This window comes from Rutilus rutilus (assembly GCF_951802725.1).
Source record: "Rutilus rutilus genome assembly, chromosome: 2".
In the NCBI taxonomy this organism is placed as follows: domain Eukaryota; kingdom Metazoa; phylum Chordata; class Actinopteri; order Cypriniformes; family Leuciscidae; genus Rutilus; species Rutilus rutilus.
The window spans coordinates 7,727,910-7,799,998 of NC_140210.1; the positions used below are offsets into that span (position 1 = coordinate 7,727,910).

Sequence of the window (72,089 nt, forward strand, 5' to 3'; positions counted from 1 at the left end):
TATCTATCTATCTATCTATCTATCTATCTATCTATCTATCTATCTATCTATCTATCTATCTATCTATCTATCTATCTGTCGTCCGTCTGTCTGTCTATCTGTTATCTATCTATCTATCTATCTATCTATCTATCTATCTATCTATCTATCTATCTATCTATCTATCTATCTATCTATCTATCTATCTATCTATCTATCTATCTATCTATCTGTCCATCTTTCTATCGTCCATCTATCTATCTATCTATCTATCTATCTATCTATCTATCTATCTATCTATCTATCTATCTATCTATCTATCTATCTATCTATCTATCTATCTGTCTATCCATCTATCCATCTATCTATCTATCGTCTATCTGTGTCTGTCTGTTATCTATCTATCTATCTATCTATCTATCTATCTATCTATCTATCTATCTATCTATCTATCTATCGATCGTCTATCTGTCTGTCTGTGTCTGTCATCTATCTGTCGTCTATCTGTCTGTCTGTGTCTGTCTGTTATCTATCTATCTATCATCTATCTATCTATCTATCTATCGTCTATGTCTGTCTGTGTCTGTCTGTTATCTATCTATCTATCTATCTATCTATCTATCTATCTATCTATCTATCTATCTATCTATCGTCTGTGTCTGTGTTTATCTATCTATCTATCTATCTGTCTGTCTGTCTGTCTGTCTAGCTAGCTATCTAGCTGTCCATCTAGCTATCGTCTATCTGTCTGTCTGTTATCTATCTATCTATCTATCTATCTATCTATCTATCTATCTATCTATCTATCTATCTATCTATCTATCTATCTATCTATCTATCTATCTATCTATCTATCTATCTGTCCATCTATCTATCTGTCCATCTATCTATCTGTCCATCTATCTATCTATCTATCTATCTATCTATCTATCGTCTATCGTCTATCTGTGTCTGTCTGTCTGTTAGTTATCTATCTGTCTGTCTGTCTGTCTGTCTGTCTGTCTATCTATCTAGCTATCTATCTCTCCATCTATCTATCGTCTGTCTGTTTGTCTGTCTGTCTATCTATCTAGGTATCTATCTGTCCATCTATCTATCGTCTGTCTGTCTGTTATCTATCTATCTATCTATCTATCTATCTATCTATCTATCTATCTATCTATCTATCTATCTATCTATCTATCTGTCTGTCTATCTGTCCGTCTATCTATCTGTCTGTTATCTATCTATCTATCTATCTATCTATCTATCTATCTATCTATCTATCTATCTATCTATCTATCTATCTATCTATATGTCTGTCTGTCTGTCTGTCTGTCTATCCGTTTATCTATCTATCTGTCTGTCTGTTTTTTTTTTTTGTTTTTTTTTGCTTTTCATTATATACAGTATATCCCCATATTTTTAGATTGTTTTCCAACCACCCAGGCACGAAATGACCTTTTAAATATGTTGACTTGAAGTGCATGAAACCCACTGAGCCCTCGCTTTTTTCAGCTGTCTTTTTCTTCACTTCACATCAAAAGCCATTAAACTGTTACTAAGCAACCATATAAACAGTTGTATATAATGGTTTGTTGAAGTAATCATGATAATGAGCATATGCGGTGTGTGTATACAGAACATGCGTTTTGTTTATGTTTGGACTCCGATGTACCTCGAGGAAGATAAAAATAAGCTCACTGCATACGCTTGCGCAAACGCGACCAACCCACAGCGATTACACACTTACACGACCAACCCACAGCGATTATACACGGTCTGCACATGCGCTAATCCTACTTTTCCCAGAATCATCTCTGTGTGTGTGTGTGTGTGTTTGTAAAGTCTCTTACACTTAACAAGGCTGCATTTATTTGATAAAAAATACAGTAAAACATTAATATTGTGAAATGTATTTTTCAGCATTATTATTCCAGTCTTCAGTGTCACATGATCCTTCAGAAATCATTCTAATATGCTGGTTTATTATCAGTGTTGAAAACAGTTGTGCTGCTTAATATTTTTGTGGAATCACATTTATTTTCCAGGATTCTGAGATAAATGGAAAGTTTAAATAGCATTTATTTGAAACAGAATTTTTTTGTAGCATAGATGTCTTTACTGTCACTTTTGATCAATTTAATGCATCTTTGCTGAATAAATCCTATTCAATTTCATCATTATCACAGTGGAAATATAAATGTAATTTATTAATTTCTGAATGTTAATGCCACACTTGAAAATCTGCATGGTTAAAGCCGGTCTTTATGATTAGCAGCTGGTGCAAACTGACTGGGTTTATTAGCTATTAGCAGTTACGGCTGAGGTCAATCTGACTAACCTGGTTAAAGCTACTAACAACAAATCAGATACCATGCTTCAAATACCAGCCTGACCATAAATTGGTATGACCAGTTTATTTATTTTTTCGGAGATGCATAAAAAATTCTTTGCACTATAAAATAGGTTTTTCAGTTTGTGCTGTAGAATTCCTTGGAGGAATGGGGCTATGACCATATTTCCATAAACCGAATCATTGTGTTTCCAGCACATTAGGCCCTGGAGATCTTAAGAAATCAAGACATTGTCAACCATTATGCACTATTACAAGAAGAATTCTAGGAGTACATCACTTGTATTGCACTAATTTGATGCGACTGTGAGTTCCTAATTTTCAAATGCATTATGACAGACTTCTCCAGGCATTCATTTGGCATTTTAAGACTCTAGACTAAAGCATATCTCTGTGTTTATATGTGTCAGTGTTACTCAAGGCAAGACACTTTACAGGTGACTAAGGTAGAAAATCCTAACTAATAGATATCACCATACTTTACAGTTGATTTATTACAGTACATTAAGACTATTACAAGTTTTCTTAAATGTTTAAATATGGAAATGAGGCATTATCTTATTAAATATGCACAAATGTGTACAGAAATCTAAACACTGGACGAAGCCAGGTACACAATTCTTGTAAAATTTTTTTTTTTTTTTTAAGTTAAAGGTTCTTACAGAGAGAGTTTTGGATATCTCTTTTTATCACTTCATAAATCAGAAAATGCTGTCAACTGAAAGTTTGTAAAAGTGCGACTGAGGTGGAGATTTCTGGCTCACTGCAGAAGAAAACTCATTTTGAGAGAACGGTCTGTAAAGATGTGAATTGAAATCTATAGTCGCAAATATATAGTGTAATAAAAGAAACACTTTAATGTGTATTTTGGATGTTTTCCAGACTAACTTTAAATTAGTCTGTAAGAAGACAAGTTTTGGAAGCAAATTTGGCACTGGTCTCAAAATAAGGCTTTGTCTGTATGTCTTGCCTTAAGTATTAATAATACAGTATATTATTTATAATATAGTAGTATTTATTAATATTTTGAATGGGCTTTTATTTTAAAAATTTCATTTAAGGTTTGCTATGTACTTTTGTCATTATCAGTTTATATATAATTGTCATATATATACAGTATAGCTTTAATTTATTTAAAATTTAATTTCAGATTTGTTTTTTTTTTTTTTACAATGAAAGCCCATGGATCAATAACTCACTTTCTATGTTATACTTTACATTTGCACCTTGTACTGCATTTTGTATATTGGACTTGGTAAAGTTTTTTAGCTGGTCTCTGCACTTGTATCCTTTATTTTGCTCTCCTATAATACGTTATTTTATATTTATGTTTAGATTTATTAATTTATATCTATTTACTGTTTGCATTTCTGGTCAGATGCTAACTGTGTTTCATTGGCTCTGTACTTGTACTCTGCACAATGACATCTGAATCTGGATCTATAGAAAAAACAACAACAACAACTAACTAACTAACTAAAAAACAAAACAAAAATCAGTCACTATGCATGTACATAAAACAAAAATTCTAGGTACACTGTAAGTGTTAAAAACATTGAATATAGAGTGGGGCCCATTTTGGTAAATATCTTCTTTTGTGTTCCATAGAAGAAAGAAAGTCTAACTTTCTCATCCCATTTCTGTTCTCTATCACCATCATCATTATCCTCAGCAGAAGTGGCATGAATGTGACCACAACAGTCTTGAGGACGAGACACGAGAGCTGGAGTTGTCTGTGTGAATTAGTGTGGGCTCTGGATAAATGTTTGATGAGGGGAACACTGTCCCAGTTCTACTGAGAGGGAAGTCTTCTGGAATTCCAGAAGGGTTTCGGTAAGACAGAGACCTGAGGAAACAGCAGGGGCCTGATTATGTTAATGCTGCTCTGAGACACAGATGCACACAGTCTTTAGGGTTTAAAGAAGTTTTAAATCCTGTTCGGCTCATAAATGAGGTGTGATGCGTCCTGGTGTAAATGAGGATAGCTGCAGGATTTACCGTGGTGATTGAAAGGGTGTGAACAGTGTGTAGCTGTGGCAGGTTTATGATTAATGAGGTAAAGTGCCTGTGGGTCTGAGTTTGCCTTTACAGCAGAGGTATGTGTTTAGATCGGTGCGCTGTACAGTGAAAATGTAATTGCATTTTTTAATTAGATGCATATGAAAACAAAATGGCTTTATTGCATTTTATTATTTTGTATGTTTTATGGTCACAAACAGGAATTGAGCATATTAAAAAGGACATTTTATTAAAACAGGAATTACGGTGGGTTTTATGCAGTCCAAATTCTATTATTTCAACCTTCTTAAGAACAAAATCAATTATTAATCGACAAATGTCTTACATTATTCATGCTCAGTCTCATTTCACCTCTTGAGTCTGTGTTAAAAGCTATTTTATTTTATTCTATTATATTTTCTATGCTTCAATCAGTTGATTGAAATATGAAATATAAAAGCAGTTCTCCAAACAGATAAATATAATTGTGTATCATTATTGTATTTTTCTCTACTAAACCTTATTGAACTCTGCTCTGTTTCTTCTCTTCTCTACTATAATATTTACTACCAATCAAAAGTTTGAGTAAAATATTCATGTTTAGTGATGTTTTGCTTGTGTTTTAGTTGGACTTTAGCCCTATTCAGACAGTAATTGTTTCTCATGGGGATGTAAGGTATTTTCAGCATTTACAGGAGCTAGTCAAGTGATTTTATTGCCGTCCGAATCCAAAATGTCAGTGTTTTTCTTCCACCATGTAAATAAGAGGCTTTATTAACTTATTTCCGCTAATTTCCATTTTTAAAATGGCATCCATCATTTTGAGATAAAATACAAGACAGAAAACCATTTTAACTATGGCGCATTTATCTTCCTATTTTTAATCAGGAGATTTAAATTATCACAAAAAATAATTAGGATTTTATTTTCCTATTATTAAATTAAATTAGGGCTGTACTCAACCAAAGAAAATCTTGGTCGACTGAAGTCCTGAAGTTTTCGACTAAAAATCGACTAAAAATGACGTTAGAAAAAAAACTTTAAATTAATTAGCTGCGCACTGTGCGCAGTAACGTTACTTGGTAGCCTTGTTGTCCGCCTAAATGAATTATAAATAAACATAAAAAACTAGTAGGCTATTTGCAGTATTAAATCGTTTTTGACGTAATTCATTTGCACTGAAATGAGTCTGACACACGAGTCTGTCGGCTGTCGGCTCTGACAGCGTTGCATCACGTGCACCTGCGCAATATCATAGCCTATGATTTCCGAAAATAGTACTATGTTGTCAACTAGTGATATCATGACAAGAACTTTTGAGGAATATGTAACATAATTTAGACAATTGTTTCTGTCATATGTATTATAATAACTGACAGACACTATAATTTCAGCCGCTCTGAGTCTGTGCAGCTCGCACAGAGTGAGGCTGAACCTATTTTTTACAGTCTATGGGCTGAACATAGGAGCTCAGCTTCACGGCTGAGACACGAATAGACTATTAACTTAAAGCTTTTACTCTTAAACACAAAAGGCACGTCCACTTTAATAAAAAAATAATATTTATTAAACAAACCAGATCAAGTAATATTCAGCAAACCTTCTAGTAGCCTACTTTCTTCAATCTGTCCGTCTTCTCCGGTGAGTTGGGCTAATCCAAAAGAAGTGAAAACAAGGGGGGTGTTCTGAAAACAGACTGTTACCTGTGAAACAGGGGTGCTCTGAAAACACCCCCATTACCAATTAGTGCTTTCCACCTGATGAAATGAACGCGGCAAAACTGATGAAATGAACGCGGCAAAACTGATTACCGGTAAATGAACACGACAAAACTAATTAAATGAACGCCGCAAAAAAATCGACCAATCAGAATTTTGGTCGAGCCAGAACGTATCGACCAAATAATCGACTAATCGACTGGGAGAATACAGCCCTAAATTAAATATTAACTTATTCTTATTCTTCAGTCATGTGACTGACCAAGTGAGCAGCGCGTTTCCGGGTTCACAAGGATCACAAAACTGTGATCACAAAAATGAGGTGCCATGCAAATGTATTTTTATGAACGTCCATATGAGAAACAATTACTGTCCGTATAGGGCTTTTGAGTTGGTTTTGCACTGTGTTCTGTTCAGTTTCATGTCTTTGTTCATCTGTTGCCATAGTGTTTGATTTGCCCTCATGTGATACACCTGTGTCTTGTTAATTATCTCGTTTAGTCCGTAGTGTTTCCTTGGCTGTGTGCGAAATCGTCCCCCATACCCTTAAGTAGGGACTATTCTAGACGTTGGCTTGTGAGTGCACTCATTTAATCCCACAATGCACCGCAATAACGAGTGTACAACTGATGTACGCTCAACGGCTATAGGGAATACCCATAATGCACTGTGAGAGGCTCGCACCAAATGAATTCCTGCGTCTGACGCCCGCAGCTGAATCTTCCATCCATTATCCAAACCGCTGGTCCAATGTGGCTACAGCATAATATCATACAGGTATAGATTCCTTTTTAATTGAGTATTAAATTGTTTAATTAAGGTTTATACATGCTAGTTTATAATTCAAGATAAATATTTTCATCCTACTACTGGAGCTGCCAGTTTCAAATGATTATTAAACAGCAAACACATAAACTATGCAAAAGCCGCAGCCCTTCCAAATTGACTCACTCGTTTTCATTCACTCCTTCAAGTGGACTATATTAGTGGAGGAATGTAGAGAATAGTGAAGGATGGTATTGGGGGCGATTTCGAACACAGCACTTGTGTATATAGCCCTCACTTTCAGTTGCTCTTGGCCAGATCTCGTCTTATAATAGGTGTTGTTCTGTTCCCTGTGTTTTTGTCTGTAATCAAAATCCTGTGTTTTCTAGATAACCGAAAGAAGTGTAACTTCTGAGTTTATTTTGATTAAAAAGAAAACTGCTTGCAAATAGATCCAGCTCTTTATTTTAACTCAATCTCAGTGTAACAGCATTAAATTGAATTGACTTTTACATTGTTACACAAAATCTGTTTGTAAAGAAATTAATGCTGTTCTTTTAAAAAAATTCAACATTGATAATAATAAGAAATATTTCTTGAGCTGCAAATCAGGATATTAGAATGAAAAATTCAGCATTGCATCACAAAAAAAAAAATCTTACTGGCCAAAAACTTTTGAACAATATTGTATGTTTTGATTTTAAATGCTAAACTGTGTTGAGACACTCCATTTTACTCAAGAAAGACCCCAAGATCAAGAGTAAATAGAACATGATATTTATGCAGACTGTAAAAGGAATATTTGAATTTGTTTTTCTCTGTGAGTTGTATTGGCCTTAACTGAAGCTCTACGTGGTTTGAGCGAGTCAGTATGCTGGTGATTCTGCTCAACTGCATCACACTCGGCATGTTCCAGCCCTGCCAAGACCTGGAGTGCCACTCGGACAGGTGCAGCATACTGCAGGTAACACACACAACACACACACACACATGGTTCGATTAACTAAAGTGCCCATATTATGCTTTTTCATGATACAAAGTACATGATAAATGGAATTATTGTCTCCCAAATGAAAGAACCGATTGTGAACGGGCTGAAACGGGTCTTGTAACAAATCTACATAATGCCAGCCTATGGTCTTCATTGGCTGCCCACGGACTTTGACACCACCCTCAAACACTGTAGTTGTAGCTGAGACTGGAAGAGTTTGGTTCGTGTTGTCGACATGTCGAGAAGACGCTGTTTTCTGCGCTGCGAAAGCAAATCCACGTTGCAGGCAGTTCCAAAGGATGAGGACAGTAAAACCATACTGTGTATCAAGTGCTGAGGAAAGATGAGCTAAAATGGGCGTTTGGTTTCCGACACGCGCTGTAAGCGGTAGATCAATCACAACAGACCAGGCCGTCTGACCAATCAGAGCAGAGCAGGCTCTCAGAAAATAGTTTTTTTACAGAGACTGGATCCTTTATTGAACCGTTTCAGACACTGATAAAAGGTGATGATGCACTGTATATTATGAGAAAGTGGAAGTGGTTTTGACCTTGGATGCATGTAGACCTATTGTTGGAGACATCTAAAACAAAATTAAGAACCTTTGCAATCGCATAATAGGGGCACTTTAAAGATTTTAATCTCTGTGATTAATTTATCTTATCTGTTGTTTTGTTTGAGTTAGTTAGAAAAGAAAGCATTCAAAGACTAAAACACACAACTTCAAGCACATACAGTGCATTGGCCTTAAGAATTAGACATTTAAGCCCCATTTAAAATGTTTTATTGAATTGTAGAAAACAAAATATCAAACCAAGTGATATCTGTAGAAATACACTTTTCAATAAAAACATTACATTAAATAATTTTTTAACGATGTATTTTATTGTACAACACTATCAAAGTAGAAGAAAAGTTCCAGTCCAGAGCGGCGTGAAACTGTTATGTGGATCCTGGACTGTCAACTGTCAATTGTGAGCGATCAGCCTCAGACTCTGAAACATACGGTTCTTTAATCTCTCCACAACGACTCGAAAATAACCTGTAGATTCTGCATAATAATGGGAACATTGTTCACAACAGGCAATTTGAAGTCTGACACAGATTGTCTTGAAATGTAGTGTCGAAGGTGGTGAATTTAGTAGACAAGCGCTGCTTTAAATGAGATCAATTAAGAGAAGATAATCTGTGGTTTCAAACATCTGATAATCACCCTGGGACCAGTTTGTTGAAAGTGAAGTTAGATCATTTATTGCCACTTAGACTGATATTTTGTATTGAAATTAATACCTTTTGGATATTCGACATCATGCATTTTCAGGCTTTTGCTATTCTAAATCCCAACATAACTGAACATTAAACACTATCAGTCTTCCCTGCAAAGCATCATGGGAACTACATTTTCAGTTATGTCAACATTAAAAAATAATTTTGGAGTACTGGATTGGTTCACATTCACCCTATAATGTAATCTAGTTGACTGCATACTTACATACTTTATTTTCTTTAGACATAAGCCAAAATGTTACATAATGTGGGTCAATATAATAATATTTTGGTGGCTTTTTAATCACTTAATCACACCATAAACAAAAGCTAAATTAACTATAAAATAGAAATAGAATTTTCAGATGAAACAAAAAACATTTAATTTAGTTTACTTACTATGCATAGTCAACTTTTAAAAAATATGGGGAGTGTTGTTTGCTTTTAGACTTTTAACAGTTTTTAGAGGTTTAAACCAAAAACCATAAATTTCGATTAGACCGATATAAAAATGCAATTGTCTTTTTCCCACGTAGTGATTGAATGTGTTATCGGTTCTTCTCTCTACAGGCCTTCGATGACTTCATCTTTGCATTCTTTGCCGTGGAGATGGTGTTAAAAATGGTGGCCTTGGGGGTTTTCGGGCCGAAATGTTACCTTGGCGACACCTGGAACCGCCTTGACCTCTTTATCGTCATGGCTGGGTGAGTGACCAATCACAAACCTGAAACTGCCACGCTCACATCTAAAAAGTCAACTATTAGCGTGTGATTCCAAGAATTTGATGAGTCATTAAACTCTTAACTATTACAAGGTGTGTGTGTGTGTGTGCGCGTGTGTGTGTGTGTGTGTGTGTGTGTGTGTGTGTGTGTGTGTGTGTGTGTGAGAGAGAGTGCGTGCATTTGTGTGTGTTTGTTTAATGTCAAATCCAGTTTTAATGTCAGGTCAAGTTCTAATGTCAAGTCGATGTGTCACAGCTAAGCTCATGAATGACAATTACCACCAGGCGGGAGTCTCTATGTCTGTCTGTATCTTGTGTCTCTTGTCACTTACACTGTCACTGACACTGATTTCTACAAGTTTTCCTCTCTTTCCAAAAGGCAGCTCAATCTAAAGTTCCTGATCACTCACTAAAACTCATTAAAACTCTTGTGTGAGTAAGTTGGTCATTAATTCGGACAAAGGAAAAACATTTCCAAACCACTTTGGGATGCTGGTGAGCTAGTTTTCCCTCTAGACTTCTTAATGAGCTTAACTTCCTTTGTAAATCTCCTTTACCAGGAATATTATGTTGGTCAGGTGAAAAGTGTGGCTATAACAGCACTAAACCAACTCTAACTAGTATAAATAGCATAGACATTCACGTTGGCCTGAGTTTCACTTTTCAGCAGGGCGAACATATAAATATTTGAAATCAATTTAGTAACATTAAATATTCTCTTGCTGCTGTGAGTGAGAGCAGAAAGAGATGTCTCTGTTTTAAATTTAATGTAGTAAGCATGATGTTAGAATTGTGTTTAAGCTGTTCAGTGAGTCAATGAATCGAGACCAAACACTGGTCTGCCTCACAAATGTTACCAAAACCCCCTATGGCATTTCATGTATTAAAACGTTTCAGTAAAAATATATACACTACCTTTTTTAAAGAATGTTTTTTTTTATTTTTTTATTAAAACATAAATAAAAAAAACATTACTGACCCCGAACTTTTGAACATTAATGTATGCATTAAAGTATGATAAATATTGCTGCTTATTAATATTTTGTTACATATAAATTAAACTGATCAAATCATATTATTAATTATCTGCCTTGTGTTTATTTTTATTTTATTATTATTAGTAGTATTTTTTTTCCGACGCAGGAGAATCCAAACTAAAACTGTCTTTAATAACACTCTTTAGAAGATAGAGGAAAACACAGGAAATAAAATAAACACAACCACGTAGAACAAAGACGATACCGGACAATGAACTGAATGAACTGAAGGCTTAAATACAGACAGACCAAGGAAACTATGACTAGGAACTAAGGAAAAACGAGCTCAGGAAACACAGTCAAAACAAAACAGACTATACACATGACTATTATATTATATACCTTTTTTTTAATATATATATATATATATAATATTCTGTATTATCTGTATTACCCTGTTGTGTTGCATTTCAAGTTTGTTTAAATGAATTTCTTTTGCTTATGTTTTAGGATGTTGGAGTATTCTTTAGATGGTCATAATGTTAGTTTCTCAGCCATCAGAACCGTGCGGGTTCTCCGACCTTTACGAGCCATCAACAGAGTTCCTAGTGAGTACTGTTTCCATCTGTATATCTTTCTCGATTCTCTCTCACTGTCGCTGTTTTACAACCCAGCTATTGATTTAAAGCAAATGATCTGGACTCGTGCTGAAAAAAGATGTGCCTGCTGTATTTAAAGATTCACACACGCAAAGAGTAGACAAGACTCCCATGATGTATTATATGGTCACTGACGCTGATTCTTGCAGCTAAGTGCCCACAGTCCAACATCTCATAGTTGATGGACCACAAAATAATACACAAACACTCACACACGCATGCTATTAGTCTTCAGAGAGGTGCTGGTGTGTGTTACAGTCATGGATCGAGTCCAACAGTGAAAGTAAAAGTGTCTGTTTTGTTTAATGTAGGGCGAGACCGTAAATTCTTGACATGCACTCTTACCATTTATAGCACACTCCTTTTGTCTACACGTTCCAAATAAGTTTGTGTATGTGTGTGTGTGTGTGTGTGTGTGTGTGTGTGTGTGTGTGTGTGTGTGTGTTCAGCAAAGCAGTAATAGATTTTGGACTCAGTGAAGAGTGAGAGCCCATGGCTGTTAAGTTTCCAATTCGATTATTCTCAAACCACCGAGCGTTAGCCAAAGCCTCGCAAGTTTGTGTTTGTGTGTGTGTGTTCACTTCTTGGCTCAATTACTGAACACATCAGGCACTGAGAAAATGTGTTCATGAAGTATGTGAACGTCAGATCAGAGTTATCAAAGTTAAATGTAACACTACAGAGTCTCGTCTCTAAATGCGTCTAGTGAACCTCGATGGCTTTGATGCTTCATTGCGCGTGTTATTAAATGCATGTTTGTGACATCGTGTATCTGTGTCTCGTAGGTATGCGAATCCTGGTGACATTGCTGTTGGATACTTTACCGATGCTGGGAAACGTCTTGCTGCTTTGTTTCTTTGTGTTCTTCATCTTCGGGATCGTCGGCGTGCAGCTGTGGGCGGGGCTTCTCCGGAACCGCTGCTTCTTTGACAGCAACGTCAGAAAGTAAGTGCAAAACTAATGCTTTTTAATGCAAGCTGCTCCATACATGCAAATTGCAGGGGTTTGAAAAAATGATGCTTGGGTGTCAGGAATAACGTTGCAACAATAAATGCTTTGAAATCGCATGCATGCGTACAATATGTTCCTCTGTGAAGTGAAACCTGTTTATGTTGTTTCATCAGATGAATTAATTACTTTTTGGTGGTTTTGAAGGCCACTGTCCAGATCTTTATTAGCCTGGAAATCCAGACCTAAATCTAAAAGATTAATGGTGTGGCGTCGACTAATGAAAATCGGCACGCTCGAAGGGCGGCACCAAGCATGCATTTGAAAATCTCACTGCACGCAGTTGGATAACACTACGACCAATCACAACAAGTTATCGCTTAGCTACCAGCGGAGCTAACTGGTAGATTAGACTCTTACCGTATCCGGTCGGCAAAACAGCAAAAACGCCCTTCATGGCAAAGGAACGATTCGAGCGCCGTCTTTCATTTGAAAAAGTCTAAATCTTTCATTTGGAAAAATGCTGTGCGTCAAAAAGATTTTGCGCGGTCAAAACCATGCCCATAGCGGTAAACGCCCATCAACGTACAAATGTGGGGAGGCGTCACGACACCACGCGACAGTCGTGTCACAAAAGTGGATCTGTACCGTTACGCCTCCCCACATTTGTACGTTGATGGGCGTTCCTTCAGTTTACCGGTATGGGCGTGGTTTTGACCGAGCGGGAAATTTTGCTTATTAGAACAGAGGACCTGCGAGAGACTTCCCCCCCGTCTCCATATGCTCTACTTCTATTGGATAGTCGCGTCGCATTCAACAGAATTCATTTGCATAAAGATGGGCATCGGCCAGCTTTGTGACGCGCAGCATTTTTCCAAATGGAGCGCCGCCTTCCCGGAATGCTTTGCGGGCACGTCAAAGTGGAGTGCGGCGCGACAGAAGTTTCGCACGGACAAGTGGATCAGTACCATAACTCGCTGAGCAAATTCAACTTGTGCTCTCGCGAGAACTCTGGATTACCAGGGTAGATCTTTATGGGAGTTTAATTGAAATATTTTATTATAATTATTATACTATTTTTATAGTAAATAGTATTGATTGAGTTTGTAAAAAGACAAAAAAGTAGTGTGTGTACAGTAATGTGCTTCACATAAACATACGTGAAGATTCTTTTTTTGTTAAAGAACTTGTGTTTTTTTCACAAATGTTTGATATTAAAAATGTCCTGTTAATGACTGCTTTTCTACTTGGATGAACTCATGGTTATATGGTACTGATGTAATTCATGTAAGTTGAGTTGTCCTACACTACCGTTCAAAAGTTTGAGTCTGTAAGAGTTTTTAATATTTTTTAAATAAGCTTCTTAAGCTCACCAAGGCTGCAATTCAAAAGTACAGTTAAAACAGTAATCTAGTAAAATATTATTACAATTTAAAATAACTGTTGTCTATTTTAATATATTTTCAAATGTAATTTATTCCTTTGATGTTAAAGCTGAATTTCCAGCATCATTCCTCCAGTCTTCAGTGTCACATGATCCTTCAGAAATCATTCTAATATGATGATTTGCTGCTCAAGAAACATTTCTTGTTATCAATGTTGAAAACAGTTGTGCTGCTTAATATTTAAGACTGTGATAATTTTTTTTTAGGATTCTCTGATTAATAGAAAGTTCAAAAGAACAGTGTTTATTTGAAATAGAAATATTTTATAAAATTATAAATGTCTTTACTGCCACATTTGATCAATTTAGTCAATGCATACTTGCTGAATTGTAGTATTCAGTATAAAAATAAAAATAAACTTTTGAATGGTAGTGTATGAAAGATATGTCCAGTATCCATATACCAAAAGTTATCAGGTTTTCTGAATTTACAGCTTCATGACAAGAAATATTGGATGTAACTTAACCGTAAAGAGTTGTTTATACCATTGAAAATTTTAAATATACATTCCCTCATCAGTACACTGACTAGATAGACTTCCATTAAAGGTGTGCTACTGTACACACATTGCTTTTGCAAACAAGGGGACATGTGAAAAAAAATGTCTGTGCTAATAGACCTGGAATGACCTTTTAATGAGGAATTTAAGTTAGCAGATTACAGCAATTATAAAGTATAAATGTTGCATTATATTATTTTGGTGTATGCTGACAAAAGATATCAATTCTCGCATTACATACGCCATAAGGGCCCCGTTGCTCATAGAGAGTGTACAAATTAAAGAGCTGGATAATGATTATCCATAAAGGCAGTTTGCATCAGTGAATCATTCTGACAACTGTCCACCCTGATGAACTGCATACCAGAAAGCCCGTCCAGGTGCATCACTGCTTCTCTCCAGTTCCCTTCCCCAAAGCCCAACACTATCCAAGCAACGGCTGTTACAATAATGATTTCACTCAACCTTTTAAAAGCACAGTTCTCTTGTGCATACAACATTTATTGCATTGTCTGTCAAAAACCACTTGCAATATCCACTTCAGTCCATCCGCTGATATCTGCATTAAATGAAGATTCGGCCTTTACCTCAGAAAAATCATTTCTCGTTTCTTATTGAAACTTTTTTTTAATTGTGTCATTCTACAAAGTGTGTGTGTAGTGTGTCTTACAGTGTGTTAAAAAATAAGTTTAACAATGAATAACTCATGTCAACTTTCACTGTAGATATTTTTCATCTTCATGTGGAAGCATTTTTTTTTTTTTTTTTTTTTTTGCTGTAATGGCAAGTATTCACATTTAATGACAAAAATAAAATTCAATAAAAGGTAGCATTTGCCTTTTTTTCTCTCTCTAACCACTTAAAATTCATGTTTTCGAGAAGTAAACAGAAGAGATGTTTTTTCTTTAGGGCCGAATTAAAAAAAAAATGCAACCCTCTTACCATGATTTTGTTTAACAAACTACTTAAACTTGAATTAAAGTATATATACACATTACATTTTCTGTATAAGAAGCACTTTGTAGATTCATGACCTTAAACATAAGGCTTATAATTTCACATTAAACTAAAATGATAATCTTTATGAAGGCATAATTACATCACAGTGTATATTGAAATGTATTAATTTGGCTTTAGATGTCACAATCTAATTGATTAACACTTAAACACTGTAAGCATGTAAAACTGGGAAAGGCACTCGTTTCAGAGAATGACCCAGTTAATAAATGTTTGCTTCCAGCACACACACAGAAATTGCCAGTCATATTACACCTATCTCAGGTGTGAAAATAGCTTTCTGTCTACGTGAGTCCCATTGGATGTGCAAATATGTCTGTTTGCACGTCTACTCGTTGTTTTCGGAGCCTGCAGCCGGTTCTGGTTCCCACATGATTTGGCACTCTAATAAGGGAGTCCACTTCTTTCTATTTTAATTTTAATTAATTTTTAACAAAGAAAAACAACTATCCTGGCCTTGATTGACTTTTCTTGCATCTTTCTTTCTTTCTTTCTTTCTTTCTTTCTTTCTTTCTTTCTTTCTTTCTTTCTTTCTTTCTTTCTTTCTTTCTTTCTTTCTTTCTTTCTTTCTTTCTTTCTTTCTTTCTTTCTTTCTTTCTTTCTTTCTTTCTTTCTTCCTAATAACCCAATTAAATTGAGAAAAGCAGTCATATTAGTGCCCTCCACCCCCACATCTCGCTATCCTCCAAAAAACGTAGCAGTGTGAACCCTGATGCAATTAAATACAGAACTTATAAGGTAATTTGTGTCTTATTTCTATCAGGTCTTTGCTAAACTGCAGAATATCTGTGTAATACATTCAGTGCATGAGCTCGTCAAACAGATGACCTCTGGGCAATCTTTTAGTGTGACAAAAGAGGGAATTGTTTTATCTAAAAGGCTACAAAACTAGAACCAGACAAATTTTATGGTTTGGATCCATGTCCTCTGAATTTACTGGCTTATCTGCAGATAAATGCCTAAAATATATGCAGACCCTTTATTGTGTGTGTTTTTTTTTTTTTTTTTTTTTTGGCTATAAGGAAAAAAGTTGGTTATTTAAGTTTCAGATGAGTAACACAATTCTCAGGCTATTTTATTCAACATTCTCTTATAGTGGTATAGCGGTATTGATGATTTTGACAGATGTTTTGGTTGACGTGTTTGAAAATAATACCAACTGTAATATGTTGGGTCTGTAAGTGTTGGGTATTTGTATTAATTAGTATATAGTTTAACTAGTACCATAAAGGTACTACTTTAGGGTCCTAAAATGCAACTTTTAGGTGTTTATAAGGTACAAAGTTGTCTTTTTAAGGGTACTGCCACAGTGACAAGCAGTTGTACTCCTCGAGGTACAATTTTAGCACATTGTTTCTATCAATGTAAATTTTTAATGCAACAGAGTGCATTTTGCAATTAAATGTCAAGTAAATTAGCAATCTGTTTTGAGTTTAGTGCATTCATAAAAGGTACATAGAATGTCCTTTTTTAAGTCTATAGCATTTACAATTCATGTTGCATGATTGCAAATATTTCAGAAAAAAACATTTCAGATATGCTTTAAGTAGTACATGGGCCATTTTCTTTAACATTCTCTCTTAAAACCTAATATAAACATGTTTGCAGATGATGTGATTACCTAATAGTTCAGCTTAAAGCTCTTCTGGCTCTCTCAGTTTAATAAGCAGGATGTGAAACAGATCAAAGCAGAAGCTCACTTGGCTCAAATGGTTTGTAAATGCTCAGAGAACAAAATGCTCCACTATCACCCATTATTATGTAGCTTTGAGGTGGGTTCAGAGGGACGCTTCCGTTAGAATGAGTCACAGGAGTCTTAAGCTTGTGTTGTCACAGTCTTAAATAGATACTTCATATATGAAAGCTAAATCAAAATTGAATGCAATGCAATGCAGTGCAATTTGCAAATATTAAATGTCAAATAAATTAGCATTCAGTGTTTTGCATTGTAGTATTTACTATTTTTTTTTTACAGCTTTAAAGGCTGTCTTCTTTTAAATAAAGCAAATTAATAAATTAGATAAACTCAAATAAATAAATAAAAGCAACAAAATATTGATTGCCAACCTCAAAAGGTCAAAATAGATATTAAATATTATACAAGACAATGCATGTTGGAATAAAATTACTTAATAAATAATGTGAATAATTAATAAATTAACTAATAATTTAAATCTGGTTTTAATTTCACAAAAAGATGATATCGTTGAATAATTTAAATAGTTGGATACAGCAGAAAAGACAAAAACAGATCAAATCACAATTTAATGAGGGAAGACAGACTTTTGATGTGTTTAAAACTAGATACTTGTCATGCCAATTTTATGTTAGATATGTGTTAGTGTGTGTTAGTTCTCACAATAAATCATAGAATTTGTGCCTCTAAAGTGTACCATATTTGTGGAAAGTACCAGACGTAGAGTTGTATTATTCATAGACTGCTATCTGAGCTGATTTCTATCTTAAAAGAATTATGGAAATCTTTATTCAGTAAAAATCCAGTCACAAATAATGCATTACACATTAAAAAACAAATTTTAAGTTTTTGTCTAAAACAAGTTTTATCATTATCTTAGTATAATTGATATACTATTATAATTTTGTCAATATTTTGAAATAGTTCATTTGTGTATTTTGGTTTAATTTTAGTTCATTTTGTTTTGTTTTTAAAAATTATTTTTAAACATGTGAAATGTATAAAATGTAGTTTTATGAGGTTTATTTAGTTTTTCAGTTGTTTTTGTTGAGTTTTTTTTTTTTTTTACTTAAACTAAACAAAACAAAAAAAAAATATATATATATAATAATTTAAAAAAAAAAATGTAAGTAGTGAAAGTATTTGTTTATTATTTTAGTTTTAGTTGACGATAATAACCCTGGCCTGCACAGTGCGTGTGTCTCTCCCTAACCTCCACCATGTGGTCTGTCTGCAGGCTGTATAATGTTTCAGAGTCTGTGAGCGAATACTACCGACTGGAAGAAACAGACGACATCCCCTTCATTTGCTCCACCATTCGGGAGAACGGAATGTTGCACTGCTACAATATCCCCAAACGCAGAGTGGGAGGGGCTGATTGTGAACTCACGCCTGATGATGTCACAGATCTGGTTTTGAAAGAGCCGCCTCAACATGGATGTGTAAACTGGAACTTGTACTACAACAACTGCGAAGCAAGCGAACACAATCCCCATAACGGGGCCATCAACTTTGACAACATTGGATACGCATGGATTGCTATCTTTCAGGTGTGCATGCGTGTTTGCGAGAAAGATTTAAAGAGTATAGAATGAGTTACATAAATGTATGTGAAAAAAAGAAAAAGCAAAGTCATCGGTTTTTTTGCAAGGCAGTTCAAGACTTCTTATTTTTCTCTACTTGCGTGTTAGACATCCGCTCCAAGTTGTGCATTACAATTTTCGCTGAGTATATATTAAGCCTGGCAGGCGGTGATATTTTTTTATCCTCGCATATCCTTTTGGCACAGAGAGACACTTACTTTCAGAGTTGGTAAATGAAGTGAATGGTTGACAGGGGCTACAGCGAGAGTGAATCCTATTACATCATTAACCAACTTATCTGTCCCAGGAAATCAAGTTTATCATGTTCCATTCTAATCTAATCTTTAGGTGCAACAATATTTATCATATTCTTTACTAATCTGATTGGGAACGTGCATGGACATTTATCAGGTTTCTGAGTAAATCCAATTAACCACAGCATGACGTTCATCATTCCATAGTGTTTCCTGACCTAGTTTTCTGCAAGCGATGAACAATATTGGAAGATGTCCTTTGTATGTTGACACTTGAGAGAAGGGCTATATTTTAAGCAGTGCTTGCTTTTGCGGATGTCGTAACCTTTATGATCCTGTTTCTGTTTTCTCATCAGGTCATCACCTTAGAGGGATGGGTGGATATCATGTATTATGTCATGGATGCACATTCCTTTTACAACTTCATCTATTTCATCTTCCTTATCATTGTAAGTGCGCAGTAAATAATGAATGGATACATCTTCCTCTCGTTTAACCTCTGCTGGAGTCTTTCATTAGTTGCATGGAAGTGGTTTTTGCTATCATCAAGATGTAAATGACTGGAGTAATTTCACTTGATAAGTATACTTAAAGAGATGAAAATTAAAATTCTGTCATCATTTTGGAGAATTTGTGATTGAGCACTAATGAAACGAAATGCTTGTACTCAGTTACACTTCAGAGGAGAAAACCTTACCATCTTAGACCCTTAAAGTACATATTTTACTGGTCATCATTGTGTAAATCTATCATTGTGTTAAATAATACAATTTCCTAACAAGCCAAATCACATTCTTTTTTAATAATTGAGTTCAACCAAGGTCAGTGATCAGTCTATAAACAACTATATAAGCAACTAAAAAATCATTTGCAGCTGAATTTAACACTTAACAAATTCTAATAAGAGGTTTCCGTCTGGTGTGTCCTAGAGACTTACTCAGATACTGTGACAAAATTCTGATTAAACATGTCGACTTGCACAGTTTGTGCATGAAATGTACTTACAGTAATTGAGAATATGTCCTTTGGCTCTTGATTTCATCAGTCAATTTGAAAAGCTAAAAGCAAAGGTTTTACTTTTAAATGTACAATTAAAAGCCCAGAAAGTGATTTCTGAGAAATGCTGTTGAAAGTGGATTGGACCGAGCAGCACAACACACTTGTAGCCAATCAGCAGTAGGGGGCGTGTCCACTCATGATGGGGGAGGTGAGAGAGTGAGCCAGTCAGCAGTAGGGGGCGTGTCCACTCATGATGGGGGAGGTGAGAGAGTGAGCCAATCAGCAGTAAGGGGTGTGTCCACTCATGATGGGGGAGGTGAGAGAGTGAGCCAATCAGCAGTAGGGGGCGTGTCCACTCATGATGGGGGAGGAGAGAGAGTGAGCCAATCAGCAGTAGGGGGTGTGTCCACTCATGATGGGGAGGTGAGAGAGTGAGCCAATCAGCAGTAGGGGGCGTGTCCACTCATGATGGGAGAGGTGAGAGAGTGAGCCAATCAGTAGTAAGGGGTGTGTCCACTCATGATGGGGGAGGTGAGAGAGTGAGCCAATCAGCAGTAGGGGGTGTGTCCATTCATGATGGGGGAGGAGAGAAAGTGAGCCAATCAGCAGTAGGGGGTGTGTCCAAAAATGATGGGGGAGGAGCGAGAGTGAGCAAGAGGGAGATTTGAAAGACTGTTGAAAGAGAGATGGCTGAGAGACATTACAAAAAAGAAAAGGTTAGAGGAATATTAGGAAGATTTTCTAATGTTTATGAAAGAAGTCTCTTATGCTCTCCAAAGCTGCATTTATTTGATCAAAAGTAGTAATATTGTGAAATATTATTACAGTTTAAAATATTAAAAACAGTGAACATCATTCAGAGGGGATAGCCTTCATACACTTAACATTCGCCATGCAAATTATAATTTTATTGATAAAAAGACAAAAGAAAGATCAGTGTCCTGAAATGTGCATGAATACCCAGTAACAATCATCAGTTTACTTGTAGCAAGGTATTTGCAGTTGCCACTCGTGATCCTGTAATGATTTTGAACTATTGTTTTCAACATCTCTGATTTGTCCGCAGGTAGGCTCCTTCTTCATGATCAACCTGTGCCTGGTCGTCATTGCAACACAGTTCTCCGAGACCAAACAACGTGAGAACCAGCTGATGAAGGAGCAGCGAGCACGTTTCCGCAGTAATGAATCCACCTTAGGTAGCTTGACCGAACCAGGATCCTGCTACGAAGAAATGCTGAAGTACCTCGCCCACATTTGCCGTAAACTTTGCCGTCACGCCGCACGCCTCTATGGCGAATTATGCCCTAAGAGACACGGGGGCGTGGCCAATCCCAGCACTTCCCTCTCAGTGGGTGGGACTAATGGATATTGGAGTGACAACGGAACAAAGATGGGTCCGACCCAATACTGTATGCTGCATTATCATCACCCCCATCAGAATCAACATTACCTCAGCAATGGCATAGAAATGAAGACCCTTCATCTCGATAGAGACACACAAAATTCCAAAAAGTCGCCATCACTCCCGCTTGCACTTCAAAATTTAAAGGGTTTGAGGCTCGGAATGAACTATCCCACCATCCTGCCTTCCAAAATGTACACAAACTCACATACTCGCTCACACTCGACCGGAGGAGTCAAAGCACCAGCTTTCCATCATGGACTCTATGGCAGGAAGATCTCAGTTTGTAGTGGATACCATGATACTTACAAGTTGCAGCACGGTAAGAACACAGATAAGCAGTATTTTGTTATCTAATGCTATTACATTCATAATATTAATTGTGGCTTAAAGGTGATGATTTGTCTAAAAAAAAAATGATTTCTAAAAAAAAAACATTCCAAATTTGTTTAAACTGTCTTTATATACCAATACATAATTAAAATGTAAGTACTCTGAAAAAGAAAATATAAAAATCGAGTGACTGTAGACCTTTTAATCTGCAATAAACACAGCTCATTATTTCCATTCACTCCCACCCCCTCCCTTCTGAGCTCCTTCCAAAGCGACGCCCCCAAAACACATGAACGCGCGACGCCAAACGCTCAGGCTCAGCTGGAAGACGCATTTATTACCTGAGACGAGTGGAGAGGAAGGAGCGCAGTACATACAGTGACATCATGTCAGAATCACATGTAATAAAATACCTAACTTTATCACTATGAATATAAACAAATAAGATTTCTTTTAGTACTCACTATCAAGCTAGCATATCGATAATGGTAAAGTTTCATTCGGTAACGAGCTATATTTATAAGGCAAAACTAAAAACAGGTTGCATTGATACACGTTTTTCCATTACCATCAGTTACACTGTGATGAAGGTGAATTTCGTGTAAGATTTATAACATATACGGTGTTTTGCATGTAAGAGTTTCCATGATGAAAACATTGTTGACTCTAATGAAGACTAACGTACACTCCGAGTCCGGAGACAAGTACCGCATCGTCGGTTCGAGGACAGGTCCGGGGTTGAGGGCGAAGCAGAGGAGGTCGTTCAAGAGTGCGGGCAGGGTCCGAGGAAGTCGTTTTTGCCTTGTTTGCCTTCGCTGACTGCATATGCAGGTGCTTTGAGCTGAATATTTCCGGGAACGGTGACATGTGATGAGTACACGCAGGGCAGCGCGCGCAGTGGGGCTCGGGCACGAGACATGAAGGCATCTGATTGGTTCTTTACATTCGCACTGAATGGCAGTGATTGGTCAGAGTTTTTACTGTCCTGCAGCTGCTACAGAGGTCTGATTTTTTTCATTCCTTTTTCTGAACACATAATGTATTGACTACTCTCAGGATGGAAGGACCATTTCACCCAGTATAAAAAAAGTGTTTCTGAACAGGATTACCTACCCTACCTTTAAAGGTACAAATACTTTTTGGGCCACTGTACATACTGTAAAACTTAAGTAGAAATGATGCAATTTTAATGCAAAAACTGAAGTGTTTTGGGCCTGCTGTCTTGACTTTGGGTTGTGGATTAAAAGTAAATTCTGTCTCTGGGGTTTTAACTTAATAACATAGATAATGAAATACTTTCTTTTTTTTTTCTTTAGCTTTGCGCACTTGTCATGCCCTAATAATTCCAAATTGAATTGAGGGAACCGTCTGCACAAACACACACTCTGTCTAGTCATTATTTTTGTGCCTCTTGACTTTTGCCTGAAATTACTGTACCTGGTGAGGAAGCCTTGCGATTTTCAACATTTTGGTCAAAATATATTCATAACTTTAATTTGTTTTAACTTCTAAAGTACATTCCTTTCCACACTTTTCTGTGCAATTGCATAGATATTGCAAAACTTAAGAATGCAATATGTGGTCCGGTTGCTCTTAGACAGGTGTTATTTTTTATATATTTAAAAAGAAAAATTGATTCCCATAATTGCATTTATTCCTGTAATTGCCTGTGATTGATTTGGTACTCAAGAAACATTTCTTATTATTATCAGTGTTGAAAGCAGCTGCTATATAAATATTGTTGTGGAAACCTTATTACGTTTTGTTTTTTTAAGAATATAAAGTTCAAAAGTACTTTTTCTTGATAAACAAAATGACTCTTACCCTAAATTTTATTTTTAGGAAACAGGATGTTTGGTGGAACATATCAGCAGACTTCTGCAAATACCATTTAAAATGTTAAAACTCTGATAGCTCCCTCTATGGTGTTATTTTATAGGCCAGTAGCCATATATTATTACCACACAATAAATGTTGTGTTCTGACAAAGACAGTAAACGGTAGAATTGCCTTTTTTTTTTTATGCTAAAAGCTATAAAATCATAGAGAAATTCAGTTTGATCCCTTTAGGGTAATTAAAGGATTGGTGCCAAATTTTAGGTTGGTGTCCTCCATCTGTTTGAAATGATCAACAGATATATTAATCGTAAATCATAAATATGTTGGAGATGATCAAAGCTCAGTCCCAGCAGATGGGTCTCAAAAAGCAGGTGTAGACAGACTTTGCCCTGATTACAAAATAGAGACAGTATCGATCACTATTGTCATAGCAAATCACAGAGCATGTGTGTTAAAGACACGTGCCTGCAGTGCCCTAAACTGGAATCAATTCACTAATGCGCCACTGGATTGTCTAATTATTAGGTTGCATTTGGAGAATTTGGACATAATGTGGGTGGCTGGGGCTAGTCATACTATTTACTCAAGCGATCGTAGTCGTGGGGTTGATATTATTGAGAGTTAGTTTCTATAGACACATAAGAAAGCAAGCATTGTGTAAACTGGGCCTTATTACTGACATCCAATGTGACAACTTGCCCCAGGCCTACTCATGTGTAATATAAATAACCGTTGTCCTTCACTGCAGGTGTGTATCCAGGGACCTGTTTGAGTGTGTGTGCGGACAGCAGGGTGGGGCTGGTGTCTTCAGAGTCATCCTCCTGCCCAATTTGCGCCCAGGAAAGTGACGGCGTTATTTGCGACTCCAACGGTGAATCGGACCCAGAGAAGCAGGGGCCAGACGTCAGCTCGGAACAGGGCAAAAGAAACCAAGATATGGGAGAAAAGGAGTCTGGGAATGTGAACTGTGTGTGTGTGTGCTTTCATTATGCCAGAGCCATTTTGAGGCGGATTGTGGACAGCAAGTACTTCAACAGAGGGATAATGATAGCAATCCTTATCAATACACTCAGCATGGGTGTGGAGTACCATGAACAGGTGAAAACAATACACTCATTTATACACAAATCACAAATGAGATCTCAATATCTGAGTTGTTTCTAATAGACATTGGAGAGATTAAATGGAGACTTTTGCTCAAGTATCCTGCAGTTTTAAAAGAGATCTCTACAATATGTAACCTAATTATACAAATATTTAAACTAAAACTATAAACTAACTATAAACTATAATCTTTTCCACACAATTAAATTGAGCTTTTTCAAGAATAATAATAATAATTATTATTATTATTTTTAATATTTTACTGGACCAAATCTTAATTCTTATTTTAAATACAACAACATCCTTCTGAACATACAACAACAACAACAATTATTGTTATTAGTATAGTAGTAGTAGTAGTAGTAATTTTAGTAGTAGATTTTATTTTATTATTATTTAAACATCCAATAATAATTATGAATTTTTTATTTTAACATTATTATTATTATTATTATATTTTTAATATTCTACTGGACCAAAGCTTAATCCTTATTTTCAATACAATCAATCAAAAACAAATCCTTTTGAACATACAACAATAATAATAATAATAATTATTATTATTATTATTATTATTATTATTAATGCTATTATTATTATTATTAGTTTTATTATTGTTTTTATTTTATTATAATTTAAACATACAATAAGAATTTATTTTTATTTTAACATGATGATGATTATTATTATTGTATGTTTATAAGGATTTGTTCAAGTGTTGTTGTATTGGAAATAAGGACTATGTTTTTAGTAGGGTACTTTTATTAAATAAATCATGCAATTAAATGAATGGATGTTGTTAAATAAATAAAAAATATCATATCATCTGAATCTGTGCATCTTATAAACAAATATTATTATTAATGTAGTCCTAATTCAAATGGAAAATGTTCTATTTCAAGTTCTGTTTTACACATTTAAACTGATTGCATGCTGTAAAAAAATAATTGTTTTTCATTTCCTTTAAGTTTTATGATAAACATCTAAGACAAAGTTGATACCTAAATGAAACATAACCATAATGAGAATCTCAGATTTTTAGCAATACAGTTTTCCTCTAGTGTCATCGCTGGCATATACTGTACACGTAAATACCCTAGTGTCAGAAAAACACTCACTGTAACACAAAGTGATCACACACTGCTGTTTGCGCTGTGATTGTATGCATGTTTATGGCTTATATTGAATTTAATGAACCCCCTTGGTTAGGATTAGTGTGTCTGTGTGACACAGAGAGGCAGTCAGAGATTAACCGGTTTGAGGCAGAGGACATTCACACTGTTGCCAGGGAAATGATTATTTACATTACAGTAGACACGGTTAATAACAGCGCCTGCTCTTCCTCGGAAAGAAATAAACCCACATGGCGAGAAAGAGAAGAAGCACAAATACAATGTCATGCTAGTAACAACACTGTAGTTAATCTTTTGTATAAGTTCATGTCAGGACCGTATGTGTTACAGATATGAATGATACCTCAAATCATGCGCTTGTAGAAGTATTACTTACTTTTCTGAGTAATTGGACTGCATTTTTTCATCTGGTGGACAAAAAAAACAGGCTAAAAGATCATATGAAGAGTTCAGATGCAAAAGCCTCTAAGTGCCATCTGAAATTTTCTTCTAGAATGATAATTTTTATCAAGCTCGTATATTTAAGTTCAGTAATTTCACTTAAATGACAATGAATAGGTCATTTTCATTGGCTTTTAAGTGAAATTACTGAACTTAAATATACAAGCTTGATAAAAATGATAATTTTAGAATAAAATTTCAGATGGCACTTAGAGGCTTTTGCATCTGAACTCTTCATATAGACCTGCATGTTCACACAAATATGCATTGGTTGGCTATGACATATGACATAAAACTCGAGTAGTATTGCATATTCTTCTTGTCTTTTTCTTTTAGCCGGAGGAGCTGACAGACGTGCTGGAGATCAGTAACATCGTCTTCACTAGTTTGTTTGCGTTAGAGATGCTCCTGAAGCTTTCGGCCTGCGGTCCGTTCAACTACATCAGCAACCCCTACAACATCTTCGACGGGATCATCGTTATCATCAGGTTCTGTGCCGTTCGCTGTCCTTTACGCTCGGATTCTTTTGTTGTGAATTCATTGTATGTTTTGACCACACGTGTTCTGTCTGCTGGTTTCTGCAGTGTGTGTGAGATCGTTGGACAAGGGGACGGAGGGTTTTCGGTTTTGAGGACGTTCCGTTTGCTCAGGGTGCTAAAGCTGGTGCGGTTCCTCCCCGCTCTGCGCAGACAGCTGGTGGTACTGATGAAGACCATGGACAATGTGGCCACCTTCTGCATGCTGCTGATGCTCTTCATCTTCATCTTTAGGTTTGAATGAAAGTGCTTCCATTATAAAAACAAGAGTGTAGTATTGACTGAAAGCAAATGAGTCTTATTACATGTAGACCACAACACTGTCCTAACCAGATGCGACACGATAAGATTCCAGCGACAAGCAATTTGTCTGTTCACGCCAGATGTGTCACATGACTATGAAACCCAACAAAATCAATCAAAAATCACAGCCAATCAGAAGAGCGTGTGGGCGGAGTCACTGCACTCACGCAAACACACTGGACTCGCAATGAAATTGATAAGCACATAATCAGATTCAGTAATATTACCCCATTTTAACATTATTAAAAAATACATACATCATGTTATGTGATTATTATTATTTTTTCTTAGACCATAATCTTAAAGTAGCAAGAGGTCTTTATATACCGTGACATATATTCAAGTGTAACGGAATATTGAAAAAGAACTTGGTTTTATGCATTGGCTTTTCAGGTCCAGTTATGACATTTCGATTAAACATAAGGGTCCAAACATTTTTTTTTAAATAAAACATACACAGATTAATTCTTTAAAATATGATCTGTAATATGTATTTAGAAATACATTTCATGCTGACTTTAAATATGTGGTTACAGCCATGCAAATTATTATTAATAACCCTCAAGCATAACATTATTTCAATCCCATTACAGTGAGTTTGGAATTAATATGCTCATAATTTCACAATACTCAAGTACCAGTGTTATTTTAATATAGTAATTTTAATATCATTAGATATACTATTATAGTTTTTAATATTTTGAATTTTATTTTAATATTTTCTGTTTTATTTTATTTAAAGTTTTAGTAATTTTGTTGTGTTTTATCAGTTTTTGTGATTTTTAAATATGTCTGTAAAGTTTTTATTAAACTTTAGTTTTTAGTTCATTTCCTTTTAGTAGTTCAACTTAAACTAAATGAAAATAAGAAATGTTGCCTTAGAAACTAGCTGAAATGAAATATTAGTTGTATAATTTATTTTATGTCAGGTCATTTTTTATGGTTTTAGTTTTAGTTAACGATAATAAAGCTGTCAGGTACTCATGAAAACATTAATTCAGCTTCCGAGTCATAGTGGTACATTTCATCCATAACTAGCAAATATCAGCCTTTTCGAAGTGAAAGTATGATATTTTTGTTCTGTATCTTGACAATTATATCAGTGGTAAATTGGACACAATTGGACACACTTTCCTGAAAATGACCCTGATATTCTTGCATCATGTAATGCATCAGACATTTTGTTTTTGAAAACATTTTCTCTCTCTCTCTCTCTCTCTCTCTCTCTCTCTCTCTCTCTCTCTCTCTCTCTCTCTCTGTCTCTCTCTCTCTCTCTCTCTCTCTCTCCTTCTGTGTTTAGTATACTGGGAATGCATCTGTTTGGGTGTAAGTTTACTCTACGTTTGGAGAATGGAGACACGGTGTCTGATAGGAAGAACTTTGACTCACTCCTCTGGGCCATCGTCACCGTTTTCCAGGTCAGAAAAAGTTCACAAACTGTTTAATAAACAATATATGGATGTCATTTATTTTTTTCAGAGGTAGAAATATTTCAGGGAGAACTACTTATTCTACTTATTAAGTAACACAAAAGTCCTCTTTAGTGAATGATAAAACATACAACTATTTTTTTGAAGCTGCTGTTCCTGAAATCCCCACATTTCGCTGACCACTGAGAGTCTATAGGTCACTAAACTGACGCTTGAACTTACAGCAGCTTACAGCAGCTTGTATTCATTTAAAGTCCAGAAATCTATTTTTTAGTCTTCGGAGACAAGCTTTAAATACTCACTCCTCAATGCGGGAACAGCAGCATTTTGCAAAAGTGCTGAGGCAAGGGACTGTGGGTATTTAGCCTCCCTTAAATTAAGGAACAGATCCTTGCGTCATCTCATTTTTGAAGCTGTACATTTATATTTATGATTTGAAAATCATTTCCTAAACTATAATTTTTCTTCTCCGTTCTACATTATAATACCAATAAAAAGCCTCACGTATGCTCTATTATGAGTGTGTGTGTGCTTATGTACGTATATATCAGTCTTACTTTTAAGACTGGGATTATTCAAACTTCTACAAGTTGTGTCAGAGTTGAAATTGCTGAGGTCATCAAATCCTGCCCTATAATATTGCAGACAAGATGAGGTCATCAGCCCTCTCCCTGCAGTATTGGGCAGTGTGATGAGGTCACCGGGGGTGACACTTGTGCAAATACTGATATGATGCTGTATTAACTCCAGGCCCTGAGGGAAGCCACCGGAGTCAGGGTTTCTTCTGTACCGGGAGCCTTTAATTTCCCTAATCTCTATTTCTGTCGGTGTGTGTGTGTGCGTTTGTAAGCAGAATATAAACTCCAGACTGAACCTGCTGTGTTTCCTCTGTTCTAAATCAGTCTGCAGGAAGAGGCAGAGATGGGTTCAGGTTCTGTTGTGAATGTGTGAAAAACAAACTACACAAAGTTTCTTTGCATTTGCAGTTGAATTTTAAATGAGGCAACAACAAAAAATAAATAAAGTTTACATTTGTTTTACTTGGTGTAAAAATACCTCTTAGTCAAATCACTCTTTAGTGTAAACATCATAAATAGTTTGCTACTTTGCTTGGGCTAATATTTTTTGTTAATTATAAATGTTAATTTGTGTGTGTGTGTGTGTGTGTGTGTGTGTGTGTGTGTGTGTGTGTGTGTGTGTGTGTGTGTGTGTGTGTGTGTGTGTGTGTGTGTGTGTGTGTGTGTGTGTGTGTGTGTGTGTGTGTGTGTGTGTGTGTGTGTGTGTGTGTGTGTGGAAATAGTGTGTTTTAAAGAAAATTTCATGCTGGGTAAACTTTGCAATTTGTGTTGCAAAATTAAAATAGAATTTTACCTGCATTTTTTTAAACACCTTCTTCTCCTTCTTCTTGTGTATTTTTAAGGAAAGGATATTTTCATGCCAGATAAACTTTGCGGTCGTTAAAATGAAACACAAATATGTTATAATAATAGTAATTTGGAATACCTGTAGATTAAATATTGTAAATCTGGTCAGTTTGATGAAGTCAGAAACATTCTGTGGGCAGTGAGTGATGTCATTTCTCAAACTGATTTTATTTTTTTTAAGACAATTTTGTAAATATGCAATCACCAATTATATAGATTTTTGTTAAAATTGAGAAATTCTGATTCTTTCAAGGTACGTTGTATACATAGAGGTGTTGTTGTAATTAATAAATTATATTTAGATGTTTTTAATAGCGTTTAGATAAAGGTGTTTATTTCTGATTAGATGTAATTTGCCTGCTCACAGTGTGAGACAATAGTTTAAAAAGTGAAATTCGTCCTGTGTCTCGACAGATTTTGACCCAGGAGGACTGGAATGTGGTTCTGTATAACGGCATGGCCTCCACCTCCCCATTGGCCGCTCTGTACTTTGTGGCCTTGATGACCTTTGGGAATTACGTCCTCTTCAACTTACTGGTTGCCATCTTAGTAGAGGGCTTCCAAGCTGAGGTAAGATGCCAGATGTTGAGCTACTTGAAATGTTTTGCTTAAAAAGTGTGCTTGTGATATCTTTGATATTTTGCATCTAATGCGATGACATTGTACACTCTAAATACTTTGTGGGGCTACTACTGTAACAAACTCGCTGAAACTTCTTCCTCTGCTTTTCAACATCTGCGCGAATCCTCCGCACGAGTGAATTAGATGTGGCCATATTGCATTTAATTGAGTTTCCAAGAGGGAATTGTTCAAGTTAAGAGTAAGATGTTATCAGAGGACTGGAATTATTGCACTGTAACTCAATTACAGCACAGTAACCGTTGTGCACACCATGAAAAAAGGGATTTCCTTTGAGCACACATGGAAATGAACAAAAACACGCGCTTGTTTCTTTTCGTTATTGGTGTCACATCAAAGAGATTGATTGTGTGGATCGGTGTATGTTTGGCTTGTGTGTGTAATTTTGATGTAGATGAGACGCATCTGTAGTGTATAAGCGCAGGCGCCGGGCTGCAGCTGGTGTGATAGGAACACGCTTTCACTCAAACCTTCTGTTGTTCCTTTTTTTTCCTCTCTGTCTTTTATCTCTCTCTCTCTCTCTTTTGTCTGCAAGGTAATATCACACACTGGACACTTCTCACACAATACGCCAGTACACATTTACACACACTTTTCCTGTTGTTACTCAGATGAAAATGCCAATTCTCATTCATTCACATTTTTTTCTCCACCATTTTCCATGGATTTACAATACGTTTTGGAGTACAAAGAAGCAAATCTCAATATCCATTGCTTGTGTGGCACAACTCCTCCAGGAAGTGTTTCTGGTTCGCTTTGGTATTGAACACCCACTTTTTACAATAAAATGAATTCCTTGTGGGTTTCTTTCCAGTGAAATATACTGTTTCATCCAGAAATACAGTAGTGGGCAAAAGTGATGTCCGGAGAGGATATTTGTTTTAAATGACCATCAAATTATGAATAAAATATTTAATATTTTTTAAATATGGTATTTATCTGACAGAATTATATATATTTTTTATTTTATATATAAAAGGCAAACTACAGTTACAGGTTTTATTTTACTGTGCAAAAAAAAAAGCATAGAAAAACAAGTGGCTCACTGCAGGAAAAAGCTAAAAAATTAAGTACAGCATAATCAGTTATTAACATTTAATTGGTTCTTTCTTGTTTTTTCATGTGTTCATAATTCCTTTGTATGACAGCCTGGGCAAAAATTATGTCTGCACAATTTGGCATGTTTCATTGCGTTATCACAAATAAAACAATTGACTCCAAGCACAACTATGCAATATGCTTACACAATCTTTATCAAACACTTAATAATATTTGAATGAAGGGTGAAGATGTCAATTTTCCTCGGCCAGACATCAGTTTTGACCACCTCTGTATGTCACATTTTAAAAGGTCTGAATGCCATTTCATGTTGATTTTAAATGCATTGGAATGGAAGTTTAATGACTCAGCGGGAAATAGGACGAGGAAAAAATGAAAAACATGTTAACTAAGCATGAAAGTAGAAGGTAGAGAGCTGCATACCCTTGAAAGAGCAAATGTTATTGTGTTTGTTCTGCATTTATTTATGCTGGCCTTGTGTTGTTTTGGCTGATATGAAAATGTAATCATTCATTATCATGAATTCTGAATTTCAGCCTTTAAATGTCATTTCTCTCTATCTCTTTCAGGGTGATGCTAGCAGATCAGACATTGATGATGACATGTCGTCTGACTATGGTGATGAGGACAAACTGAGAGAACTACTGAAATCAGGTGTGTGTGTGCTCCTGCATGTCTTTGTGCACAGCTGTTTGTGTGCTTTATTATTTTATGCTAATCTCTTGTTGAAATTAGGATCAGAGATGAAAATGCAGACATTAATGCCCATCTCCAACGGACACCTGGAACCTCGAGCGTCTATGCCACCTCACAACACACACATTCAACTCAACGCCACACCCAGAACTGAGGTGTCACACATCTACAGCCAATCACGGCGCAACAGCAACACCTCCACTGAACCCCATGACCAGAGATCCCTGGTGAGTAGGAAATGCCGTTACATGTAAACCTACACAAATAGTATTCATTTCAAAACAATTGAAATAAAATTATATAATCATATTAGAATTACCCCTTTTAAGGATTTTTTTCACACCAAGCATGAATATTAATTGCAAATTTTCAGCAAGAATTTTTTAAAACAAGAATTTTCCTTCTTCATTAGTGGTTTTACCATGGCATCTTATTGTTTTTATTGCCTTTATTGTTTTTTTGTATTGGATTTTTTGGTTTAATATTGAAACGTAGGGGTAGCCTAATACAGGACACATCTAGACATTTAGAACTTCACCTACCTGTTATATTTGAAACTAAAATAAATAAATACATAACCAAGTATGGATACATTAATAAATAAAATGTATGAAAATATTAAAATATGAAAAAAACAATACTGCTCTTCACCGCTATGATCAGTTGTATTTGTATCAGTACACACTGATGATGGCTTAGGCCGAAACGCGTCTGTGTGGACATGGTTACAATAAATGTATGAAATTATACCTTGAGAGTGCGGTTTTTCATCTTTATTTTTGATAACTTTTTTACTACTCGCACCCATAAATGATTTGGGAGTTGAGTGTGCCTGTTCTCAATATCAGCTGTATTAGCATCCATTACATATGCAAGTGCTAGCTGTTCATTAAAGGTGGGGTAATTCGTTTTTTAAAAATCCTAAAGCTCTTGCCCAGACATAACCCTTTATTTTCTAGTGATTTCTTCTGAGCTTTTCTCTTTTTTGTGTCTCATCTCTATTTCTGCAGTCTTTTTTCAGTTCAAATCTCCCTCTTGCTCGTTCTCTGTCCTCCACCGTCATACGCCCCCTACTGCTGATACACGCTTGTTGTTGTGTCGCCCGACTAACTTCCAAACAGCATATTTCAAAAACGACTTACCCCACCTTTAAATTATTTTAATGCAAGACGTGGAGAAAACGAACCACCCGATGCAAAGTAAATTACATTCAAACTGTTTAATGCATGGCTAGCCGTGGATTAACCTGCTTATACCATGGTCATTTGCCAAGTTAAAGCGGTTATTGATGTTTGCAGCGCTCAGTTTTAATTCAGACACAGGGATGAAGTAGTGCGTATGATTACATTTATTTTAATTAATGAATTATAGCATTTATTTGAATTATCGAGAGAGAGAGAGAGAGAGAGCGAGATGGGAAATGCGTGTGTGACTAATCTGCATCTGTGCAGCGTCTCACAACAAAGCCGTGAGTTTAATTCCTTCAAAAACAACTATATTACCCCCTTGTTGCTGAGAAATATAATGTAGCAAAGCTATTTTATTAATTTAAGTCACGTGCAGCGGTGGTGCAAACACATAAAACCCTGCTTCATTTATTGTGAGTAATGCTCAAGCAGGAATGTTGTTTTTGCGATCCAACCAGAGAGCGCTCCAGCGGAAGAAAGGTGCGAGCGTGGAGCAGAAGCAGAACAATAGTGTTTGGAATGGCTGTGAATGCACACAGGTTTTTTGTTTGCTGCGAATACATGCCTCAGTAATATAAGCAGTGAACAAGATTAAACGAACCCATCAAATTATGCACACCTGGAACTTCAATCATTTCAGTATGCAACAGGGACACCTTAAACTTTTGACCTGGAGCTACCTTCCAGCCAATCAGAATCAGACCATGGTGTAATAAATTATATATATGAATTTTGATTGTTATTAAACTTAATTCAATCTAAAATGTAATTAAATGTTATACATAGAATATATATATATATATTAGTGCTGTCAACGTTAACGCGTTAACGCATGCGATTAATTTTTGTCTGGTTTAACGTGTTAAAATATTTAACGCAATTAACGCAGCATCCGTCTTTTCTGCCATCCGTTGGCTAGCTTTACATTATATGATCACGCTCTTATTCATTTAAATGCTTTTAAACATTTCAAGCGCGGCAAGACAAAAGAGAAAGCGCTGTCTGTGAATGTCTTTATGTGACACACACACACACACACACACACACACACACACAATGCATAGACAGGGCGCCAGAATCCAGTTCTTTTTCGCGCTTGAACTAACAATAACAATCCCAAAATGTCAGTTTTGTCGATTATCCTCATAAGAGCAGTCTTAAATGATTTATATAAAGTCTAAAATGAACGAAGAGTTGCGAGAGAATGAGGCGCGCGTGTGAGATCCATAGACAGTACGGTATATAAACGGTGAGATCCGCGTGTCTGTCTGCTCTTAAAGGGACAGCAGCCAATAAAGCTTCCTGTCAGTAAAGTTAAAGAACAAAGGGAACAGAGAAAATGACTCACTGCTGTTGACTAAATAACTTTTGTAGCTTTAATAAGGATTAACTATTTAATTTATAGTTTATGCAGTGCAGACTGCATATAACTTTGATAACTTTATTACAGTATATTTCCTAACTGTTAAGACAGGAAGGGCATGAATAAATATGACATTTATTATGGGTTTATGTTAGCATTGTTTTAAGTTCACTTAAATTAAAAAGTGTTATATTTTTGAAGCCTAATAAATGTGAAAAAGAAAAAAAAATCAGTAGCTGTATTAATATCAGTAATACTGGCCTTCATTCATAAAAAGATGCCATTAAAAAATTATTTAAAATATACTGTCTTTATGTTGTTTCTACATTAATTTGATTAACTGAAATTATTACATTATAAAATATATTAAAAACGTACAAAAACATTTCTTTTTTTATTGCGATTAATTGCGATTAATCACAGAAAAAATGTGTGATTAATCTAGTTAAAGTTTTTAATCGATTGACAGCACTAATATATATATATATATATATATATATATATATATATATACTGTATATACTCTATATATAACATTTAATACAATTTTAGATTGAATTAAGTTTAATAACAATCAAAATTCAGTCATCTTGTAAATCTCTTCTATTTTTTCCTCACTATTCTATACATGTCAACTTATTGATTTTTGAATGATTCTTCCATACTGCACCATTGGTTGCATGCCATGATAAACTGCTACAATTTGCGTGTCTGTTGTAGTCCAGCCTTTGGGGAAGTCGCCGCTCCAGTTGGAACAGTCTTGGCCAGGCCCCCAGTCTAATAAGGCGTGCTCAGTCAAGAGATCGCGAGTCGCTGCTTTCTGGAGCGGGACAGGACAGCTTGGATGATAATCAATCAGATGATGGGAAATCCAGCAGGACCGGCAGTCTGGGCGGAGTGTCATGTCTAGGGTCCTTTGATTTTCCAGAGCTCTTGCAGGTTCCACGCCCATATTTGGAGTGCAATGGCAGATTAGATGGAGGTTATCCATCCTCTCCAAAAATTAAACACCCCGAGCCAACATCCACACAAGGGGCAGATGATGATGAATTTGAGGAGGTGGGACCTCTTCTTTAATCTTTTTTAATTTTTCCATTTTTTTTTATTATTTAATTATCTATCTATCTATCTATCTATCTATCTATCTATCTATCTATCTATCTATCTATCTATCTATCTATCTGTCTGTCTGTCTGTCTGTCTGTCTATCTATCTGTCTCTCTCTGTCTGTCTGTCTGTCTATCTATCTGTCTATCTCTCTCTCTGCCTGTCTGTCTATCTCTCTCTCTCGCTGTCTGTCTATCTATCTATCTCTCTCTGTCTGTCTATCTATCTATCTATCTGTCTCTCTGTCTATCTCTCTCTGTCTATCTATCTGTCTGTCTATCTATCTGTCTATCTCTGTCTATCTATCTATCTATCTGTCTCTGTCTGTGTCTGTCTATCTGTCTGTCTGTCGATCTATCTATCTATCTGTCTGTCTGTCTGTCTGTATGTCTGTCTGTCTCTCTGTCTATTACTTTAGCATCATTGTGGCAAGTTTTGCACCACTAAAGAAAAAACTTTAGAAAAAAACAACAACTTCTTTGTGTATTTTCCTTCTGCATCTTTCTTCTTCTTATCTGGTATTGTATGTTTTGTTTAGAGCTGGTGTCTCATTGTGAAGAGACTGTTGGAGCCGTATAAACCCCAGTGGTGCAATGACCATGAGGATTGGTCTCTTTATTTATTTTCCCCTCATAATAAGTGAGTAGCAACACAGAGAACCAGCCAACACACACATATGCACAACTAATGAATGCTGTGCTTGCACATTCTCATGCTATACACACGGCTGTTTCCCTCTCATTCTCTGCAGGTTCCGGATGCGCTGTCAGAAAGTCATCACTCATAAGATGTTTGATCATATTGTGCTCTTCTTTATCTTCTTCAACTGCATCACAATCGCTCTAGAGAGACCCGACATCCAGCCCGACAGCACGGTGAACACAATCACTACACTCATTTCCAGCACTTTCATTAAGCTCTATTATATATGTACACTACCATTCAAAAGTTTGTGTCTGTGAAATGTTTCATATTTTTGCATAATCTCATGCACAATCTCTTATGGCCCCCAAGGCTGCATTTATTTAATAAAAATGACTGTAAAACAGTAATAGTGTAAATGTTATAACGATCTATTTATTCCTGTGATGGCAAAGATACATTCTCAGCATCATGACCCCAGTCTTAAGTGTAACATGATCCTTCAGAAATCATTCTAATATTGATGCTCAAGAAACATTTCTTAATATTATCAATGTTGTGTTTATATTAGATTTTAGATTTGTATCATATATTTATATTTAGGTCATATATTTTTGGAAATATGTTTTTTTTCAGGATTCTTTGATGAGTAGAAAGTAAAAAAAAACAGCATTTATTTGAAATAAAATCATTGGTTAACAATATAAAAGTCTTTACTGTCACTTTTGATCAATCAAATGTATCCTTGCTAAATAAAAGTATTCATCTTTAAACCCATTATCATAATAAAAAAAGAAACCGACATACAACTTCAAAATTACAATAACCATTGTAACTCAGAAATGAAAATATACTGCACAATAAATACTTTAAAAAGCCAGTGGGTGACTTCTCATCAGAAGGAGAAACATGGTAGCATCTCAAAGCTGCTCTTGTATTGGTCTGTAATGAATATGGTGCATTCGTTGCTATTTTAAATGACATTTTCACTATTCATTTATCATTGTTTGACAGGAGCGGATTTTTCTTAAAGTGTCCAACTACATCTTCACTGTGATCTTTGTGGCTGAGATGACTGTGAAGGTAGGAAATTAATTAAAAATTATTAATTGATTAAAGGCATACATTTTAGTAACTTTTTTTTATTTTTCAACCCTCTGCAATGCGAGTAAATCACTCGCATAAGCAACCAAATTTCATGCTAGGCGACTAAATATGTCTTTAATTAGCCAATGGCTTGTAAACTGTACCATTTCAGTCGCCTGTGATTGAGTTAGAGGCAAAAAATAAGTTTAGCTCAGATATATAATTTCATTGTCTGCTGAGCTTTACGCACCATTGTTTTGCTGAGAGCGCCATCTGTCGCTTTCTCACACACACACTCAACGTGAGAGAAAGAGAAAGGCTTTTTACACATGCCACATAAAGAGAATTGACGCGCTGGATCTAAATACAGGGCTCGACGGGACGGCCCGATGGCCAAGAGTTGACAGATCTGTCACTGTCCCTGTCCGGATCGGGCCAGTTCTGTATCGTCATGAAAGTTTATCATTTGCACTTGTTTTTTAGCCTTGCCTATTTAAACATTCAAGCGCAAGAAGACGCAAAAGATAACTCGTGCGCATCTGACAGAAAGCCCAGTAAACCCCGTCTGACAGGATACGAATACTGATTTGAGCTCTTTCACTATGGCAGCCAGCAGCCATATCACCCTGTAGCCCAAGACTGGTTGCCCACTGAAGCTAAGCAGGACTGAGCCTGGTTAGTACCTGGATGGGAGACCTCCTGAGAAAAACCAGGTTGCTGCTGGAAGAGGTGTTAGTGAGGCCAGCAGGGGGTGCTCACCCTGTGGTCTGTGTGGGTCCTAATGCCCCAGTATAGTGATGGGGACACTATACTGCCAAAAGAGCACCGTCCTTCGGATGAGACGTAAAACCGAGGTCCTGACTCTCTGTGGTCATTAAAAATCCCAGGATGTCCTTCGAAAAAGAGTAGGGGTGTAACCCCGGCATCCTGGCCAAATTTGCCCCTTGGCCTCTGTCCATCATGGCCTCCTGATCATCCCCATACACTGATTGGCTTCATCACTGTCTCCTCTCCACCAGTAAGCTGGTGTGTGGTGGGCGTTCTGGCGCAATATGGCTGCCGTCGCATCATCCAAGTGGATGCTGCACATTGGTGGTGGTTGAGGAGATTCCCCCCTTCCATATGTAAAGCGCTTTGAGGTCTCAGAAAAAGCGCTATATAAATGTAACGAATTATTATTATTATTATAATTATTTCACGTCTTCTTGTCCTTGAACGGACAATTTCACCTAAAATTGTCAAAATGCCTGTCTTGGCGAGTACTATCCTAGTAAACAAAGTCGGTTATGTCTAAAGTGAATGTAACATTACCAGTATATTGGATGCATTGTCTTAAAGTGACAGCAGCCTAATATACCTGCTGCTAATATACACTCAGTGCTCTTGTCTAAATAACTTTTGTAACTTTAATAAGGATTAATCTATATTTAATGTATACAGTGAAGACTATGCCATTTTATTTTAAATTTGATTACTTTATTACATTTTATTACAGACACTCGAGCTTCAGTATGTCCGTAGAGGGTTTATATTTTTAATATAATAAAACAATAATAATGCAATATGCTGATGACATGTCAGTGATGGTGATGGTTATGATTATTATGCTGTTGGTGTTGTAGGTGGTTTCTCTTGGGCTGTACGCTGGTCCAGGCTCGTACCTGAAGAGCAGCTGGAATGTTCTAGACGGCTTTCTGGTATTTGTGTCTATTGTGGACATCCTGGTCTCACTCGCGTCCTCTGGCGGGAACAGAATCCTGGGTATCTTACGAGTTCTTCGACTGCTCAGAACACTAAGACCCTTGAGGTAAGATTTTTATTGAAGGTGTGTGTGGGTGTGTATAAATGTCTGGAAGTACATTATGTCCTCTATTGTAGGCTGTTTTAATATTCTTAAAGGGCTAGTTCACCTATATTTCGTCCGTGGAACACAAAAGTAAATGTTTAGCAGAATGTTCACACTGCTTTTTCAATACAATGAAAGTGAATTGGAATTGGAGCTGGTGAAGCTGCGTTCACAATACCGCTAGTTCCGGCAACACGAGCGTCAGGATGTGTGCGTGTCCAGTGGTGTGACAATATGTTTAACTTAATACAAATGAAGAGCGACTTTCGGGAGCAACAACCAACAGGAGTGAAGTCAGTGGAGCGCACGTGATCCGTCACTACACCCTGTAGTGGAGTTTCGAGGCAAGATAGAGAAGTAGTTCATTTTAGCGGTCAGTAACTTTCCTATAATTTATGATCTCTTTGTGCATATAGGGGTACGAGCCTGAATGGTTCTAATGAACCTAGATAGACCGCTGCTTTCGCCGCAGATAAATAGCCACGATGGCAAAGAGCACTCGTTCATCTTTTATATGAAACATTTTATGTACTGATTCCATTTGTATGCAGCCTTTTCCTCCCAAAATGTTTGTTTGTAGTTGCAAAAAAATCTGATTCGTTGTCTAAAACATGAAGCAACATCCGTGAATGTCATTCACAAGCTTTACTAGGCAACCAGTAGTTACTCAATAAAGCAAAATGTATCCCTAATAAAAAAGTAGTTTAATAATATTGCTGTCCATGGTGCTGAAACCTTGAACCATTTAATATCTTAGTCAGAAAACCATTGAAGCTTTTGAACTTTTGAAGTTTTTTTTTTTTTTTTTTTACTGTTCCATGGCAGGATTGAGCTTCCATATGTAACTGTTCCACTACACATATTTGAACAAAGACAGACGGAGATATATTCTGCTGAGCAGACTATTCATTTCAAGGCTAATACTAGAGCACATCTCGTCTCGTCAGCTTGTTGTGGAGCTCTGAGCCTTTTTATTAACAGCCTCTTTCTAGTTCAGTGGTTTTGCTTTGAGTTCAGATATTGTTGAAACACTAAATATGCATTTCTTTGTGTGTTTGTGTTTTCAGGGTCATAAGCAGGGCCCCCGGACTGAAGCTGGTCGTTGAAACATTGATCACATCTCTCAGACCTATTGGAAATATTGTGTTAATCTGTTGCGCTTTCTTTATTGTCTTTGGCATTCTGGGAGTTCAGGTACACACATGCTGCTAGTGTCTAAATTACTTGAAGAATAAAAATCCGAATTAAGTTCATTTTTATTAACTTTTAGTAATGATTTTATTTATTAAATAAACCTTTAGTATGTCAGAGCTTTGTAATTATCAGTTAATTTGTATTAATGCTTTCTAAATGTAAGCTGTTTTTATTTACTCAGCTCTTTAAGGGGAAGTTTCATCACTGTGAAGGCTTTGACACTAGAAACATCACCAATAGATCAGAGTGTCTGCTGGCTAAATACAAATGGGTCCGTAGGAAGTACAACTTCGATAACCTTGGTCAGGTAAGACAATCACAATCACACTTATGCACATATATAGACATAGACATTAAGGGGGAATTCATGAAGAATGAGTTATGACCACTGATAGCGTCTTTTATTAAAGAATCAACCTTCTCATTTGCCCTTTTTCTAAAACCATTACATTTCAGATTCAGGTCACACAAGCTCATTTCATCAAGATGACAGGGTTCTGGTGGACAGTGTTTCTTGTACCTGTTCAGTTCTTTAATTTTTTTTTATTTGAATTTTTTTAGTTTAGACCTTTAACTTTAATTCCCTCATGTAATGAAATAACATTAAGTTTGACATCCAACATGTTAGATTTTTTTTTGACAGTTTAAATAAATGCACATTTTTATTTTGTCCACATTGTGTCAGTACTTTGTTGTACACAAATCAGCACACCCATATATATATATATATATATATATATATACATCTCAAATATGAGGGAAGAATAAAACACTAAACTTGCTTAAAGCTGCAGTCCGTAACTTCTATGGGTTAAAAATGATCCAAAATAAAAAAATTTAGCAAGTACATAACCAGCCAGTGTTCAAAACTATCTGCTTGCCTTAGCTCAATTTTAATACGGTAAGCTTGTAATAATGTTTTTTAATTCCAGTGGTACTGGTGGATTTCTGTGGGAAATTCGAGCATGTCTTTGCGTCATTACGTCACATCTGTACACATAAAGGTGTCTCGGCTAGTAGGCTATATTGCGTGTGAGGATGTTGGAGGTGGAGATTTATAGCCTTTTCTCACACTTTTCACACTTGATATAATTAAACGTATCAATTTGATGGCGGATCCAGAAAGGTTCAAATGACAATCACCAGTGACAACTGGAGATTCACCCGTTGTAAAATGCAAAAGACTTCGGACTTTCGGAGTGGCTAGAGAAAAAAAGAGACTGCAACCGGCCCATTCGAAAACAAGGATGAATATCTAAAGGGCATTAAATGTAGTCACGCAGTGCTGATGTTGTTAACATTAACAATTTGAGAACAAAGTATAATTTGCATGGTTTGACGTGATATGATAAGCGATCGTTAGATTTAATCAGCGTGATTTACTGCAATGCTTTTTTTCCCTTAGTTGGTCAGAACAGTGGATGTTACTTGTTCAGACGATGTTACTTGTTCATTCTTATGTTGGTCATTCTTCCAAAAAGTAGAATCTGTGATTGCGAAAGACAGTATCCACACCGGCACGGTGACTGACAGCCGCACATTCTCCTCAAAACATTGGATTTATCCGCGCTGTGCCGTGCCGAGGCACAACCCACGTAAGGTATAATAATTGGGAATGTCATGGTAAATCGTGGTAAATCATGGTAAACTATGGTAAATCGTGGTAAATCATGGTAAACTATGGTAAATCATGGTAAGCTATGGTAAATCTTGGTAAACCATGTTAGCAGCGTGGTCATGATACTATTAATACTAGTAATAATCAATTCGTAATTGAATAACTGCAATTGCAGATTTCGAACAGAGATGGCGACAAAGAGGAAAAAATACGGACTGCAGCTTTAAAGGAAAAGTTCACTTTGAAATTCAATTTTGGTATGTTTTAGCTTACCTCAAGGGCATCCAAGATGTAAGTGTCTTTTTTTCCGCAGTAGTTTCAATTTTGATATTTTTAGGTCAAACCGTTCTTGTCTGTCAGTCATTTAATGCAGGTCTATGGTCACTGGCTCAAAACACAAGCATAGAGTCCAAATTAAAACAATTCCCCGTCGTCCAAATTAAACAATTCCCCATCGTAAGTACACATTGATGGCCTAAGACACGAAACGAGCGGTTTGTGTGAGAAAACGAACAGTATTTATATCGTTTTTACCTCTTATACACAGCCACATCCAAGTGATCTGAGGGCGCGCGCGCATCCTGGTGTGTGACGTGTACGCAGACTGGTGAATAGATATATACACTAGATGTCGCCTTAAAGACATTCGTTCCAATGAACTGCCGTAGACAAGGCGACATCTAGTGTATATATCTATGCACCAGTCTGCGTACACGTCAGATCAGATCACTTGGATGTGGCTGTGTATAAGAGGTAAAAACGAAATAAATACTGTTCGTTTTCTCACACAAACCGCTCGTTTCGTGTCTTAGGCCATCAATGTGTACTTATGATGGGGAATTGTTTAATTTGGATGACGGGGAATTGTTTTAATTTGGACTCAGTGCATGCTCTTTGAGACAGTGACCATAGACCTGCATTAAATGACTGACAGACAAGAACGGTTTGACCTAAAAATATCAAAATTGAAACTACTGCGGAAACAAAGACACCTACATCTTGGATGCCCTTGAGGTAAGCTAAAACATACCAAAATTTAATTTCAAAGTGAACTATCCCTTTAAGGTGTTTATCTGAAAAAATATTATTTAGCAAAAAAAAACAGCTACAGGTTTTATTTTACTATACAAAATGCATAGAAATGCAAAATCCACCATGCATAAGAAAACAAAAAACTCACAGGAAAAAAGCATACATTGACTACAGCATTATTAATATGTTGTTGGTTCTCTCTTGTTTTTGCATGTGTTCATCATTTCTTTGTATGACAGACTGGCCAGAAATTATGTCTGCACAGTTTGGCATGTTTCATTGCGTTATTACAAATAAAAGCACACGCAATACATTGCTTACAAAATGTTTTATAATACTTCAATAAAGTGTAAAGATGTATACTTTCCTTGGCCGGACACATTGCCAGTTTGCAAAAAAAAAAGTTTAAATTCTATAAATAAGTGTCGCTTGCTTCTCAAGTAAATTTAGTACGTTTAGATTTTTTCCCAAAAAACAAAACACATTTTTTGCTGTGCAGTAGCCTTCAACTGAGCAGAATTATGTTCATCTCACCTTCCCCTTAATATTTTACAAATATTCATATTGTTGACAATGATACAGTAATATTCTCTTATTTACATGAATCCATTTTATCTCTGTTTTGCAGGCACTGATGTCATTGTTTGTCCTGTCATCTAAAGATGGTTGGGTCAGCATCATGTACGATGGCTTAGATGCCGTGGCTGTGGACAAACAGGTGTGTGTGTGTGTGTGTGTGTGTGTGTGTGTGTGTGTGTGTGTGTGTGTGTGTGTGTGTGTGTGTGTGTGTGTGTGTGTGTGTATTCTTCAGATAACTCTACTCAGTGTGGAAACACTTACGCCTTACTCTGAATCTGTCTGTTATTAGAAAAGAAAACACTGGCACCAGGAGTTTACTTCTTTCCTTTTTTTCCACACAGTTCAAGTGACACAATCACAAAAGGCAGCAGCAGGCTTTAGGTAAAGTGAGTGTTTGATTAATTCAGCTCTGAACTGAAGAAAAAAGGGAGAGAGAGAGATAAAAATACAGTGGAGGACACCAAAATGAGCAGGTTGAGGAGGAGACACAGAACATTCATCATTTAATTCCACTGAGAGCTCTTATACTCACACACACACATAGACAGAAACATTCAGTCCAACAGACTCAACACAACTGGTTTATGTAGTGTCCTTTATCTTTATCTGTGTGGTTAAAAATACCAATTGTGTTGCATATACAATAAGACAAGTGCAGAGTTTCCATTGCATTTTGACATATTTTCATGTCTTTGATTTCTTGCTGATGGGCTTCTTTCTTTCCACTTTCTTTTCCTTCTGACAGGTTTCCCCATTTACATTTTATAGGGAATGCAACTTGTAATTACTTTTATGTGCATAGAATTTTTTTTAGAAAATTTTCAAACACTGATTATGCATGCATCATGTTTATGCTGATTGATGTTAAGCCAATATTCAAGTTTTTAGAAATTCAAACAAGGGTGCCTTTACTTTAAAATGCAAAAAAAAAAAAAAAAAAAAGTATTCATACTTCATTAGTATTTTTGTCTTGTTTTTAGTAGATAGATACATTTACTTAATTTATAATAAAATAAAAAAATAATGTAAGATAATAAGACTTGATTTCGGAGAAACTATTATGGAATTATAATACTGTTTAAATATTTGGGCTATATTTTAAAGAGTTTAATACATTGCATTGCATTGATCAAAGTTGACAGTAAAGGTATTTATAATGTTACAAAAGATTTCTATTTCAAATACTGTTCTTTCAAACTTACTATTCATTAAATAATCTTAAAAATTGTATCACAGTTTCCACAAAAATTTTAAGGAGCAAAACAAGCATATTAGAATGATGTCTAAAGGATCATGTGACAATACAGAATGATGCAGTTTTACCATCACAGGAAAAAATTACATTTAAAAACATAGTAAAATGCAAAACAGTTATTTTAAACACAAATCTACAACATTTAGCCTAGGTAGTTTTAGTCTTAAAAATAAACTTAATCAGTGTTTAACCAACAAAGACAGCTGGTATAATATTCTGACTATCTGAATATTATTCATTTATATTGGTACATGACATGACCAAACTAAAGTAATTATGAATGCTACGAGACGATCAAGCATCAAGCTGTGAAGAAACATGCTTTTGGAAACAGGAGCAGGCAGGTTCTTTTTTAGAAGCATCAAAATTAACATTAATTAATGTACAGATGAATGAAAACATTAAAATCCCCCTGTAGTCAATAACTGTATCCCTTAAAACTCATCTTTGATCACCAAAATTACATATTTAAACGTTTTTTTTTCCTTCATGCCTTAAAATAGCTTGAATGTAACTACACCCTTGCCTCATTTAGTATACACTGTTCTATGAATATGCAAATTAGCCCCGCCTCCACTCACTCACTCATTCAAAGAGTGGATCTCTGAGCTGAGTGAGTGAGTATCACACGTTGACCTGATTGTTTACAAGGTAGTTTGTGACGTCAAAAACAACAGCGATTGATTTTAAACCACGTCTTTGACACTGCGGTTTTAAGGAAAAAAACTCTGCAATGGTGTTGACTTGTGAATTTGCACATGGTTTGTCTTAAAGCACATTAAAAACACCACATACACATACAAACAACATTAAAAACTTGATTTTCACCACAGGGGGACTTTAAGTCTTATTACCTGCATTTTTCAATTCCTGAAAATTGTTGTCAGGGACCTGAATTAGTAAGTTTAAATACCTAAATGCAGCAAAATCAAAGGCAAGAGCTATCTCCAGCATTTCCACAAAACAATAGAATGAAAAATATGTGCAAGTCTAATATAGCGTATAAAGTTTATATACTGTAAATGTGCTGATGCACACAGAAATATTCCAGGCTTAATTGAACAAAAAAAAGTGTACACATGAATATTTCCTTATGACAATTACAACCTCTTTGATCGATGTCATCTCCTTATATCTAAACGATTTCTCTGTTCTTCGTTCTTCTCTCTTTGTAGCCCATAAGGAATCATAATCCCTGGATGCTTCTGTACTTCATCTCCTTCCTGCTGATCGTCAGCTTCTTCGTGCTGAACATGTTTGTAGGCGTGGTGGTCGAGAACTTCCACAAGTGTAGACAAGACCAAGAGGAAGAGGAGGCCAGACGGAGAGAGGAAAAGAGAAAGAAGCGCATGGAGAAGAAACGCAGGAGTGAGTGTGTGTTTTTTGCAGACTGTGTCAGAATGGGACAATGCAACAAAACGTCAGCCATTTTCCTGCTGTCACTGAAAGCGAAATTCAGAACGAAACAACTAAATGGATTTTGGGCCGGTTTTGTACTTTTTTGCCACTTAAATATTCCCTGGGGCAGAGGGCAACAAAATATTGTGTGGCTTGTCACTGGTGGTTAGGATAAAAACTAGCATGGAACAGACTGGTTTTATTGCTTGTCATTTTATTGCATCACACATGGTCAGCACAGTACAGTTTGATTGCTGTCTTGTGAAATAGACAATTAGTATTGATTTCCACAGACGTGTTCTTCAAAAGCCCTTTGACTTTGCTTGACTTCAAAACCACATAACCAGCGAGAGACACATAATTATAAGTGAGAGTAAAAACATTTACTCTTGCCTCAAATCCCACTTTAATCCTGTGCTTTAGGAGTTTTACTAGTGTCAAGTAACAAGGTCATGTAAACAATGGGGACATTTTTAAACAATAGCTAGAACTTTCTTACACATTACATAAAAGGACCAAAGCCACGTTTAGGGGTCAAAATGTTGGCCTACTTTGGGACAGTAAGCAGCTGCATAACAACAACCCAGAAAGCCCATGACAAAAGCCATTTAGAACACTTAAGCAACTACATATCAACACCCTGGCAACCCTGAGTTTTACATGAGTAAGCATTACTCACAAAGACCATCACTGTACCATGGGACCGCCACAGTACTGAATTGGAAAGTGTCTCAAGACCTCACTTGCTCTGCCTCTTTCTTAAATGCACACAAAGCTTCTCTCAAAGACACCTTGAGCAGTCTTGAGCGGTGATGGATGTGGGGGGACGCTTGGCTCGACATTTATAACATCCCTCAGATGACTCGACTGTTTGCAAACTGTGATTACACACACACACACACACTGCCACGTTAGCAATTTACTGGCCAGACAAAACTGGGTCAGTGTGCTTGTGTTTGACAGGGACAACAAAGTAGCCTATACAGTGAGTACACTAACAACACACATCCTGCCTTTGTGTTATTTCAATGAAACGTTGCATATCTTGTGTATTACAAAATGGACAATTTTAAACATAAAATGTTCACCGTGGATGTTCACAGCATCCCATGATTCAAGATGAGCATGTGTGTAAGTACCTGAATGACCTGAATACACCCTAATGAAGGTGCTTTATTGTTCTCCTTGTGTGTGTGTGTGTTTTGTCTTGTAGAGGCCATGCAGAGACCTTACTATGCAGACTACTCTCCAACACGCCTCTATATTCACACGCTCTGCACTAGTCATTATCTGGACCTCTTCATCACCATCATCATCGCCATTAATGTCCTTACAATGTCAATGGAGCACTACAGACAACCCAAGGTTTGGTGGATTACACACACACCGCTTCTGCGGGGCAATGACATGAGCAATAGGTTAACAAAAGCCTGTTTGCATTTTAACATGAAATTTTAGCATTTCATGTTTAAGTCAACATATGACCACCACAGTGTTATTTTAGTCTTTATAGTATTTTTTTGTTATTTTAGTTATTTTATCATTACTATACTACCTTAGTATTTGTTGATATTTTTAATTAGTTTTAGTATTTTTATTTTACTCATTTTGATGTATGTTTTAGTCATTTTATTAGTTTTTTTAAACATGTCGATTTATTTAAATAGACATATTAATTTATTTCAGCTTTAAATAAAAATTAGAATTTGTTCCCTCACAACTAACTGAAATGAAATAAGTTTATTTATATTTCTGTTAATGTTCATTTCAATTAACGTAGATAACTTTTAGTATTTTTAGTTTTGGTTTTAGTTAACAATAACAACACTGATTCACATCCACTTTACTTCCGTAATCAGACGCATTTCAGAGTGAAACAGTATTTTAATGAGAATCAAATATAGGGTGAGACATGATTTTATGCATCTGGAATTGATTGGATTATGAAAAGTGGGAGTTACATAACAGTTTAGGTGTGTTCGACTGCACAGACCGATCGGCGAGCGCCAAGCGGTCGGGGGTGGAGTTGAAAACAGAGGCGTCAAGTCAGACACTTTCTGCTTGCCAAAGTGATGCTCGCGTGGCGTTTGCATACTTTATCACAGACGATGTGGATTAGATGCAATATTTGTCAAATACACAGATGGTTCAAACAGAAACACTTTTCATATACTGCATAACAGGGCTTGACTTGTGGTTTTCCAAATATACTAGCCACTCAGCATTTTGACTGGCCACAATTTTGACATCAATACCATGGGGAAAACCTGCCAGTTAGATCTTTTTAATATTATCTCATAATTTGGCAGCAGGTATATTAGGCTGCTGTCACTTTAGGACCTGATGCACGGATCCATTATACTGTTACACATGCCTTTTCTTTCTCAACTTTTTGTTCACTTAAAACATAACTGACTGTGTTTATGTGAATTCTAGCCAAGACCGCCATTTTGACATTATTTTGTGACATTATTATTTGACAGTTTAAACGCAATAAGCAGCTGGAAAAAAAACTAAATTTAGTACTGAGAGGCGATTTATGCGCACACACTTTAAGTGTGAATACAAAATCTGCGGGAATGATTAAGAGAGCGAGAAAGTGCAGCTGGTATTGTGTATCTATTCTGCGGAAAGTGAGTATTGGAAGCGTTTCAGATATTCCAGTATTGATATGTATCGAAAAATCTTTATTTTTGATTTTTGCACCACATTGCACTTAGTTTATTATTTCAGATTCCTTTTTAAAAGACTACAATTGAAAAATGTATATATTCAACCCGCCAAAGTGGCAAGTAGGAGTGACTGTGTTACACGGCACTGCTGAAATCCACCTGCATTCGGCGGATTGGTGTTAATGTCAAGCCCCGCTGCTTAATACGGCGCCATCTTTACAAGAATAAAGTTCAAAATAAGCCTATACTATTTAAATACCAATAATGTGGGTCTATATATTTTTATCAGTGTCATTTTGATAAATTTGACAAAATATAATATTACGGTTACATAAAAGAGAGTTTACGGATTAGCGGAACAGAAGGTGTCAGAATAAACAATGTCATCGTAGAATCCGGCCAATCGTGGAGCAGCGTGTCGTCATCAGACTGTGCTTTGATGCCATACATCACAGTGACATGGCCTCGGCGCTCTCTCAAGTCAGACAACATTTCTAACCGGAATAAATTTCTATTCTATTTCTAACCAATCTGTCTGTGCAGCGCTGAATGAAGTTGAACACACCTAATGACATCAGGCCAGGGGAAGGGTTGAAAAATAAAAGGGCTTGGTGATGCAAGTTATTACATTTTGATGAAATATTTATAACAGAATAACATGCACTGATGGATTATTCACTACAAGACCAGGATCATCTCAATAAAATGGTCAATTTTGATTTCATGTTTAATTCAGAGTTTAATATTCCAGGTGTCTGACTGTCACTGTTTATGTCTGTGCTTCTCAGTATCTTGATGAAGGTCTGAAATACTGTAACTATGTCTTCACGCTGGTCTTTGTGATCGAGGCTGTGCTGAAACTGGTTGCCTTTGGCTTTAGGAGATTTTTCAAAGAGAGGTAAGGCTCCCTCTTGAGGACATAATGCAGAGATGCAGTATCTTTCACTGGTTTGTAGTTTTCTTAAATTGATTTTTCAGCATGGGTCTGTTCTCATAACAGAAGTGAGGAGAAAACAACTGCAGTCAGTTTAATTTCACTGTAATGGCGTGTTGCAGTTCAGAACTGCTATAACTGAATGCAGTAATATTTTTGTTTTATCAAAAATACAGTAAAACCAGTACTTTTGTGGAATATTATTACAATTTAAAGTACAATATATGTGTATATATATATATATATATATAATTCTTTTTTTTTTCTTTTTTTTTTATTCCTGTGATGACAAAGCTGATTTTCAGCATCATTACTGCAGTCTTCAGTGTCACATGATCCTTATATGCTGATTTGCTGCTTGAAATATTTCTTATTATTATCAATGTTGAAAACAGTGATACATTTTTAGCATTCTTTGAATGGAAAGTTAAACAGAATAGAACAAAATTTTTTTTGTAACAATGTCCCTACTTTTGATCAATGTAATGCATCCTTGCTAATGCACCCTAACTTTGGAGATTGTTATTCTGTGACACGGATTCTCAGTTATAAGTAGTCTGATTTTAAAGTAAAGACGGATAGTGTCTGTGATGAAACTGCGTCTTGTTTCAGTTAAATGAGATGATAGTTGCACACAAATATTTCAAGTGTGTCAGTCATTGCTTGAAAGCCTGCGATCCATGTTCCACTATAGTATCAACTCACTGTTTTAAGTGCCTATCATAGAGAAATGTCGCATGGTGTCATGAATAATAATGAGACAAGGTCTTCTCATGAATAATTATGAGACACCACTGTGAAACATCCTGTGACGTTGACACAGAGTAAGAGGCCAGAAAGTCCCTAAGTTAATTCCATTTTATAAATCAAAAATACTGGATGCTGATATTGTCTTCCATTGTCATTCATGTTCTGTGGCCCTTTAAGCTTGAAATTTCAGTGTTAAAGAAAGACCTTTCCTCAGGCAATCTCTAATGGTGAAGTGTAGCGCTTTCCAAGAATATTAAATGGTTTCACAGGACCTTGTCTTCATCTCATTTTGTGTTTCTGTCTTTCTTCTGTCAGGTGGAATCAGTTAGACTTGGCAATTGTTCTTCTCTCCATCATGGGCATCACACTTGAGGAAATTGACCTGAATGCCTCTCTACCCATCAACCCAACTATCATACGCATCATGAGAGTTCTGCGCATTGCCAGAGGTAACAAATACACAAAGACACCTACATGCCTGCCATGACGGATGAGAAATAAAGCAATGCCTTAGATGTGTCAAGAGCGAGAAGAAATTTCCAGATTTTCTTGCTCCTCTAATAAAAATGGGAAATGTAGAATGTTTTATTTACACTACCATACAAAAATTTGGGGTCCATAAGATCTTTTTGGAATTAAATTATTCATTTTATTCCGTTTTTTTACTTTCTGTTAAAAAAAATTAAACATTCTTTTTTTTTTCTTTTTTTTTTATAATATTAAGCAGCCTAACTGTTTTCAACATTGATAATAAGAAATGTTTTTTGAACACCAAATCAGCATATTAGAATGATTTCTGAAGGATCATGTGAAACTGACGACTGGGGTAATGATGCTGAAAATAAATATTTTTTTAGCAAATTAATACAGCCTTGGTGAGCATAAGAGACTACTTTCAAAAGCATTAAAACATCTTAGAGACCCTAAATAGTCATTTTGAATGGTAGTGTATTCTTTTTATATTGTGCTAACAGATGTTTAAGGACAAGTGAGGGTTAATGGCAAGCAATGTTAAAAAGAGATTTCAATGATTAAAATAGGAATGAATTGTAATATACAGTAAAATTCCCTTTCAGTGTTGAAGCTGTTGAAGATGGCCACCGGAATGAGATCTCTTCTGGATACAGTAGTTCAAGCTTTACCGCAGGTCAGTGCGTTCATATGTTTGTGCTTTATCTTTTGTTATTTGTATTATGGAACTACAGTACTTCATAGATACTTACTGTATGTGGCCCCAGATGGCTTTATATACGTGGCTTTATTCTGGTGATGTTCTGGTTTTCTAGGTTGGTAATCTGGGTCTGCTTTTTATGCTGCTGTTCTTCATCTATGCGGCACTGGGAGTTGAACTCTTTGGCAAACTTGGTCGGTATACCTTTCATTTCCTGTTATCATACACTGCCGTTCAAAAATTTGGGGTTGTTAAAACTTTTTAACTGTTTTTGAAAGCATTCTCACCCAGGCTGCATTTATTTGATCGAAACATTCTGTAAAAATAGTGGTACTGTAAATAAATATTTTCTATTTTAATAGATTTTAAAATGTAATTTATTCCTCTGATGGCAAAGCTGAATTTTCGGCATCATTACTCCAGTCTTCAGTGTCACACGATCTTTCAGAAATCATTCTAATATGATGATTTGCTGCTCAAGATTATTTCTGTTTTTCAGGTTTCTGATGAATTGAAAGTTCAATAGAACAGCATGTATTTGAAATCTTTAGTCTGTACTGTCACTTTTAATCAATTTAAATTGTCCTTGCATGAATAAAAGTAGACAAAAATCCTACAGAGCCCATGCTTTGAATGGTAGTGTATGTTGTTGCATAAAACAAATAAATGCATTTTTGAGGTGAAGTATTAAAATGAATTATTTTTCAATCAGAATGCACTGAGGAGAGCCCATGTGAGGGTTTGAGCCGACATGCTACATTTCAGAACTTCGGCATGGCATTCCTCACTCTGTTCCGCATTTCCACGGGAGACAACTGGAACGGAATCATGAAGGTATTTTGCAAACCATGAAAAATATTCCGGCCGCATGTTATAAATACCTGATTAGAGAATGCCGATGTTTAATGTTAGCTCTTAATTGGTTGTCAGATTATTTGTTGCCCACATACAGTTCATTGTCAGGACTTTTTGGGCTTGGCAGAACTCACAATTTCTGTTTCTGTGTGTGTCTAGGATACCCTGCGGGAATGTAAAAATGACAAATGTCTGAGTTACCTTCCGCTTTTGTCACCTCTGTACTTTGTGACATTTGTGCTGGTGGCACAGTTTGTGCTGGTGAATGTTGTGGTCGCTGTGCTCATGAAACATTTAGAGGAGAGTAACAAAGATGCCCGTGAGGAGGCGGAGATGGAGGCGGAGTTGAGGGAGGAGCTTAAGGGCAGTCGTAGACCAAGCTCCGCCTCTATGGGCGGAGTCATTGGGCTGGAGGGTACAGCTGTTAAAATGGAGACTCTCTCACATGAACAGGTGAGTTCTATTAGATTAGAGTAATGCTAAAGGTATGATATAAAAATAATAACATGTAATATTTTTATTTTATACTGTACTTAAAAAGGCTAAATGGTGTAAAAAAAATACAGAGCAGTTTTTTGGGGTACAGTCTACAAATCAACCACGATAAAGTACAGTAGTCTTTGATAATGTCTAAATGTATCCAAACGGAAAACCTAAATAAAAGTAATTATGCCTGAAAATACTCTTTTAAGTAACTAGGAAATACATAGCCCTATATGCAAAGAAATGTATATATGTACAGTATACCATATATTTAGGGCTATACATCTGATTTTCTTTATTTCTCCCACCAAATGGCACTAATCTGCCTTCCATGCATTGGATTTTTAGACACTGAAAATAAAAGTAAAGAAGTAAATCTTGCATAATTTAGAGGTGAATATTGTCTAGTACCATGAAATCCCCTCAAAAACAAAAAAATATTAAAGTCACCATGAAATCAAAGTTGTCCATTCTTATTTTTGATGAAATTTTGCCGTATTTATTATAAAAGGTTTTTCTGTGCACATTTTTATTTATTTTTAATTCATGTGCCTTTGTAATCTTTAATAAAAGTAACTTCCCCTTCATCTTGCAGTGGCATCTCTTCCCTGATGATGTTTACTGGCATAAATAAAAATGTATCTACTGTATAGCAACATTTTAAAGTCAACATGCAATTTTGAAGTGCGCCAATCTATTTTGATTTGATTTATTAAAATAATATAAATATTATTTTATTATAAATATCATATTTATATAATTATTTTTTATAAATATGATGACAAAATACAATTTGTATTTTTATAAATATTTGTCATATTTTTTTAAGAATATTCTGTGTCTTTAAGCCTGTTTTTAAGAAATGGCAAATCGTTACAGTTAAAGCGCTCTTATCTTAATGATTTGTTGTGTTTGCAGGGCAAAGACCCCAATTACGGCAACTTCCTGACAGTGGGGAGGCCGTCTATGTCACGGATGCTGTCCTTACCTAATGACAGTTACATGCTGTATCCTGCTAAGCCTGTTTATGGATCCGTTCATGAGAGATTCTCCAAACAGGACTCTACACTACCAGGTGACAAAGCTAAGCCAGTCCTGGCTGTTCATGACACACGTATAGAGACTAAAGCTGTTGGTGTGTTTTCAGGCTCCTCTCTCTCACTCGGGACCCAGTCCGGTGAAGATAGTGCCGTAATGCAGGTTCAAGGAACTGCATCTCAGACAAGCCTGGCCTCCATTCCTGCTCTCCATCCTCTAAACCGAAGAGCGAGATCTAGCAATGCCTTCAGAGCTCTGAAGAGACAGGTACTACAGTAACTCTCATCCTGATGTCTGTTTGTGTATGTTAGGGCTGACAATAGATTCAATCAATTAGACTATTAGATAAAATACACTTGTCACAAACGAAATGCTAAATTTGAGATGTCAATCGTGTGAACATTTGTATAAAATGTCAGACGTTCTTACTTCCATTGGACGATTCTCAAATCATGATTTTACACAAACTGTGCTGCTGCTGTCATCGTTAAAGCAAGAGACAAACCAAAGACTAAAACATTCTGAAATTTATGTTAAAGGAATAGTTCACTTAAAAATGACAATTCTGTCATTATTTACTCACCCTCAAGTTGTTTCAAACCTGTATGAATCTCTTTCTTCTGCTGAACACAAAAGAAGATAGTTTGAAGAATGTTGGTAACCAGACAGTTGATGGACCCCACTGACTTCCATAGTAGGAAAAAAATACTATAGAAGTCAATGGGGTCCATCAACTGTTTATTTACCAACATTCTTCAAACTATCTTCTTTTGTGTTCAGCAGAAGAAAGAGATTGCCATTTTTAAGTTAACTATTCCTTTAATTGCTATGCTAATATTATAATTCTGATTTTAACTACATATATGTTTTATGTATTTAATTATATGAATATAATTTAATGTAAGTTGTATTAAACTACATAAACATAAAATATAAACACAATTATTTGTATTAATTTAGATAATGATAAAGTATTTTTTGTATATATATATAATTTTGTATCAAATTAAATAATAAATTCTATTTTAAATAAATACATTAAACATATTTTCCAATATATAAGAAAATGAATACAGAAGATGGTTGTGTAATGAATACTTTTGTTCTTGCCTACAGCAAGCAATAAAGAGCGACTCCTTTGATTCCACAAACGTTGACTCCAGAGACACCTTACATATCCCGAGCAAGCCCTGCTCCAGTGATAATCTCCTTCTCAAAGTCCCCATCATGCCCCTCACCGGTGGATCTGCCCCCTGTTCCCCCCAGGCCTCGCCCCCTCCTCCCCCCCGCAGCCGGACAGCGAGCGTTCAGACAAACAGACACGTGTACAGCCAGCGCAGCATCCCCTGCCGAAAGACCGCGCGCCACACGCACTCCATCAAATCTCTCGAGGTAATGCACACACATGCACAAACCAAGCTACGGGATTCAGTCGAGTCGGTCCGACTCAACACCAACGTCACCCAAAGAAGAGCCTCTCGGTGTGGGGCACGCAGCCACAACCCACATTTCTGTTCTGACACCCAGTCTCAGGACTCATTGCACAGTGGGACGGCCCGTCAACCGGACACCAGTGCTCACAGTCTACGGAAGCACAACAGTATGGAAAATAACGGCTTCCTATCTCAGCTCCACATCCCTCGCCGTCACTCCACGCACGGAGAGGAGCTGCTTCTTCAGCAGCAGCAGACAATTTCACCATCACCTGGTCCTTCGCCAACACCCAAGAAGGAGAAAATGAGCCCTCCGTGCATCTCCATCGACCCCCCCACCGACGCGGTCAGCCAGGAGCACAGCACAGTTCTGAGGAGGCGGACCCCGTCCTTCGACTCCGCTCTACCACGGGACTCTTCAGATCTTCCTGACGTGCAGGACCAACCTCTTTTGCCTAGTCATTTGCCCCTCCCACAATTCTCTTTTGACCAATCAGATGTAAGTTCCCTGAGTAGCCTGTCGGAACTGCTTTCGGATAGCGACCAGTCGACGCACTCCTTCGCTCCTGAGGCCCGGTCGGGGCTCGTGGGAGACGCAGCTCAGAGTCACCTCAGGAAGAAGGTTTTGGTCAGAATGGCCAGCACTAGGGATCCAGGAAATGAGGATTCGGTTGCCTAGGGCCCGGGACACCGCGCAGGAAGCCACTCACGCATTCCGCCTCTTCGTAAAGCATTTTAATAACAGGAAGAGGCGGTGTCGGCAAAAGTATGCAAATGTGTTTCTGATGGAACTGATCTTTTTTTGCCTGATCATATTGATTAGGGAACTTTTGTTAGTGTTCATCATCACATACGTTGATATTGTGACATTTTATGTGAATTCATATGAGAATCCATCACAGAACCATGTTGCATCGTGGCATATAATTACTGCACATGACGGTGCAATTTTAACCCTCATATTTTGTTTGTGGTCTGAAAGTTGATCATTTAAAGTGTCATTTGAATTAACACTGTAATGGCTGACATATACAAGTAAAAAATAGAATCTTTTGAAATGGAACACTTTTTGAAATGAACCTTTAGACAAAATTATTTTATAAAGAAAAAAAGTTTGAATTTGTATTTTTGTTGAGTATCGTGTTTGATGCATCAGGCTTTTATGACTCATATATATAGTGTGATATAGAAAAATCGAGAGAGAAAAAACACCTCAATTTTATTTTTGGCCCAAACTGAGTAAAAATATGCACTTTGGTGCAGTTACTGATATTTATAAGGCCAAAAAGTAAGATAGCTGGGAATGTAAGTCAATGAGATTATATCTCCCATAATATGTATGATTATATTTAAAAGCTTAGTTTTATGATCAAAGCTCTGTAGTTTTTATTGTGGAAGCAAAATATGTAATACAATACAATAATGAATGAGAGATAAATAAAACGTTCAACAAAAGCCTGATGAATCAAAAAGCCATATCTGATATTCACATATTAACATGATTTTTCAAAAAAATTATGTATTTGAAAAACAATATAAAACTCATGTTTTCTTTATAAAAATCAGTAGAGATTTCACAGCAAAAAGACACATGTACCACAACCTGAAGGGAATGATATATAAAGTATACATCAAATGGCATGTAGATTTTGGTTCATGTAGGAACAGGTTTTTCAACAAAGTTTTGATCATGGTGATAATTTAGAGGCCTTAGAAATGTACGTATCAAATATGATACAGTTGACTTTATAGGGTTAAAGGTAATTTCATGAGTTTCCTAATGAGTTCATTTGATAATTAACATACTTCAGAAATCCACCATGAAAATTATACATTACTTATGTACCTTATGTTTAGAGTCCCAGAGACCCAAGGTATATTAAGCATGAATAAATGCAAATAATTTTCACATGCATGACATTTTTTGTTTTGTTTTTTAAACCTTTGACAAACACTAATTGTGTGATTGGAAATGAATGATACCTCAAATCATGCAGTTTGTTGAGGAGAAGTATAGTTTTACTTTTCTAAAAGATTAGATTAGATTAGAGTTTCATCTTTCGCTGGCAAAAAAATAAATATATAATAAATATTATATGATATGTTTTATCATATTGACCCTAGACAAAAACAACATTACTGTACTGGATAATAGTAAATCTGTGGTAAAACAGAGTGTTAAAGCTTGAATAATTTTGATCAGGCCAGAGGAACGGAGTAAAAGAATTGGTAAGGAAATAATGAGTTCATTTTTAAATTCTTATTAGTTAGCCAATCTCAACAGAACATGAGGGTTAAATGTCAGCGCTATACAGTACGTCTCATCTTCAAACAAACCCTTATGTCACATGATTAATTAACCTAAGTCGTACCATAACTGTAACACCTTATTGTCTTATACAGAGTATACGGCACATAGAAATATTTTAGCTGAAACATATGCATGTTTCATAATGCTGATTGTGTAGCTGAATGGATGAAATGATTATTGTATATATGTGTGGCATGTGATATTTTTGTAAAGGGTCAGAGTTTTACATGTTGTTGGCCTTCAGGAAGAAACGGTGATAAAGGAATGTTCCGTGTTCAAGCTCTACATCAGAAAATCATTTTGATTCATTCCTCGGTTTGTAAACAATAGTGTGTGTGCAGTGATGCAGTGGAAGTCTATGGGGCGAAACATTGCAGCAGGATCAAATCAATTCAAAACTACAGTTCAAGAATTCAACATTGTGTCGACGTGACACTACTGTGATGACGTTGCCTTCCTACTAACCCTATGCAAAGTTATATTTGGTGTTGGATTTACTTTCAAACAATTTTTACAAATAAGTACAAACACATTGAAAATGAACTACAATTTTGAAGTAGAAAAATGAAATAGTATGTTCTTGTAAAATGTACTCCAATAATCTTTTATTTTAGTTTTATTATACTTTTATTCATGTTTTTAATTACTGTAGCTTTTACTTTTATATTTTTAGTTTTCATGTTAATTTTAGTTTCATTTTGAGTCATTGTATTCGTTTTTTATTTAGGTTTAATTTATTTTTTATTTCGGTTTTACTTAGTTTTAGTTTGAATTTATTTCCAGTTAATAATTTTAGTCCTATAACATATTTCAGTTTATTGTCAAGACGACATTAATTGGCAACAAATAAACATGTTTAGTTAAAAATTTTCAACTAATATTTATATTTTGTTTTATTTCAACTTTATTTTAATTAACAGAAATATTTTTATAGTTTTAGGTTTTGTTAACATTGATAACTCTTAATATTTGTTTTATTTACTAATAAAATAAAATTAAAATAAAAACTTTTTTAAAGTTTATGGAGGACTGAGTGCCAAAAAAAAGTTACATGAATAAATAAATAAATTAATAATATATTAATTCAGAATAAAAATGTTTTTAAATTTTTTTTTACAAATAAGTAGATGTATCGAGTTTATGTTTAAAACTTTAGTCAATGCAAATATACCAGAAAAGGACTTTTACACTGTAAAACATTTCCACCTTATTTCACCTTAAAAACGTAAGTTCAGTTTCTGCCTTCAGTTTTTGAGTATAATCACACTGGCTCTACAAGTCATTCAACTTAAATTATATTAACCTGACTTAAAAAATTGAGTTGAATCTAGTATAACTTTTTTTTTGCCTTAAAGACCTCTGGAATATTTCCCCCTTAGACTTTTGTTGTTGTAAGAGCATTACTGTAACACGTTTTGTTGGTTTTATTAAATTGAGAAATCAAAATTATTTTCAGTAGAGATCATTATTATCATTAAATTATAAAACCATGAAGTGTTCTTTCTTTTGAACTGCAGTGCACTATACATGCTTCATGTAAACATTTGATCAAATAAAAAAAAAGACGTTTTTCCATATGCACAAGTACAGAAGCTTCCAAAGAAATGAGCTAGCATGGATGCTCACACTCTTATTTTGGATTGATAACATTTGTGTTTTGGCTCATCAGGTGATAAGTATAGCACATGAATATTTACATTTGCACAGAGATGTTTAGAAGTCCCGACACATATTGAATAGCATATTTCCATTCAATGTTGCAGTGTTTGTTCAACAACGTGAAGGTTGTTCAGTATCTGTAACATTTCATCACATAAAGGCAGATGTGCATCAAAATTGTGAATCCTTTCCACTGCATGAACATCTGAATATAGGCTTTTCACACTTGCTTAACTCTGGGTTAACAGCTTTTTAAACCCCAGGTTAAGGCCACTTTTAACTCTGGATTAAGCAACATTCATGCATTAAAAAAAAGTTTTGAGTTTTCACAAAAATCATAAGCAGCATAACTGTTTTCAACTGTGATAATAATAAGAAATGTTTCTTGTGCACAAAATTAGTATGATTTTTTTAAGGATCATGTGACACTGAAGACTGGAGGAATGATGCTTTGCATCACAGGAATTAATTACATTTTAAAATATAATAGTTATTTTAAATCTGAATAATATTTCACAATATTACTGTTTTTATTTTTGTACAAGAGACTTCTTTCAAAAACAAAAACAAATCTTACTGTCTTTTGAGTACACTTGAGTAGTACATGGCCACATTTCCATTAATAAACAAGCAGTTGTTAAAAAGGTCTCATGTTAACCCGGGGTTAAAAATGAGTGTGAAAATAGCAAACACTAATGATTTACTGTAGTTTACTCATTCTCAAAATCACACTAATACACATGGATATATCTTTAAAAATGCATTTTATGAATAACTAGAGTGTGATGGAGGAATTCGGGAAATCCAAGGGCTGATAAATATGAACCAGTATTTCTGAGGAAAGTGTGTCATGTATGAGACCTGTGAGATCCAGAATGCTGTTTGACTGCTTCATGATTTTGGGTGCCGTTCTTCATATGAGTATCACTAAGAAACATTTTGTTGATAAACTATGGACATTAAATGTTTAGAGACTGTTAACTACTTGAAAAGATTTCTATTTTGCTTGTAGTGCTTTGTTTCCTGTCTATAATTCATTGTGATTCATTGAACATTTACGAGGCAGATCAGCGTGTAAACAGGGCAGAATGCACATAACCAATACTTTCCATTAATAGGGGCTTAAAATAAATGTAATAATAATAATCATCAATCAATAACATGTGTCAGTGAAAGGAGGTGCATAACCTTCAGAAGATTTAGATTTCAGAAAGAGAGTAAACCACATGTAATATGAGCTGTATTACAATAATTAAAATTGCTAGAATGGGAAGCATTACAAGTAAAAGTAATCAGATTACTTTTAAGTAACTAGTAACGTAACCCAATACTTTTAAATTTACTACAAAATAGTTACTTTATTAAAATAAGAACGCACTTTGTTTTCCCATTTTGACAGACAGCTCTTCTGTCCCCATGTTGAGAGTGATGTCCCTTAAAATAAAAAATATAACGTAAAAATATTTTTTTTACTTAATAAAACTCAAATAATAGGGTTGAATGGTTGACATTTGAAACTAGCTATTTGGAATGCTGTGAATATTATGTTAGTTAATAGATTTAAAAATCTCAAGTTTTAATATACTATTGGTTTACAGAACACTAACCGGATGCCGGATTATCCCTGTTTGTGGAGAATTCCATCCTCCAAAATTCATTTGCAAGCTTTTTGTTATCAAACTTATTCATAGCTGGTTTTAGTTTACTGTACCATGTTCTATTTGAAATGATAAACCAAAAAAAAAGCACCAGATAGCTTCTGTGTGTTGACCTGGTAATAATAGCATGTATATCAACCTGACTGTATTTCGCCCTTATTTCCGTTTGTTTTTTCTTATGCCATAATAAAGCACACTGCTATAAGGGACACACTGTATACATCTGGGTTGCAAATTCATGAATGCATACCTGTAGTTTTTTTTATAAATGCAAATTTCTTGTCAAGGGCTTTTATGGCATTTAGCTTTCTGGGAACATTCATGATCGTTTGCTAATTAAACTGCACTGTAAAATGTAATTGCTGAGCTTACTAAAATGATTAAGTAAACTTAACTTACTTTATTAAGTTTGTTGACATTAGGCTACTTAGTTTAACTAAGTAATTCCAACTTTTTCCCCACACAAAGTGCTTAAACTCAACTTGTTCATTTAGCTCAACTTAAAAGTTTAAGTATTGTGAATGCACCAGATATACAGTAGGTGGCGGTAATACTCCAAAGGAGTAAGAGCTCATTAATTGGACGAAGAAGAAGAAGACTACACACGCGGTTCAGATAGCTGGTTCATTAATTTTGTACGTGGCTGGATGAGAGCATGATGAGGTGAGTCTCTTTTTTTTATAGTTTAACTGCTACATTTTCATTACAAAATAACAATATACCAATCAAAGTTCATAAACAGTAGTATTTGTTAAAATATTGATATAAAATCGATGGATGACCTTGGATTGCTCTTAGCAATCTAACAATTGGTAATCGTCTCGCTTTAAGATAAACGTGTTTTAGGTCAACAGACAAGTTACAGAGGTGGATAGAGTAACAAAAACTTGTGTAAATTATTAGTTGAAGTTATAGTCTTAATAATTACTTGAGTAAAAGGAAAAGGTATGCAATGGAAAAGTAACAAGTTTATAATTAGTGTTGATGTCGTTTATATATGAAGAGTTCGGTTGCAAAACGCAATAACGTTTACCATTTAATACTGTAGGCGAGCTGTCAGTCACGTATACACACACGCACACACACACACACACACACACAAACAAAACAAAACATTGATTCACTAGCTTTTTCTTAATGGTATTACAGCAGCCTAGTAAAATATAGCCTAAGGTGGATATATAGCGTTTTGCAAAAAAAAAAAAAGTTATGTTGTGTATGTTCTGGCCAAAACTAAATCAGAATCTTATTATTATTAATCAATCTTTGTATATACTATTCCATATATTTATGATGTATTGTTTTTTTAACCAATTTAAGATGTTTGACAATGTTAAGATAAATATGTTGCATTTTGGCATGGTTTTTGACTTATGAACTATTTATGGACATAAAATTAAATAAAAAAAATATCCTGGATTTGAAGAATATTGTGTCCCTGGCCTTCACTGAGCTCAAGTAATAGTTTAATGTACAAAAAACTGTGAATGAACTTGACTGTTGATGTCTTAAATAATAATGTCAAATAACCAACATTTCTCAAAATGGATATATCTCGTTTTGCAATGAAACTCTTCATATATAAACAACTTTTTTCAGATTAGTGATGGACGAGTGAAGCTCTTTACATGAGTAACGTTACTCATACCTGCAATTGAACATTTGAGCATAGTATACAGGATTTTTGCCTTCTGTTCTAAAATACATACAATAACGTGTAAGGTTATATATTCTGTAAGCACGTGTGTCTAAGCGACATTGTTTTTTTTGTTTTTCTTAAGACTAAAAACTCATTCTGATTTTAAACACCTCACATGCCTTCAGACCATATACTGAACAAATTAGTGATTCGTGAGCCAGTTTAGATTGCCTTTCTCTGTTTTCAAACGAATCGACCCGAAAACCATTAATTCAATGCCTTAAAATGCAAAAGAATGTTAAATAAGAGATGTGCTGCAAAGAAACCAATATTTTATGCAAGTTTTTAAAGTGGATGCTAAAAATAATGTTTTTACAAATTGCTTGTTACCATTAATCCATATACTTTGTTAACTCTGTTATCTTTTTTGCAGAAGTTTGTTTCTTTGAAGAGTGCAGTGGACATGCAGTGGAAGTGTAAGTTCTGTGTTTATTTCTGTGAAAAGAGTTCTACACTGATAGCACAGTACATGGACATAACTTTTTCGCTAAGAAGAAAAGAGTTGGTTAAAAAGGAGCCTTCAGTAAAAGAGACTTTACAAAGATGGCCAGCACTCTTCAGGGAAAGTCAGGTAATTAAGACACATTTTATCTAGGGCATGTAAAATGTTTTAAGTCTTAATGTGCTTCTTTTGTTCTCCTTTTCGTAGATTGTTGCTGAGTTCAACCGGATCACAAGCAAAAACCTCAAGCAAGAATTCTTCTCAGCCCTTGATAAACATACTTCTCGTTTTCTGGAAGTTTTCGAATCAAAGAAAGGCACAGCTGGAAAAAAAGCTCTCGGAGTTTCTAATGCAAATGAAGTCTGCAGTAAGTGTTTTTTGTCAAGTTTAAAGTGATCTGTTTTCACTGTTGAGCTTGATGTTTTATATATTATTTCTTAGAACATCACTGATGTCACTGCTCGACGGACAGCAGTTCTCCGTGGTCTTGCGGTCCTTCTTGGGGAAGACACTACAGACTTCTTCCAAACATGCTTTGTAAGTATTCTTCTAATTTAATATCTGTAAAAAGTGCTACAAGAAGGATGTCCCAATTTTTGTGTCAGCATTACGTTTATTTAAGAGATCTTATATAAAGCACATAGAAGATAGATAAAATGAAAGTAAAATATATTCTTTGTTTTCCATAACATTTGATCAAATAACTCTTAAATGTGGATGAAACCGTTTTCAAAGTATAAAAATCTCATATAGAATAGTGTCTTGAATTTTTCCAATTCAATTTCAATCCAACTACTCAGCGCAAAGAGGTCTGTATATGTAGACATTCTTTACCTATGTCCCGTGACAGTTTTAGCAGCATCCCTTCTCCACCCTATCGCCTCACTCTGCTGGTACAGATGGTTTAAGCAGTAACAACAAAAATGCCTTTCGATGACCAATAATTAGCATTAAATAAGTTAAACATTAAAAGGATAGGGAAAGGATCTCAAGATATTTTGAGGAATGTTTGAAACCAAACCGATCATGGGATGGATGTAAATGTTTTACTAAAGACATTGCTATTAAATGTTTCAATGATTCTTTTGCTGAAAAGATCCAAATTATCACTGACAATTCCCACTGAAGCCCTGTTACAAATTTACTAGTTATTTAACAGCACCTTAAGCAGTTTAAATTTTTAAAAGGAACATGCACTTGTTTGCGTTTGGAATATAAGAATGTATTTTAATATTGCTTTTCTGTCTTTCTTAGGACATTGATATTGTTGCACCTCAAGTATCAATAGGAATTCTCACTGGGGTGCCAGAGGACAGCCCTATGTCTCCACAAGGTTTGCCATTGGAGGTCACTGATAAAGCAATAATTTTGGAGGGTGTTATAGCAATGGATGGACTTGAGAATGTTTCACATGCTTGGGTATAAATCCTATAAAAACAAAACTGTAATTGCTGCATAAATTGGATGTTTTGTTCAAGGTGTGTCGTTTGTGTTTCTGATGGCAGAAACAAGACCGTGTTGCAGTAGGTCTGTTGTTGCATTTTTTGGTATAGTTTTAATCAGACACCTACCAACCTGAATGCAAAACCAAAACTTTATTTAGTCAAGATGTGTTTGTTAGTAATAACAGAAAGATTTAGTCTTGTGTCTGTTATTGGATTTTGGATGTTGTATCCAGGTTGATGGGTGACTGATTAAAACAAATCCAACTAAAAAAACATCTGTTGTTTTAATCAGATTTGAGCTGATTGCAGAAACAAGACTGTTGTTGTAGGTCTGTTTTTACACTTTGGATGTATAATTTTGTCATCCTGGATACAAATCCTAAAAAGCAAAACTGTAAATGTGGCAATTCTGACGTAATTTGTGAGTTTTATTTAATCAACTGTCAGCCTGGATACAAAAACCAAAACTGCAGTAACGAAACTTGTTTTTCATATGTTTATAATAGCAGAAACAAGACTGTCTTAGGTCTATATTTGCATTTTGGGTGTTGTATCCAGATTGATGGGTGACAAATCCCTATACCCACAACAAAAATGTCTGTTTTAATCAGTTATCTGTGTGTTTGCATTAACACAAATGTTTTATTGTAGGGTTGATTAATTGGTTGTTTAAATCACTCACCATCAACCCTTTTTGCTTTAAAAATGCTTTAAAGAAACTATTTTTGTACACTGTTACAATAAAATGAATGTTTTGACAACATAGTTCGTTTTTTGCTTTACTCGTTTTTGTTAGTTTAGCTTACTTAAAAATGTGAGGCAATCGGTTTCCTTAAATTTACTAGTAAAGTGAACACTAATAATAAGTTACCTCAACTAATGCTTTTGAGTCACCAGTACTTAATTGTACTCGATGATTAAGTTTAGTCTACAAATACTATTTAGTTTTACCAACTCAAAAGTAATTCATTACTTTACTTATAAATTTAAGGCAATCGGTTTCCTCACTTTTTTAAGTTAACTCAACTCATTACATTTTACAGTGTGGATTGATGGAAATGATTTAATAGGACGCCGTCTTTTTATGCTTAAACCTAAAACACTGTTTTAGTTCCGAAAATCTGAACTGTGATGCAAAGTCTTCCACTAATTGTTTAATTATAAATGGGTAAATTTTTGTATTATTATTTCATTTTTTAAACGGTGTTATTGTACTATTATTTATATACTATTATAGTATTTATTCATATTTTCAATTAGCTTTTATTTTATTCTTTTTTAGTTTTTTTTTTTTCCTGTGCTTTATTTTTTTTTCAGTTTTAGTCATTTTCGAACGTCAACTTAAACATATTTTTTTAATTTTAAGGGGTTTTCATGCAATATTTTATTTCAGCATGTTATAATTTAGATGACCTTTTTCCACCTTCTCAGAATTTCCTTAGAATTCAAATGATTGTTCACCTAAATATGAAAATTCTCTTATCATTTAAAACTTTATGCTGTGGAACAGAATTTGTTCATTTTTAAAATGGGTTTGTAACGTCAGAAGGAACATGAATCACAGCACACACACACACACACTTCACTGCTTCACTGTACTGGCTCATCTTTATTCAGGACCTCATGGACCTTGAAGACTTTAATAACCACTGTGACTTCTTCCATTAACAAAATATAACAGTTACCTCTCTGCTTCAGGGGGGATTTGAGGCATTTTACCATATCATGCAACTAGACGGGATTAGAGCAAACACACACACACACACACACATGTGCACAAGTATGCTTGTTAAAGTAAACAGTCTGTTCCAGTAATCTCAGTTATCTCATCTGGAATGTCTCTGACTGCTCCAAGAGTCCATCATCAAACACACACACACACACACACACAGAGAGAGAGAAAGAGAGAGAGAGACACACCTAATTTGTTCATCCTCTGACCATTTCTCATTATCTCTCTCTCTCTCTTGATAGTGACTGTAAGTACTTTTAAAAACAAAATTAGCTCATTCTTTCTGAACAAAAACATATTTTGACACAAATGACATGGACAGCACTAATTTAACTGCAGTAAACATGATGTGTTTGGTACAGTTGTCGATCATCTATGCCAAGATGCTATTATTTAATAATCAGACACAAAAATAAGTATAATGCATTTTCTTTATCATAATTAAAGGTGCACTAGCTAACTGGAGCTAATTGGAAAAAAAGTTTTACCCTGAAAGAATGTTGCATATTCACATGAAATATGACTCTCATGTCAATGGTCTAATTTGAAAATGCATTCTATTCAAGGGTGGTCCACAACACACTTTATTTCTGTAAACCACCTTTTAATCTGACAGTTTAGTTGAATAAATTATTTTCATTCTTTTTCATTATATTAATTGAATTATTATAATAAATTATAATCGGTCAAAATTATTTTTACCATGGCAAAAGCATTACTTAGTGCACCGTTAATTATTTTTCTACTTTTTTTTTTAAGATAAATAGTAATAATAATAAAATGCTTTACTAAATAAATAGCACATTGTGAATTTGACAAAAATGTGTTGCTGACTGTAAATGTAAAACGCGTGGGGAGGCAATGACAATCAATGTCCCAAAACATCCACTTCTGCTCAAGTTACCGTGAGACTACATTATCATTTAATTCTGTATTATAGTGCGGATTACAGAGGCGAGCATCATCCCTTCGCCACCTTGTTACTAAAACGCGATACGATACAATACATTTAGCTAACATTGACGGCAGTCTATACTCTGTCCTTTAGCGCTGCTATATTCCTTGTCTTCTGATTGGTTGTGGATTAAAAGGCTGGCGGGATGTTGTATCCAGGGGGGCGGGTCTCCACGGTTTCGATGAGCGGTGGACTCTGGTAAGCGTTGACGGGGACGGTAGTCTGACCGATTACATCGTTGGAGGGGTACGGCTGCTTGGGTGCCTGGTCGCCCACGGGCTCTGTGGTGAACAGTGTCATGTCTGTACCCAGCAGGAACCTCTGAACAGCGCACACCGTAAGGCCCGCCTAGTCAGGATAACCAGGATTATGCATATTAGTCAGATTAGCATGTTAGTGAGAAACATAACCAAGCTTTTGAAGTATATCAAGCATAGTAGCAAGAGTTAGTTGGAATGCTTGAGTTAACCAAGTTACAGTATAAAGACAAAAGAACAAAGTTCTCTGACTAGATCTAGAAGGTCAATTTTATGACTTGTTTTTATCATTATATGCAAAGTATGAGTATTCCAATATTTATGACACATTATTCTTGTTTTTAAGCTTCATAGATTTACAATGTTTATTATAAATCTAAGTTCTTCTAAGAGTGCATGCTTTGTATTAACCATATTGATAGCACTTTGTACTACTATCAGACCAGCATATGTTAGTGTGCACTTGAGAGTAGAACAGGAAATCTACATCTACACTATTGAGAGACTGTTAGTCTGTTTGGACAAAAGCCTCTGTTTATCCTCCATAAAGGCAGTGTTCTTAAAACTGTGCACTGCTAGAAGACAGAGATATGCCTGAAACACAAACACCAACATTGGCACTCAAAAATAAACGTAATTGTGACTGTGTGTATCTGGGAAGGTGTGATGTCTTACCCAGATAAGGATGGAGAAGAAAGAGAAGGCAATAGCTGCTCGTGCTGCGTCTGACGCCTGCTCCAGCGGCAGCTCCTTAGGGGAAGTACGGCTCCACTGATTGGCCAAAAAACAGAATCCTACAAACCAGAGGAACGTCCAAAATCCTAAAGAGAAGGGATGGGAAAATGTCAAAAATACTATTATATAATAAAATTATTATCATGCAAAAATACTGACAATTTCAGCTATTGGGTCTATTGGGGTTAGATTTAGAGAAAAAAGTCCATTACTTGACATAAAATAAACGTTAACTGAAATAAATAAAAAAACGCAAACATTTTGAGAGCAAACACAAAGTCTCTCTGGGAAACGCAAACATTTTGAAAATGAACGCAAAGTTTCTAGGGGGAACGCAAACATTTTGAGAGCAATCACAAACTCTCTCGGGGGAACGCAAACGTTTTGTGAGCGAACGGAAAGGGGAACGCAAACATTTTGAGAGTGAACGCAAAGTTTATCGGGGGAACACAAACATTTTAAGAGCGAACGCAAAAGTTTCTCGGGGGAACGCAAACATTTTGAGAGTGAACGCAAAAGTTTCTCGGGGGAACGCAAACATTTTGAGAGCGAACGCAAAGTTTCTCGGGGGAACGCAAACATTTTGAGAGCGAACGCAAAGTTTCTCGGGGGAACGCAAACATTTTGAGAGTGAACGCAAAGTTTCTCGGGGGAACGCAAACATTTTGAGAGCAATCACAAACTCTCTCGGGGGAACGCAAACGTTTTGTGAGCGAACGGAAAGTTTATCGGGGGAACGCAAACGTTTTGTGAGCGAATGATGCAAAGTTTATCGGGGAACGTAAACATTTTGAGAGCGAACGGAAAGTTTCTCGGGGGAACGCAAACATTTTGAGAGCAAACGCAAAGTTTATCGGGGGAACGCAAACATTTTGAGAGTGAACGCAAAGTTTATCGGGGGAACGCAAACGTTTTGTGAGCGAATGATGCAAAGTTTATCGGGGAACGTAAACATTTTGAGAGCGAACGGAAAGTTTCTCGGGGGAACGCAAACATTTTGAGAGCAAACGCAAAGTTTATCGGGGGAACGCAAACATTTTGAGAGTGAACGCAAAGTTTATCGGGGGAACGCAAACGTTTTGTGAGCGAATGATGCAAAGTTTATCGGGGAACGTAAACATTTTGAGAGCGAACGGAAAGTTTCTCGGGGGAACGCAAACATTTTGAGAGCAAACGCAAAGTTTCTCGGGGGAACGCAAACATTTTGAGAGCGAACGCAATGTTTCTCGGGGGAACGCAACAATTTTGAGAGCGAACGCAATGTTTCTCGGGGGAACGTAAACATTTTGAGAGCGAACGCAATGTTTCTCGGGGGAACGCAAACATTTTGAGAGCGAACGCAAAGTTTCTCGGGGGAACGTAAACATTTCGATAGCGAACTCAAAGTTTCTCGGGGGAACGTAAACATTTCGATAGCGAACTCAAAGTTTCTCGGGGGAACGTAAACATTTCGATAGCGAACTCAAAGTTTCTTGGGGGAACGTAAACATTTCGATAGCGAACGCAAAGTTTATCGGGGGAACGCAAACATTTTGAGAGCGAACGCAAAGTTTCTCGGGGGAACGCAAACATTTTGAGAGCGAACGCAATGTTTCTCGGGGGAACGCAAACATTTTGAGAGCGAACGCAATGTTTCTCGGGGGAACGCAAACGTTTTGATAGCGAACTCAAAGTTTCTCGGGGGAACGTAAACATTTCGATAGCGAACGCAAAGTTTATCGGGGGAACGCAAACATTTTGAGAGCGAACGGAAAGGGGAACGCAAACATTTTGAGAGTGAACGCAAAGTTTATCGGGTGAACGCAAACGTTTTGTGAGCGAATGATGCAAAGTTTATCGGGGAACGTAAACATTTTGAGAGCGAACGGAAAGTTTCTCGGGGGAACGCAAACATTTTGAGAGCGAACGCAAAGTTTCTCGGGGGAACGCAAACATTTTGAGAGCGAACGCAAGTTTCTCGGGGGAACGCAAACATTTTGAGAGCGAACGCAAAGTTTCTCGGGGGAACGCAAACATTTTGAGAGCGAACGCAATCCCAGACAGCAACATTGTGTCGGCCCAGATCCGGCCCACATCTGGGTCGTGGGGAATCCACATGTACCAGATGTGGGCCGGATCTGGGCCGACACTATGTTGCTGTCTGGGATGTTTCTCGGGGGAACGCAAATCATTTGTGAGAGAACACAAAAGCATTGACATATCATTTTTCCTCACATCTCATATGGGTGCCTGTATCAGTAACTGTAAATGTACAAGTAAATAAAAAACACTCACTGGATAGGCCTACTGTAACTGCATTTCAGACATAAAATCAACGTGATTAATGACTGAAATTTTTTACCTGAAAAAACTATCTCCAACAACACTGCTCTCTTTCTGTCTTTGACACTGCTGATCTGGGGGAAGTAGACGTCCAGCACCAGGAAGAAGACGCTGGCTAAGAAAGCCAATATTCCTATCGTGATACCATAGTTACAGGCGTCTGCGTTCTTATTAAAGACACAGTGCAGTCGCTCGCTGCCCATATTCACATAGCCCTCATTTATTATAGAGGCAAAGACCACCATGGAGAAGATCTAGAGAGAGAAAAGACATGAGTCACAGAAATAGCTCCATAAACTTTATCCCTGGCGTTAAATTAATAAAAACCTTTCAATTATTTGCATTCTCAGAAGGCATCTAAGCTTTTCTTCTCTTATATTATACATGCTAAATGGAAGTGACACATCATTCTCTTTACCGATGCCGAGCAGTAGAGTGCATTTCTCCAGAAAGAATTTCATTTACACCTCAGAGAGAAAATGTGGCTAATTCACACTAATGCAACAGATCACGCACTCAACCACACCCACTCAAACAAGACAAGAGATTACCAAAAAACGTGTGCGTGTGTGTGTTGGAGTAACAGTAAGAGAAAATCATTAGCAATGCTCAGGAATCATGGTGCCATGTGCTATTTTTGCCAATGAAACTCCATACTGACGCATACATCACATCACACAGTCGTCATAGAAACAGCTGCAGCTGCTTTGGTTATTGGCTGGCTGGATGAAACACTGTGTTAAAGGAAGAAGCAACATCCAACATGCCTCTAAACATGCCTCTAGGAAGCCCTATCTGATCCCCTTTTGTTGGTGTAACCCAATGCAGGTTGATTCAGTCATTAAATAACATACATTTAAAAATCAGCCAGTTTAAAAAAAGAGTTTTTAAAAAATCAAAACACTATCTTCCTCTGCCCTTAGGCACAGATCTGGTTATGGGTGTGTCATATCAGTCATCCATGAAGTTACTACTGTATGTTTATTTATATTTCAAGGCAAGCTTACTGCAATACTGTAAAAGGGAAAAGTGTCTGCCAAAA

General features: G+C 36.0%; 2 protein-coding genes and 1 long non-coding RNA gene across 4 annotated transcripts in view; 2 read left to right on the forward strand and 1 right to left on the reverse strand.

The window, feature by feature from the left end:
- Positions 1 to 7,651: 7,651 nt before the first annotated feature.
- cacna1hb (calcium channel, voltage-dependent, T type, alpha 1H subunit b) lies at positions 7,652 to 59,108 on the forward strand. 2 transcript variants are annotated; one of them, XM_084402037.1, is made up of 33 exons: positions 7,652 to 7,759; positions 9,623 to 9,756; positions 11,261 to 11,358; positions 12,195 to 12,354; positions 18,252 to 18,564; positions 19,208 to 19,300; positions 20,917 to 21,574; positions 24,173 to 24,522; positions 26,439 to 26,590; positions 26,687 to 26,872; positions 28,242 to 28,359; positions 30,210 to 30,365; positions 32,063 to 32,147; positions 32,229 to 32,416; positions 35,460 to 35,798; positions 36,385 to 36,485; positions 36,598 to 36,721; positions 37,503 to 37,571; positions 39,197 to 39,381; positions 40,488 to 40,614; positions 40,796 to 40,921; positions 43,893 to 43,982; positions 46,274 to 46,466; positions 47,710 to 47,861; positions 49,957 to 50,066; positions 51,168 to 51,301; positions 51,929 to 51,999; positions 52,139 to 52,217; positions 52,736 to 52,857; positions 53,038 to 53,331; positions 54,280 to 54,436; positions 54,509 to 54,666; positions 55,516 to 59,108. In XM_084402037.1, exons 1-33 carry the CDS (start codon positions 7,667 to 7,669, stop codon positions 56,509 to 56,511), a joined length of 6,411 nt encoding a protein of 2,136 aa, XP_084258163.1. In that variant the 5' UTR covers positions 7,652 to 7,666; the 3' UTR covers positions 56,512 to 59,108. The 2 variants fall into 2 exon arrangements, with proteins under 2 accessions (XP_084258163.1, XP_084258162.1); XM_084402036.1 differs by having other exon boundaries at positions 26,439 to 26,872.
- Positions 59,109 to 62,035: 2,927 nt separating this feature from the next.
- On the forward strand, positions 62,036 to 65,805 carry LOC311286112. The gene is made up of 5 exons (XR_014626487.1): positions 62,036 to 62,123; positions 63,533 to 63,730; positions 63,809 to 63,968; positions 64,043 to 64,138; positions 64,856 to 65,805. It is a non-coding gene; the product is annotated as an uncharacterized lncRNA (long non-coding RNA).
- An 830-nt stretch (positions 65,806 to 66,635) lies between these two features.
- syngr3b (synaptogyrin 3b) overlaps positions 66,636 to 72,089 on the reverse strand; it is a 6,442-nt gene continuing 988 nt past the window's right edge. Inside the window, exons 2-4 of the mRNA XM_084390290.1 lie at positions 71,067 to 71,301; positions 68,666 to 68,811; positions 66,636 to 68,081 (exon numbers count right to left, since the gene is read on the reverse strand). Coding sequence (XP_084246416.1) covers positions 67,863 to 68,081; positions 68,666 to 68,811; positions 71,067 to 71,301 — 600 coding nt within the window. The 3' untranslated portion in view covers positions 66,636 to 67,862. The remainder of the gene's footprint in view (positions 68,082 to 68,665; positions 68,812 to 71,066; positions 71,302 to 72,089) is intronic.

Excerpts from the sequence above, each read along its gene's own strand:
- cacna1hb (XM_084402036.1), top strand. The coding sequence starts at position 7,667 with ATGCTGGTGATTCTGCTCAACTGCATCACACTCGGCATGTTCCAGCCC. Across the intron at positions 30,366-32,062 it reads TAGAGGGCTTCCAAGCTGAG|GGTGATGCTAGCAGATCAGA; the intron begins GTAAGATGCCAG and ends TATCTCTTTCAG. Across the intron at positions 43,983-46,273 it reads CCGTGGCTGTGGACAAACAG|CCCATAAGGAATCATAATCC; the intron begins GTGTGTGTGTGT and ends CTCTCTTTGTAG.